Source organism: Melanotaenia boesemani, chromosome 6 (genome assembly GCF_017639745.1).
Source record: "Melanotaenia boesemani isolate fMelBoe1 chromosome 6, fMelBoe1.pri, whole genome shotgun sequence".
Lineage (NCBI taxonomy): Eukaryota > Metazoa > Chordata > Actinopteri > Atheriniformes > Melanotaeniidae > Melanotaenia > Melanotaenia boesemani.
Genome location: NC_055687.1, coordinates 844,199 through 915,472, shown reverse-complemented (window position 1 = coordinate 915,472; position 71,274 = coordinate 844,199). Strand labels below are relative to the sequence as shown.

At 44.3% G+C, this 71,274-nt stretch overlaps 3 protein-coding genes across 10 annotated transcripts in view; 2 read left to right on the top strand and 1 right to left on the bottom strand.

Moving 5' to 3' along the window:
* The first annotated feature begins 15,051 nt into the window (after positions 1 to 15,051).
* On the top strand, positions 15,052 to 17,048 carry LOC121641563 (cocaine- and amphetamine-regulated transcript protein-like). Its single transcript, XM_041987792.1, has 4 exons — positions 15,052 to 15,343; positions 15,686 to 15,960; positions 16,240 to 16,323; positions 16,414 to 17,048. Exons 2-4 carry the CDS (start codon positions 15,853 to 15,855, stop codon positions 16,519 to 16,521), a joined length of 300 nt encoding a protein of 99 aa, XP_041843726.1. The 5' UTR covers positions 15,052 to 15,343; positions 15,686 to 15,852; the 3' UTR covers positions 16,522 to 17,048.
* LOC121641561 lies at positions 17,044 to 44,443 on the bottom strand. 4 transcript variants are annotated; one of them, XM_041987788.1, is made up of 6 exons: positions 44,259 to 44,443; positions 40,435 to 40,514; positions 40,136 to 40,319; positions 30,959 to 31,124; positions 17,458 to 17,535; positions 17,044 to 17,244 (listed from the first exon to the last, which is right to left on the bottom strand). In XM_041987788.1, the coding sequence occupies exons 2-6, from the start codon at positions 40,497 to 40,499 to the stop codon at positions 17,057 to 17,059; spliced, it is 681 nt and encodes a 226-aa protein (XP_041843722.1). In that variant the 5' UTR covers positions 40,500 to 40,514; positions 44,259 to 44,443; the 3' UTR covers positions 17,044 to 17,056. The 4 variants fall into 4 exon arrangements, with proteins under 4 accessions (XP_041843722.1, XP_041843721.1, XP_041843723.1 ...); XM_041987787.1 differs by having other exon boundaries at positions 44,278 to 44,441; XM_041987789.1 differs by having other exon boundaries at positions 40,181 to 40,319; positions 44,278 to 44,440.
* A 21,078-nt stretch (positions 44,444 to 65,521) lies between these two features.
* LOC121641536 (mothers against decapentaplegic homolog 4-like) overlaps positions 65,522 to 71,274 on the top strand; it is a 16,142-nt gene continuing 10,389 nt past the window's right edge. For all 5 annotated transcript variants that reach the window (XM_041987740.1, XM_041987737.1, XM_041987739.1 and 2 more), the window contains exons 1-2: positions 65,522 to 65,636; positions 68,244 to 68,506. In XM_041987740.1, the coding sequence (XP_041843674.1) occupies positions 68,264 to 68,506 (243 nt within the window). In that variant the 5' untranslated portion in view covers positions 65,522 to 65,636; positions 68,244 to 68,263. The remainder of the gene's footprint in view (positions 65,637 to 68,243; positions 68,507 to 71,274) is intronic.

Here is a 71,274-nt window from a genome sequence, read left to right as displayed (position 1 = left end):
TGTCATTGATAGGAAAATAGTCAGTGGAGTCATAATAAATGACACCACCGATCACCTTCCAGTTTTTGCAGTTATCCAGAGCAGTAATACCAGTAAGAAAAAGGTTAAAACATTCAAGATTGCTAGAAAAACCACACAGAGCCTAATTAATAATTTTAAAGAAGATTTAAAGAATCAGGATTGGAAAGATGTTTATGTTGAAAATGTAAATGAAGCTTATGAATCCTTTTTGTCCATTGTCCTAACACTATATGATAAACACTGTCCTATTGTGGAAAAAGCAGTTAAGCAAAGTCATGTTGATAAACCATGGATAACTATTGGTATTATTAAAGCATGTAGGAAGAAAAAAGTACTGTACCAAGAATTTTTAAAGAAAAGAACTGTTAATGCTGAACAGAAATATAAGATGTATAAAAATAAACTAACAACAATTATAAGGAATAATAAAAAGGATTATTACAGCAAATTATTAGATGACAATAAAAGTAACATAAAAAAGACATGGAATATACTAAATGATATCATTAAAAAGAGAGCAAGTGGGCCAGATTATCCCAATAGTTTTTTAAATATGAATGACTCTCAGGTTAACAATGTGGAAATGGCCGCTGAAGAGTTTAACAAATTATTTGTAAGTATGGGTCAAAATTTGGCTAATGATATTGTAAAGACAAAAAACAGAGGAAATGTAGTAAGCCAAATAAATATTACAGAGTCTTTCTTTATCAGAAAAACGGATGAAAAGGAGATTATTGACACTGTACGAAATTTAAGAAATAAGAAATCTACTGACTGTAATGGACTCCATATGTCTCTGATAAAAGATATTATTGAATTTATTGCAAAACCTCTCGCACACATCTGTAATCTGTCATTAACAACAGGCGTCTTTCCCAATGAAATGAAACTAGCTAAAGTAATACCAATTTACAAAGCAGGTGATAAGCATGTTCTTTCAAATTATAGACCCATTTCACTGTTACCACAGTTTTCAAAAATACTGGAGAAAATATTCGTTTTAAGGTTACAAGATTTCATAAAAAAACATAATATACTGTATGACCAGCAATATGGTTTTAGAACAAATAGGACAACTGCTCATGCATTAATAGATTTCACTGAAGAAATAACAACGGCCATAGAAAATAAAGAATATGCTGTAGGGATTTTTTTAGACTTACAGAAAGCATTTGATACTGTGAATCATGAACTGTTAATGGAAAAATTGCATGGATATGGAATTAGAGGGATAGCATATAATTGGATCAATAGCTACTTAAAAAATAGAAAACAATATGTTCAATTACATGAAGCTAAGTCTAGTGTACAAAGTGTAATAAGTGGGGTGCCCCAGGGGTCAGTTTTGGGGCCATTTCTGTTCATTTTGTACATAAATAATATATGTGAATTGACAACAAACATGAAAATCATTTTATTTGCAGATGATGCAAATTTAGTTTGCTGTGGGGAAAATCTGCAGCAACTCCTGGATATCGTCGAAAAAGAACTCACTAAGTTGAAGAAATGGTTTGATGAAAATAAACTAACCTTGAATGTAAGTAAAACTAAATTTATGATCTTTGGGAATCGCCGAATAGACACAAACAAACAACTATTGATAGACAATACTAAAATAGAAAGAGTAACTGAGATAAAATTTCTTGGGGTAATAATAGATGATAAAATAAACTGGAAATCGCATATAAATTATATAAAATCCAAAATTTCCAAATCAATTGCAGTTTTATACAGGGTCAAGCACCTCCTAAATCAAGCATCACTTTTCACTTTGTATTGTTCCTTCATACTACCATATATGACCTATTGTGTGGAAGTTTGGGGAAACACTTATAAAACAAACACTGATCCAATATACATTCTACAGAAAAAAGCAATAAGGATTGTTTGCAATGCAGAGTTTAGACAACCAACCAATCAACTCTTTGTTAAACTGAACGCACTTAAGTTTAAAGACCTTGTTGACTTTAAAACAGCACAACTAATGTATGGTGTAATTCATCGGAAGGTTCCTGATGGTATCCAGGGGTTGTTTCAGATTAGGGAAAGTAGATACGGTCTGCGAGGAATGTGTATTTTTAAAAAACAACCAGTAAGAACAAACATAAAACTACATAGCCCTGCAATCCGGGGAGTCAATTTGTGGAATAAATTGAACAATAAAATGAAACTATGTGAAACAATAAATATATTTAAGAAACTATTCAAAACTGATAAATTTTGTATATATAGGACGGAAATATAATGATTTAATTGTATCTTTGTTACTACCTTGTTTCTGTGGAAAATGCTGTGATTGTTATAAATTGTCAGCCGATAGTATATTTGTTTTATTATTATTATGTTTATTTTTGTTTTTGGGAGCAGGCCCTGAAAAGTTTTTTTTACTTCTGCCTGCTCCTTTTTTTTTCGGACCACAAAGGTAATCAGGCAAGCAATTCAAATTGTATGAAAGAGGGGAAAAGGGACAAAGAAGGGGACTGGATGATATTGCTTGCTTGTTTTCTTGTTCTTCTTGATTTGTCATGTATTTTATTTTATCTTTTAGAAGAGAATCTTTTTTTATAACTTTGTTCGAAAAAAATAAATAAATGAATGAAAAAAAAAAAAAAAAAGTCTGGACCTGAACCCTGCACAGCTGTGGTGTTTATTTGAAAAGTACTACGACACAAAGTACCAATAGAAATGAAAGGAGGGGTTAGAAGTCTATTTCTGAAACAACATGTAAATAATCTGATGTGATGGAAGCAGCTGAGCTGGTCCAGGTGATTCAGTTCAGCTCTGTTTTACTGAAACTCAACATTCAGGTGAAGTCAGAATGACTAACGTTCCCTTGTCAGAGGTTTCACACTAGCAACAAACTGCTCCACCTGGTGGTCAGAGCAGGAAACAGCAGCAGAAGACATGGACCTGGATAAATCCAGATTAAAATTAGGTCAAAATCCAGAAAACCTCATACATAAAACAGATTTAAACGTCAGACAGCTAAACAAGCAGTGACAGTGAAGTTACATTTAATTAGGAAACATTGTGACTGAGGACGGGATCTCCTCTGTCTGCTTGTTCAGGAACCGAGGATCTCGGTTCGGGAACTGGACTGTGGTTCTGAGGAGGTATTTAGTTGGGGTGTTCTAGTGGAGAGGAGGTATTTAGTTGGGGTGTTCTAGTGAAGAGGAGGTATTTAGTTGGGGTGTTCTAGAAGAGAGGAGGTATTTAGTTGGGGTGTTCTAGTGGAGAGGAGGTATTTAGTTGGGGTGTTCTAGAAGAGAGGAGGTATTTAGTTGGGGTGTTCTAGTGGAGAGGAGGTATTTAGTTGGGGTGTTCTAGTGGAGAGGAGGTATTTAGTTGGGGTGTTCTAGTGAAGAGGAGGTATTTAGTTGGGGTGTTCTAGTGAAGAGGAGGTATTTAGTTGGGGTGTTCTAGAAGAGAGGAGGTATTTAGTTGGGGTGTTCTAGTGGAGAGGAGGTATTTAGTTGGGGTGTTCTAGAAGAGAGGAGGTATTTAGTTGGGGTGTTCTAGTGGAGAGGAGGTATTTAGTTGGGGTGTTCTAGTGAAGAGGAGGTATTTAGTTGGGGTGTTCTAGTGAAGAGGAGGTATTTAGTTGGGTGTTCTAGAAGAGAGGAGGTATTTAGTTGGGGTGTTCTAGTGGAGAGGAGGTATTTAGCTGGGGTGTTCTAGAAGAGAGGAGGTATTTAGTTGGGGTGTTCTAGTGGAGAGGAGGTATTTAGTTGGGGTGTTCTAGTGGAGAGGAGGTATTTAGTTGGGGTGTTTTAGTGGAGAGGAGGTATTTAGTTGGGGTGTTTTAGTGAAGAGGAGGTATTTAGTTGGGGTGTTCTAGAAGAGAGGAGGTATTTAGTTGGGGTGTTCTAGTGAAGAGGAGGTATTTAGTTGGGGTGTTCTAGTGAAGACGAGGTATTTAGTTGGGGTGTTCTAGAAGAGAGGAGGTATTTAGTTGGGGTGTTCTAGTGAAGAGGAGGTATTTGGGGTGTTCTAGTGGAGAGGAGGTATTTAGTTGGGGTGTTCTAGAAGAGAGGAGGTATTTAGTTGGGGTGTTCTAGTGGACAGGAGGTATTTAGCTGGGGTGTTCTAGAAGAGAGGAGGTATTTAGTTGGGGTGTTCTAGTGAAGAGGAGGTATTTGGGGTGTTCTAGTGGAGAGGAGGTATTTAGTTGGGGTGTTCTAGTGGAGAGGAGGTATTTAGTTGGGGTGTTCTAGAAGAGAGGAGGTATTTAGTTGGGGTGTTCTAGTGGACAGGAGGTATTTAGCTGGGGTGTTCTAGTGGAGAGGGGGTATTTAGTTGGGGTGTTCTAGTGAAGAGGAGGTATTTGGGGTGTTCTAGTGGAGAGGAGGTATTTAGTTGGGGTGTTCTAGTGGAGAGGAGGTATTTAGTTGGGGTGTTCTAGAAGAGAGGAGGTATTTAGTTGGGGTGTTCTAGAAGAGAGGAGGTATTTAGTTGGGGCGTTCTAGAGGAGAGGAGGTATTTAGTTGGGGCGTTCTAGAAGAAAGGAGGTATTTAGTTGGGGTGTTCTAGAAGAGAGGAGGTATTTAGTTGGGGTGTTCTAGTGGAGAGGAGGTATTTAGTTGGGGAGTTCTAGAAGAGAGGAGGTATTTAGTTGGGGCGTTCTAGTGGAGAGGAGGTATTTAGTTGGGGCGTTCTAGAAGAGAGGAGGTATTTAGTTGGGGCGTTCTAGAAGAGAGGAGGTATTTAGTTGGGGCGTTCTAGAAGAGAGGAGGTATTTAGTTGGGGTGTTCTAGTGGAGAGGAGGTATTTAGTTGGGGCGTTCTAGAAGAGAGGAGGTATTTAGTTGGGGCGTTCTAGAAGAGAGGAGGTATTTAGTTGAGGCTTTCTAAAAGAGAGGAGGTATTTAGTTGGGGCGTTCTAGAGGAGAGGAGGTATTTAGTTGGGGTGTTCTAGTGGAGAGGAGGTATTTAGTTGGGGTGTTCTAGAAGAGAGGAGGTATTTAGTTGGGGTGTTCTAGAAGAGAGGAGGTATTTAGTTGGGGTGTTCTAGAAGAGAGGAGGTATTTAGTTGGGGCGTTCTAGAAGAGAGGAGGTATTTAGTTGGGGTGTTCTAGAAGAGAGGAGGTATTTAGTTGGGGCGTTCTAGAAGAGAGGAGGTATTTAGTTGGGGTGTTCTAGAAGAGAGGAGGTATTTAGTTGGGGCGTTCTAGAAGAGAGGAGGTATTTAGTTGGGGTGTTCTAGAAGAGAGGAGGTATTTAGTTGGGGCGTTCTAGAAGAGAGGAGGTATTTAGTTGGGGTGTTCTAGTGGAGAGGAGGTATTTAGTTGGGGCGTTCTAGAAGAGAGGAGGTATTTAGTTGGGGCGTTCTAGAAGAGAGGAGGTATTTAGTTGGGGCATTCTAGAAGAGAGGAGGTATTTAGTTGGGGCGTTCTAGAGGAGAGGAGGTATTTAGTTGGGGTGTTCTAGTGGAGAGGAGGTATTTAGTTGGGGTGTTCTAGAAGAGAGGAGGTATTTAGTTGGGGCGTTCTAGAAGAGAGGAGGTATTTAGTTGGGGCGTTCTAGAAGAGAGGAGGTATTTAGTTGGGGTGTTCTAGTGGAGACGAGGTATTTAGTTGGGGTGTTCTAGAAGAGAGGAGGTATTTAGTTAGGGCGTTCTAGAAGAGAGGAGGTATTTAGTTGGGGTGTTCTAGAAGAGAGGAGGTATTTAGTTGGGGCGTTCTAGAAGAGAGGAGGTATTTAGTTGGGGTGTTCTAGAAGAGAGGAGGTATTTTTTGGGGGCATTCTAGAAGAGAGGAGGTATTTAGTTGGGGTGTTCTAGAGGAGAGGAGGTATTTAGTTGGGGCGTTCTAGAAGAGAGGAGGTATTTAGTTGGGGGGTTTTAAAAGAGAGGAGGTATTTAGTTGGGGCGTTCTAGAAGAGAGGAGGTATTTAGTTGGGGTGTTCTAGAAGAGAGGAGGTATTTAGTTGGGGTGTTCTAGTGGAGAGGAGGTATTTAGTTCTAGTGAAGAGGAGGTATTTAGTTGGGGTGTTCTAGAAGAGAGGAGGCATTTAGTTGGGGTGTTCTAGTGAAGAGGAGGTATTTAGTTGGGGTGTTCTAGAAGAGAGGAGGTATTTAGTTGGGGTGTTCTAGTGGAGAGGAGGTATTTAGTTGGGGTGTTCTAGAAGAGAGGAGGTGTTTAGTTGGGGTGTTCTAGTGAAGAGGATGTATTTAGTTGGGATGTTCTAGAAGAGAGGAGGTATTTAGTTGGGGTGTTCTAGTGGAGAGGAGGTATTTAGTTGGGGTGTTCTAGTGGAGAGGAGGTATTTAGTTGGGGTGTTTTAGTGGAGAGGAGGTATTTAGTTGGGGTGTTCTAGTGAAGAGGAGGTATTTAGTTGGGGTGTTCTAGTGGAGAGGAGGTATTTAGTTGGGGTGTTCTAGTGGAGAGGAGGTATTTAGTTGGGGTGTTCTAGTGGAGAGGAGGTATTTAGTTGGGGTGTTCTAGTGAAGAGGAGGTATTTAGTTGGGGTGTTCTAGAGGAGAGGAGGTATTTAGTTGGGGTGTTCTAGTGAAGAGGAGGTATTTGGGGTGTTCTAGTGGAGAGGAGGTATTTAGTTGGGGTGTTCTAGAAGAGAGGAGGTATTTAGTTGGGGTGTTCTAGTGGACAGGAGGTATTTAGCTGGGGTGTTCTAGAAGAGAGGAGGTATTTAGTTGGGGTGTTCTAGTGGAGAGGAGGTATTTAGTTGGGGTGTTCTAGTGAAGAGGAGGTATTTGGGGTGTTCTAGTGGAGAGGAGGTATTTAGTTGGGGTGTTCTAGTGGAGAGGAGGTATTTAGTTGGGGTGTTCTAGAAGAGAGGAGGTATTTAGTTGGGGTGTTCTAGAAGAGAGGAGGTATTTAGTTGGGGTGTTCTAGAGGAGAGGAGGTATTTAGTTGGGGCGTTCTAGAAGAGAGGAGGTATTTAGTTGGGGTGTTCAAGAAGAGAGGAGGTATTTAGTTGGGGTGTTCTAGTGGAGAGGAGGTATTTAGTTGGGGCGTTCTAGAAGAGAGGAGGTATTTAGTTGGGGTGTTCTAGAAGAGAGGAGGTATTTAGTTGGGGCGTTCTAGAAGAGAGGAGGTATTTAGTTGGGGCGTTCTAGAAGAGAGGAGGTATTTAGTTGGGGTGTTCTAAAAGAGAGGAGGTATTTAGTTGGGGTGTTCTAGTGAAGAGGAGGTATTTAGTTGGGGTGTTCTAGAAGAGAGGAGGTATTTAGTTGGGGTGTTCTAGTGAAGAGGAGGTATTTAGTTGGGGTGTTCTAGAAGAGAGGATGTATTTAGTTGGGGCGTTCTAGAAGAGAGGAGGTATTTAGTTGGGGCGTTCTAGAAGAGAGGAGGTATTTAGTTGGGGCGTTCTAAAAGAGAGGAGGTATTTAGTTGGGGCGTTCGAGAAGAGAGGAGGTATTTAGTTGGGGTGTTCTAGAAGAGAGGAGGTATTTAGTTGGGGTGTTCTAGTGGAGAGGAGGTATTTAGTTGGGGTGTTCTAGTGAAGAGGAGGTATTTAGTTGGGGTGTTTTAGTGGAGAGGAGGTATTTAGTTGGGGTGTTTTAGTGAAGAGGAGGTATTTAGTTGGGGTGTTCTAGAAGAGAGGAGGTATTTAGTTGGGGTGTTCTAGTGAAGAGGAGGTATTTAGTTGGGGTGTTCTAGTGAAGACGAGGTATTTAGTTGGGGTGTTCTAGAAGAGAGGAGGTATTTAGTTGGGGTGTTCTAGTGAAGAGGAGGTATTTGGGGTGTTCTAGTGGAGAGGAGGTATTTAGTTGGGGTGTTCTAGAAGAGAGGAGGTATTTAGTTGGGGTGTTCTAGTGGACAGGAGGTATTTAGCTGGGGTGTTCTAGAAGAGAGGAGGTATTTAGTTGGGGTGTTCTAGTGAAGAGGAGGTATTTGGGGTGTTCTAGTGGAGAGGAGGTATTTAGTTGGGGTGTTCTAGTGGAGAGGAGGTATTTAGTTGGGGTGTTCTAGAAGAGAGGAGGTATTTAGTTGGGGTGTTCTAGTGGACAGGAGGTATTTAGCTGGGGTGTTCTAGTGGAGAGGGGGTATTTAGTTGGGGTGTTCTAGTGAAGAGGAGGTATTTGGGGTGTTCTAGTGGAGAGGAGGTATTTAGTTGGGGTGTTCTAGTGGAGAGGAGGTATTTAGTTGGGGTGTTCTAGAAGAGAGGAGGTATTTAGTTGGGGTGTTCTAGAAGAGAGGAGGTATTTAGTTGGGGTGTTCTAGAGGAGAGGAGGTATTTAGTTGGGGCGTTCTAGAAGAGAGGAGGTATTTAGTTGGGGTGTTCTAGAAGAGAGGAGGTATTTAGTTGGGGTGTTCTAGAAGAGAGGAGGTATTTAGTTGGGGTGTTCTAGTGGAGAGGAGGTATTTAGTTGGGGTGTTCTAGAAGAGAGGAGGTATTTAGTTGGGGCGTTCTAGTGGAGAGGAGGTATTTAGTTGGGGCGTTCTAGAAGAGAGGAGGTATTTAGTTGGGGCGTTCTAGAAGAGAGGAGGTATTTAGTTGGGGCGTTCTAGAAGAGAGGAGGTATTTAGTTGGGGTGTTCTAGTGGAGAGGAGGTATTTAGTTGGGGCGTTCTAGAAGAGAGGAGGTATTTAGTTGGGGCGTTCTAGAAGAGAGGAGGTATTTAGTTGAGGCTTTCTAAAAGAGAGGAGGTATTTAGTTGGGGAGTTCTAGAGGAGAGGAGGTATTTAGTTGGGGTGTTCTAGTGGAGAGGAGGTATTTAGTTGGGGTGTTCTAGAAGAGAGGAGGTATTTAGTTGGGGTGTTCTAGAAGAGAGGAGGTATTTAGTTGGGGTGTTCTAGAAGAGAGGAGGTATTTAGTTGGGGCGTTCTAGAAGAGAGGAGGTATTTAGTTGGGGTGTTCTAGAAGAGAGGAGGTATTTAGTTGGGGCGTTCTAGAAGAGAGGAGGTATTTAGTTGGGGTGTTCTAGAAGAGAGGAGGTATTTAGTTGGGGCGTTCTAGAAGAGAGGAGGTATTTAGTTGGGGTGTTCTAGAAGAGAGGAGGTATTTAGTTGGGGCTTTCTAGAAGAGAGGAGGTTTTTAGTTGGGGTGTTCTAGTGGAGAGGAGGTATTTAGTTGGGGCGTTCTAGAAGAGAGGAGGTATTTAGTTGGGGCGTTCTAGAAGAGAGGAGGTATTTAGTTGGGGCATTCTAGAAGAGAGGAGGTATTTAGTTGGGGCGTTCTAGAGGAGAGGAGGTATTTAGTTGGGGTGTTCTAGTGGAGAGGAGGTATTTAGTTGGGGTGTTCTAGAAGAGAGGAGGTATTTAGTTGGGGCGTTCTAGAAGAGAGGAGGTATTTAGTTGAGGCGTTCTAGAAGAGAGGAGGTATTTAGTTGGGGTGTTCTAGTGGAGACGAGGTATTTAGTTGGGGTGTTCTAGAAGAGAGGAGGTATTTAGTTAGGGCGTTCTAGAAGAGAGGAGGTATTTAGTTGGGGTGTTCTAGAAGAGAGGAGGTATTTAGTTGGGGCGTTCTAGAAGAGAGGAGGTATTTAGTTGGGGTGTTCTAGAAGAGAGGAGGTATTTTTTGGGGGCATTCTAGAAGAGAGGAGGTATTTAGTTGGGGTGTTCTAGAGGAGAGGAGGTATTTAGTTGGGGCGTTCTAGAAGAGAGGAGGTATTTAGTTGGGGCGTTCTAAAAGAGAGGAGGTATTTAGTTGGGGCGTTCTAGAAGAGAGGAGGTATTTAGTTGGGGTGTTCTAGAAGAGAGGAGGTATTTAGTTGGGGTGTTCTAGTGGAGAGGAGGTATTTAGTTCTAGTGAAGAGGAGGTATTTAGTTGGGGTGTTCTAGAAGAGAGGAGGCATTTAGTTGGGGTGTTCTAGTGAAGAGGAGGTATTTAGTTGGGGTGTTCTAGAAGAGAGGAGGTATTTAGTTGGGGTGTTCTAGTGGAGAGGAGGTATTTAGTTGGGGTGTTCTAGAAGAGAGGAGGTATTTAGTTGGGGTGTTCTAGTGAAGAGGATGTATTTAGTTGGGATGTTCTAGAAGAGAGGAGGTATTTAGTTGGGGTGTTCTAGTGGAGAGGAGGTATTTAGTTGGGGTGTTCTAGTGGAGAGGAGGTATTTAGTTGGGGTGTTTTAGTGGAGAGGAGGTATTTAGTTGGGGTGTTCTAGTGAAGAGGAGGTATTTAGTTGGGGTGTTCTAGTGAAGAGGAGGTATTTAGTTGGGGTGTTCTAGTGAAGGGGAGGTATTTGGGGTGTTCTAGTGGAGAGGAGGTATTTAGTTGGGGTGTTCTAGAAGAGAGGAGGTATTTAGTTGGGGTGTTCTAGTGGACAGGAGGTATTTAGCTGGGGTGTTCTAGAAGAGAGGAGGTATTTAGTTGGGGTGTTCTAGTGGAGAGGAGGTATTTAGTTGGGGTGTTCTAGTGAAGAGGAGGTATTTGGGGTGTTCTAGTGGAGAGGAGGTATTTAGTTGGGGTGTTCTAGTGGAGAGGAGGTATTTAGTTGGGGTGTTCTAGAAGAGAGGAGGTATTTAGTTGGGGTGTTCTAGAAGAGAGGAGGTATTTAGTTGGGGTGTTCTAGAGGAGAGGAGGTATTTAGTTGGGGCGTTCTAGAAGAGAGGAGGTATTTAGTTGGGGTGTTCTAGTGGAGAGGAGGTATTTAGTTGGGGTGTTCTAGAAGAGAGGAGGTATTTAGTTGGGGTGTTCTAGTGAAGAGGAGGTATTTAGTTGGGGTGTTCTAGTGGAGAGGAGGTATTTAGTTGGGGTGTTCTAGTGGAGAGGAGGTATTTAGTTGGGGTGTTCTAGAAGAGAGGAGGTATTTAGTTGGGGCGTTCTAGGTGACGGGTGGACATTCCACTAATCCATTCTCCACCACGGATCGCCACGCTGACGGGTGGACGTTCCACTAATCCATCCTCCACAGCAGATCGCCACGGTGACGGGTGGACGTTCCACTAATCCAGCCTCCACCGTAGATCGCCACGGTGACGGGTGGACGTTCCACTAATCCATCCTCCACCGCAGATCGCCACGGTGACGGGTGGACGTTCCACTAATCCAGCCTCCACCGCGGATCGCCACGGTGACGACAGGATTCTGTGGTAATGAAAAACTGGACATGGATTTTCTTTGTGGTCTCAGTAAAGCAAACAGTCTTTAAACAACGATGTTTCCTCCCAGTCGTTGTTAGTAACGTTACTTCCTACATATCTCACCGGGACATCCCTAATCTTTACATCACGGTAACGGTATCTGCTTCTGCTGGTTGCTACTCAGCTTTGACATGAAGAGAAACACTTTGTTTGGGAACTTTCCAAAGCTAAAGGTCTGATTCCCATCCTGAAATATTTATAAGCCTCTAATCTGACTTCATGCTTTTAATTCTGCTCCTGTGAAGGGCAACTGTCCATCGACTAGGTAGCTGTAAATGTCAAGGTAAGGTAACTCAGGTAGCAATGTCTGCGTCAACTGGATGTTTGGGAGTTTTTTAACCAGGAACTTGGAAAATCAGATGGATTTTCAGCACCAACAAGCTCACTTTTTTTTTCTAAATATCCTGTCTGAACTGGTTTGGAAAGGGTTCAGTCCGCTAGGCCACCCCTGCTGGAGAGTATGTTGTTCCAGAGTTTTCTCTGATCAAACCAGAAATTTACCAAACTATAGATGGTAAAATCATCATCGAGGATGAGCTGCTTAATTTTATTGGGTTAAAATGCAAACATTGAGCCATGATGATATTGTGACGTTCGTCACAAGCAGTTTTAGTTTTGAGCCGTGTTAGCAGAGCTTTTACCACACAACAAACGATGGGGATCCCATAGAGGACAAAAGCAGGATGTAAACTATGTTAAACTGTGTTTGCAAGTGCTAATGAGTGCTGTGAAGATATACCCAGATTTGTATCAGATATCCTGGATGAACTACCTCCCGTCTCATTGAACCACATCGATGTCTCTGTGCTCCAGCAAATCAACTCTGACACTGACTGCTTAAAAAGAACAACAGACACTCAAGTAGCATCTGTGAAACATTACCGCTGGTCTCTGCAAACCTCAGCAGTCGCCTGGCTGCTGTGGAGGGGAGCGCTGTTACCGCTGCTGCAGAGATGCCCGGCGGTGGGCGATCTGTCTGGCCTGTTGATCCAGCGTTGGGACGGGTGCAGTCCCCCGCATGGAGTACGGTGGTGAAGGAGGGGCGGAGACCTGAGACCAGCTCGCTCTGCAAGTACTTCAGTGAGGCATGTGAGAAAGAAGTCTGGCATAATTTGCACTGGTGCAGTGAGTAATATACTAGCTGTCAAAACTAAGATGGTAAGTGTATTTGCCACTAAGTTTGATCCTAACGTTGATGCCAACACCCTCAGTAAATATTTAAAACTGAAGCTGGGTCGGGAAGTGAAATGTCAGAAAATAGAAACAGCTCAGGGTAGTGGTGAAGGTGGTGCGTCTAAATGTTGATTGGGCCATAGGGCTAGACTTTAATTATGAGAGAAAAATGACTATTTTGAATGTATATACACCATGTGAATCTTATGAGCATGAGGACGAGTATTTGAATAGCTTAGCCTTTACAGAGGACAACAGCTGATCTTGTGTGTACATCATGGGTGATTTTAATGCAGACGTGTCTGATATTTGCAGCAGTTTCGTATTGATTCTAAATTATCTGCATCAAGTAAATCTCTTTTGCCTGATACAAGTTTCACCTCTGTCAGCGATGTATGGCCACAGCTGATGCTCATGACACACTGAAAATGTCCCCCTGGTGGCCAGTAATAGTATTGCTGCATCCTCAAGAAAATGAGACTGGTCAGAACTGAGTAAAAAGTATTTGGAGGGATACTCACTGATGACGGTTTGTTAAAAATACTGAATCGCCTAAAGAGGCCCTAATGTGCGCAGATATTAACTGCAATGAAGTGCATGACGCTGACCAACTATGTGCTACGTATGATGTTATTGTGAAATGTCTTCATGCTGCCATCGAGCCTTTTCATAAAAGTAGTTGTAAGGTACCGAACATCAGACCTGGGTGGACTGATGTGGTGGCTGAGCATCATGCTGCTAGAGAGGCTTTTAGATTACGGCCAGGTTCATCCTTTGCTCGCTGCAGACGGTGGGGGCAGCAGGGGTTCATGATGCTAGTAAAGCTTTGGATGCTAACAAAGCCTGTGGTGTGGACCGTATCGCTGCAGGACATTTAAAACGTGCCGGCCAGACGCTCATTTTCACAGGGTTTCTGGTTCATGGTGTTCGGCCTCAGCCATCATGGCTGTAATGTTGTTCCTGTGCTGAAGCATGAGGCTGGTAGACTCAATGGTTTAGACAATTATCAACATGTTGCATTAGCCAGTATCTTGTCTAAAGTCCTGGAAAGAATACTTTTGTCAAAACTAGAAAAGTATATTCTCACCACTGACAATCCGTTTGGTTTTAAAAGAAAAACAGTACTGACCTGCGTATTTACGCTCTTAAAGAGATTGTACTTAACTGTACAAAGCCATAATTCATCAGTATTTCTATACTTGTTGCATCTACGGTATTTGACAGAATCAATCATGAAAAATTATTTGTAAAATTACTAGATAGAGGTGTTCCTACATTTTTGGTGAGCGTTTTATCCTTTTGGTTATGCCCATCACACATTCGAGGTCAATGTTGTTTCTTCTCCATTTCGTCTTAGTAACGGAGTACGTCAAGAAGGAATTTTATCCCTATTTTATTTATATGGATGACCCATCTCATCCGTTAAATAAGGCAAACCCTGGATGTCTTGTGGAGAACGCTGCTGTCAGTCTCCTCCTGTATGCCGACGACCTGATCCTGCTCCACGTGGTGCTGGTTTACAGCAAACGTTGAAGGTGTGTTCTCAGTACGCCGTAGATTATATATAGAATATAATGCTAAGGAAAGCCAAATAATGATGCTAGAAGCGCTAATGATAAGAGATCAGCCTTTCCTGTGTTTTCCTGTCTAACGGTCCTCTGACTGCCTGTAAGGAAATTTAGGCCACGTCATATCTGATGACTGGAGGGACAACAAAGACGTCCATCGACAACGCTGTAAAATTTATGCTCAAGCGAACACGCTGATAAGGGAATTCTCTATGTGCTCTGATTCTGTGAAGTGCTCCCTGTTCAGAACCTGTCACACCGTTTTAAACTGGTCAGCTGTGGTCAAACTACAGGAAAAAGAGTCCGATTACGCCTGTAATGATGCGATGAGGTTGCTGCTTGGTGCACCTAGGTGGCGCAATGCCAGTCACTTGTTTGTGGCCACAAGGGCGCCAACTGTTGAGGCAGCTCATGTTTAGTTTTATGTGTTATCATAGCAGCCCTGGCTAGCCCCTTGAAACGCTGCTGTCCATTCACTTCTACACAGAGACAGCACTGGGTTCACAGCCTGATGTGTTTTAATGTGTGTTTCATGTACCTGTGTCTGCAAATAAAATAAAGTTTTATATGTATATATTGGCTAAATAAACTTGGATCAAATAATTTCCATTAAAACTGTCCTGAAACTGGACGTACGGGAACGTTTTTCACCAAGAACAGGGGCTGTTAATCCAGGATAATAAAATCTCAGACGTCTGTTATTTCGGTGGTTTTCTAACTTTCTCTGCAGATTCCTCATGTTTTTAAGAGCATTTGCCAACGTTTGTTATTGCTGTGGTTCGTTTCCTTTCAGGCAACAAACTCCTGCTCTTTCACATGATTCCAACCAAAATGCTTTATCAAGTCTCTGCTGGTAAATCTGCCAGCGTTCATGTCGCCTGTGGAAACTTCAGCGCTGCATATGAGTCATGTTGCTGTTCAGCTGGCGGGATTTTCTAATGAGTAATGACGCCAGATTACTAACATACCGCTAACACTAAATGTTAGCACAACAGTGACTCAGCTGCTTCGCTGCCTACCAACTCACAACGACGTCACGCAGGACTGCGTCAATTCCTGTGTTTATTGGGCAGGAAACAAAGAATTATGATTCCGTTTCCATGGTAACGGATGGTGTTTAGACAGACATATTTGCCGATACCGGTCCCCTTACATTTGGTAGGATCAGCGTGTATTTCTGATGCTGGTATCAGCCCATCCCTAGTTTAAAGTCCGAAACCACTGAAAGAACAAACAGGAAGTAATTGGATCTTGAAATTAGAGAAGTTTAAAAAAAAGTATATTTTCTCATTTGATGATGTTTTTTCAGATGGCATCTTTATCAGCTTCAGCCCTTCTAATGAAAAACAGGGGTCATGGCCATCTGACAGGAAGTCAAGTGTGGCATTTCAGAATGAAAGCACCACAAGGAGTCTCCATTTCAGCATTCAGAAAGGATGGTCAGGATTTGATGGAAACTACATAAACGCATGGCTCCATCCTGTGAGTGAGGCTTCCTGTGATGATGTCACACTTTGCCGCCAGGTGACGGACCATCCAGGTGAGGTGTGAGTGATGCAGTGGAACAATATGAGACTCGTCATTAAATCCCCTAAAGAAGGAAGAGATTAGGTTTGTTGGGACGAAACAGATTAACCGATTATGTAACACATGAGAGGTGACCCAATGACTCCACTGTAAACATGGTGGGGCTGACCCCACTCTGACCGAGAACAGGCTCCGCCCCCACAGTCTTGAAAAACCTAAAAAACTTTACACAAGATCACATGACCACAGCTCCAAACAGTCCCTCCTGATCATCACATCACTGAATTGACTCAGATTAACAGGTGCTCATCAGGTGGTCCTCAGTGGTCGTCAAGACACTTTATTTGTGTCTCAGGGTTCAGGTCCAGGAGTGGAAAGCGGTCCAATCCCATTAGGACTGAGATGTCTCTAGTTACATAAGGAGCAGCAGGTTAATCTGATCTGCATCCAGGTGATCCTCACTCTGCTCGCAGTCTCCATGGCGTCCACATGAAGCTCTGACCAGAAGTCTGGGACATCGCCATGGCGAAGCCAGAACTGCTGTCCATCGTCCTGCTGGGTGTCCTCCTGTTGGCTGTGAACGTGTCAGGATGGCGCCAGACAGATGAGACGGAGGACAGCAGAGAGTTGGTGAGTTACCTATTCGCCCTCACTCACCGCAGGTCCAGGTTCAGGTCCAGGTTCAGATCCAGGTTCAGATCCAGGTCCTCAGACATCGAGGAACACCGGTTAGGCAGGTTTACCTGGTAGGTCAGCAGCAAATCAGGACTCAGATACGCCTGCAGCATCAGAAAGAACCATTCCAGAAAGTTCCCGGCTGTTTTGCTGTTCCACATTACTGATGTGTCAGGTCCCACAAGAAAACTCATTTATTGTCTCTCTGTCCACCTGCCCATCTTTGTCCACCAGCTGATGACCCTACAGAACGTTCTGGAGAAGCTTCAGAGCAGAAAGTTTTCAACGTTGGACCGAAGACAGAGCCGTCTCCCGCCTGTGAGTCTTTTCCTCAGAGTCCCTGCAAAGTCGAAGTATTGTTATGGACACTTGTCTTACCTGTGTCTCACCTGTCTACCTGTCCCTCAGTGCTCAGTGGGGGCATGGTGCTCGGTGAAAAAGGGTCCTCGTTTTGGTCCCCTGTGTGACTGCCAGCAAGGATCCAGGTGTAACTTCTTCTTCCGGAAGTGTCTCTGACCTTCATGACCTCGTCCTGCTTGTCTTCTGATCCAGAGAGATGTGGACCGCACCGGTCCAGTCTGAACAGAACCAGCTTATACATCCAGACCAGGATCAGAGCAACAGACTGAACAATGTGATGACATCACTGTGACATCATCACAGTACCATGTGATCTCAGAGTTCTGTCTGCAGGTTTTCTAATAAAATGACTGATCGGGTCCTTGTTGTGTTTGTTCATCAACAGCAGCAGAACCGGACGGAGTCTGAGAACATCTGAAGGGACCGACTCAGCAGGGAACATCTTTATTTATTTTTCTCAAACAATGGAACAAAAGTTCAGCCTCAGTAGTCAGAGTTTCTACACATAGTGAGGTCAGTGAAGTACACACAACCAGATGAGTTCAAATGAGTAAACAAGCCCTTAAAACAACAACATCAAAGAAAAACCTGCTGAGATCAACCAAACTTCCCCTAAACGCAGGAACCAATCACCAGTCACATCTCTGCTTGTGTCACTAACCCGTCTACCCGTCCAGAACCAGGTCCTGTCTTAATCCACATTGGACTGACCAGCCATCAGCATGTACTGGTCCAGCTCAGCGTCCAAACGGCTCCGGGACAGGGACATGTACCGGTCCAGCTGGGCATCCAGTTCCTTCCGGGTTGGAACATTGGCTCTGTTAAATCTGCGGCGCCTGGTTCTGGTCGTGTCCCTCTGAAGACCCAGCTGTCGTCGTCCTGCCAGAGAAAACTCATGAAGTTACTGATCGGACCACAATCGCAGGAAGTTCTACTGGAGGTTCTAATGGTTCTACTGACCAGTTCTTACAGTACCAGAACCAGAATGAGGCCGATATGGGTCAACTTGACAGAACAAACACAACCACACCAGAACTCTGAGGATCCAGAAGTAGTCAGACGTAATCGGATTACTGTAACTAACAAGCTGACCTGCAGTAAAGTTCTGAGTCTCCTGAGTCCTGAGTTCTGTTGTCCTCAGGAAGTGACGCTGACCGGGACGACGTCGTTCTGCAGAGGAAACACAAACAGCTCAGTGGACAGGACCGTCAGAACCATATCCTGATAACGATATACATCAAGACATAGACATTTATTGTAATTTCAATTAATGAATAGTTCATATAAAATTGTAATGTGGAAATGCTGTGTGAAAATGATATACTAAACAAACAAAAGGTAGTATGTACTAAATATTTATTTTTGTAGCAGTAGCCTACCCTGTAACAGTAACACCACCCAGACTTCTCTCGTAACATCATGTATGCAGGGTCCGAAAATGCGAGTAAATGTTTGTACCGAATTAGTCGTGTTTTTCAGTCTTCCTTTTGGTGGATTTCTTCTTCATGTTCCTCTGCTGTCTGCATGTATGAACAACGCACACCTACACAAACACGCACTGACACAAACACTTGCATGTGACACGAGAACGAACGTGCTGCACTTTTTCAGTTCTGTTCACCGTTTAGCTCAGGCTAATGAAGCAGGTAAATATGTGGAGTTTTTAGCCGCAGCCGGCCAGCTTTCCTAAAGAAAACACGGTGAACTGGAGGATAAATCAGCAGCTTACAGCCCCAACCAGAAAGTTCAGTGGTTTGGATAAAGCGGCGCCTTCTGTCTGCTTCACTGCCCGGTTCCGCTCGCTTCGCACGCGCAGCGACTGTAGGCTGTAACACACCTGCGAGTGGCGACTGTAGGCAGTAACACACCTGCGAGTGGCGACTGTAGGCAGTAACACACCTGCGCGTGGCGACTGTAGGCGGTAACACACCTGCGCACGGCGACTGTAGGCGGTAACACACCTGCGCACGGCGACTGTAGGCGGTAACACACCTGCGCGTGGCGACTGTAGGCGGTAACACGCCTGCGCGTGGCGACTGTAGGCGGTAACACGCCTGCGCGTGGCGACTGTAGGCGGTAACACGCCTGCGCGTGGCGACTGTAGGCGGTAACTGCGCGTGGCGACTGTAGGCGGTAACTGCGCGTGGTGACTGTAGGCGGTACACGTCTGCACGTGGCGACTGTAGGCGGTAACTGCGCCTGCGCGTGGCGACTGTAGGCGATACACGCCTGCACGTGGCGACTGTAGGCGATACACGCCTGCGCGTGGCGACTGTAGGGGGTAACGCACCTGTGCGTGGCGACTGTAGGCGGTAACTGCGCCTGCGCGTGGCGACTGTAGGGGGTAACGCACCTGTGCGTGGCGCGCTGTCAGCACAGCAGCACTCTGTTGGACGTGATGTTAGCCTGTTAGCTTAGCTTAGCTGTTTACAACCTGGAGGGTGACGACAGCTGCATAACGTGACGTGAGTCTGCGAGACTACGAACAGCTTGTCAACCGATTAACTGATCAATACAATAATAATGGTACTTATTATTGTATTGATCAGTTATTTAGTTCATTATAATTATAAATTAAATTCAAATTAAATTATTCAATTATCATAATTTCAAATTTGTATCAAATTTTTGTTCAGTTTATTTTTTAAACACTAAAATAAAAAGCAACAATCAGGGAGAATGATCCCACCAAGGTTGTAATTCTGTGGTACGAGGACTGTTAGGAGCAGGAGGCCAGACGAAGAGCAGAGAGTCTGATCAGGTTTTAGTTCATGAATTCAGACATTAACACTTCATTAAATAAAACCATTTTTCTTGTTGCCTTTGTTTAATGTTGCTGTGACTTTCAGTTTCAGTTTGGATACAACACAACATGGTATTATAGAAAATAACGTGCATAGAGGTATGTGTGTGTGAGAGTAAAATAATTTAATAATTTGGCTAGTAAAAAATGTTTGGCCAGTTGATTTTTTCATGTACCGGCCAACTTGGCCGGTGAGACAAAAAGTTCATTTTGGACACTGCATGTGCGTGTAAGATGCTTCCAGGTATTAGGCCCAATCCCATTTCTCTTTGTTACCCCTACCCCTACCCCTTAAAAATGGAGCTAGGCGGGGTAGGGCTGAAAGTCAACCCCTTCAACAATCACATACATCATCAGTAGTCACTAAAGAACATTTTAACTGGAACTGGAAGAAATTTTAAATAAAACAGTTTCATTGTTAATGAGACTCTCAGCCTCATTAACAATGAATGAAAAACAACCAAAAACATAGAATGATAGAAAATAAAGTCTTTGTTCTGTAAACAAAATTGCCTTTCAAAAAATATATTAAAAAAATATTAAACATGGGGCTCTGACAGAGAAAACCAGCAAAACTGTCAGTTTTATTTAAAAAAAAAGTAGGAAAAAACCCACTGTGCATTGTTGCTGTTTGTGAAGCTGAAATGTCTCCCTCATTGCTGCCAGAACCACTGCCAGGACGCCGCTGCGACGCTGCTAGGACGCTGCTAGGACACTGCTAGGACGCTGCTGCGACGCTGCTAGGACACTGCTAGGACGCTGATGCGACGCTGCTAGGACGCTGCTGCGACGCTGCTAGGATGCTGCTAGGACACTGCTAGGACGCTGCTGCGACGCTGCTAGGACACTGCTAGGACGCTGATGCGACGCTGCTAGGACGCTGCTGCGACGCTGCTAGGACGCTGCTAGGACACTGCTAGGACGCTGCTGCGACGCTGCTAGGACGCTGCTGCGACGCTGCTAGGACGCTGATGCGACGCTGATGCGACGCTGCTAGGACACTGCTAGGACGCTGATGCGACGCTGATGCGACGCTGCTAGGACGCTGCTGCGACGCTGCTAGGACGCTGCTGCGACGCTGCTAGGACGCTGCTAGGAGACTGCTAGGACGCTGCTGCGACGCTGCTAGGACGCTGCTAGGAGACTGCTAGGACGCTGCTGCGACGCTGCTAGGACGCTGCTAGGACGCTGCTGCGACACTGCTAGGTCGCTGCTGTGAAGCTAGGACGCTAATGCGACGCTGCTAGGTCGCTGCTGTGACGCTAGGTCGCTGCTGTGATGCTGCTACGACGCTGCTAGGACGCTGCTAGGACGCTGCTGCGACGCTGCTACGACGCTGCTAGGATGCTGCTAGGACGCTGCTAGGACGCTGCTGCGACGCTGCTAGGACGCTGCTAGGACACTGCTGCGACACTGCTAGGTCGCTGCTGTGAAGCTAGGACGCTAATGCGACGCTGCTAGGTCGCTGCTGTGACGCTAGGACGCTGCTGGGACGCTGCTAGGTCGCTGCTGTGACGCTGCTACGACGCTGCTAGGATGCTGCTAGGACGCTGCTGCAACGCTGCTTCTTTTCCACATACACCAGGACACCGGCCCAAAAGTGATAGCTTTATTAATCCCGTGGGGGGAACTAAATTGCCAAGGACGCTTTACACACAAATAAAAAAACATAAACACTACATAAATATTAACTCTGCTACACACAATTACAACATCAGTGTAACACAAACACAACCATAAAGACATACAAATACAATAAATGTCAACCAAAATTATTTCATAAAAAGTGCTCATTATAAAAGCGCACAGCAGCAGGAACAAAAGACTTTAAGTGTTCAGTTGCGCACCGAGGCATCACCATTCGCCCACTAAAGGAGCTCTTAAGTTCACTAAAAATGCTGTGGAGAGGATGGTCTGTGAGAGACAGAACAGTTCTTAGTTTGGTCCTCATCCTCTTGTCCACACTAATGTCCACAGAGTCCAGGCTCAGCCCCACCACTGAGCTGGCCTTTTTAATCAGTTTGTTCATTTGGCTTTTGTCCTCCATAGTGATGCTCCCACCCCAACAAAGTCCAGCATAAAACAAGACACTGGCCACGATCCCCTGATAAAAGACAGACAGGAGCCTCCTGCTCACATCAAAAGCATGAAGCTTTCTCAGAAAGAACAGTCTGGACCGGGCCTGTTTGAAGACAGCTTCACTGTTCTTCCTCCAGTTCAATTTACGGTCCAGATGAACTCCCAGATACTTATAACTTTCAACTATTTCAATAGCCTGGCCTTTGATGACCACTGGAGAGACTGTTCCCCTTTTTCTCCTGAAATCAATAATTAACTCTTGCGTTTTGTCTACATTTAGCTGTAAGAAATTGGCCTCACACCAACTAACAAGAGAGTCCATTTCTTCCCTGTAGACCAGGTTATCATCCTGGGAAATCAGGCCCAACAAGGCAGCATCATCAGAGAATTTCTGCATCTTACAAACTGAGGATGGTTTAAAAGATAGTCTAAAACCCAGGCAACAGTCTTATTATGCAAATTAAAATTCAATAACTTATTAGCTAAAATATGTGGTTGTATTAAAAGCACTAGAAAAATCAAAAAACATGATTCGAATAGAGCTCACGCCCTTCCTGTATGCAAACTGTAGTGGATCTTGAAAATGTGCTACCTGTCCTCTCAGGTGGCCAAGAACAACCCTCTCAAAGCACTTCATAATGTGTGATGTCAATGCTATAGGCCTGAGATTAGACAAAGTACAGCTCACATTCGCTTAAATAAAATAAGTCAGTAGTGTTGGAGTCTGTTGTTGGGACCGGGAGCCGGCGTCCTTTACAAACAACGGCGTCTGCTCCATGTCGGTCTTTTAATATCCAAACCACATTCATACAACAGAAGTTGCCCCTTGTTTAGGTACAAGCTCTTCGGTTTGGGTTGGGTGGTCATCTTGTAGTGCATTACATTGCTCTGAAACTCGTCTGCTACCGTCTTCCTCCATTGTTAATGTACTGCAGCGTGTATGGGCACGCCGTGAGACACATCTTGACGTAACATACTGCAGTAAAGCACCTAACCGCGGCGTAAACGATAGAGCCTCATATGAAACGACAGACATTTTCTATCGTCCAGATGATATATATTGTCACATCGACCAGCCCGAACTTACATAATAAAAATGACAATGAGGAGGGTTCCGGGGGTCACGTGACCAAGATGGCTGCTCGTTAAAAAAGCTCCTAGACCGTGCATTGATTTTGTTAAAATAACCCTTCTAAACTGTCAACGACTTTTATAAAAGGACAAGAAATTGCTATGTCAAAACCTTTGGCTATAAAACAGTGTGACATTTTCACCCGTGGACGCAAGACAAGTACTAAAATAACTCCACCAAGTCCACTGGGTAGCACGGAAGCTAGCATAGGTAGCATTGAAGACTTACTACGTGAGCTGAGATCTCTGCGGTCAGACTTCGGAGCAAAGTTACAAAACTCAAGTCCAGTGAAGTTGGGAAAGTGTGTTAATTGCAAATAAAAATTGATTCAAGTAAATTGCAAATTCTTGTCAACCCATATTTAAATGAATGCACAGCAAAGACAACATATTTATTGTCTTCACTCATAAACTTTATTGTTTTGGGAGAAAATCATCAACTCTATAATTTGATGACAGCAACACGTGCCAAAATAGTTGGGACAGGTGTCAATAACTACTCAGAAAGTGGATGAATGGAAATCAAACAACTATTTGCAGGTGAACAGATGAATTAGCAACAGGTGAGAGTCGTTACTGGGTATAAAAAAGGGAGACCCGAACAAGCTAAGTCATTCACATGCAAGGATGGGGCGAGGTTCACCTCTTTGTGAACAACTACGTGAGCAAATTGTTGAACAGTTTAAAAACAACATTCCTCAAAGTACAATTGCAAGGAATTTAGGGATATCATCATCTACAGTCCATAATATTGTGAAAAGGTTCAGGGAATCTGGAGGAATCACTGTGCGTAAAAGGCATGGCCGTAAACCATTATTGAATGCCCGTGACCTCCGAGCCCTCAAGCTGTACTGCATTAAGAACCGACATCAATGTGTAAAGGACATCACCACATGGGCTCAGGAACACTTTGGAAAACCACTGTCAGTCAATACAGTTCGACGCCATATCCGTAAGTGTGGGTTAAAACTTTATGTTGCAAAGCGTAAGCCATTCATCAACAACATCCAGAAACGCCGCAGGGTTCTCTGGGCCCGAGCCCATCTAAAATGGACTGATACAAAGTGGAAAAGTGTTCTGTGGTCTGATGAGTCAGTTTTCCAAATTGTGTTTGGAAATTGTGGACTTCGTGTCCTCCGGTCCAAAGAAGAACAGAACCACCCAGACTGTTACGCACGCAAAGTGCAAAAGCCAGCATCTGTGATGGTATGGGGGTGCATGAGTGGCCAAGGAATGGGTAACCTGCACATCTGTGAAGGCACCATTAATGCAGAAACGTACATTCAGGTTTTGGAACAAAGTATGTTGCCATCCAAACAGAAACTTTACCATGGGCGCCCTTGCTTATTCCAGCAGGATAATGCCAAGCCACACACTGCGCGTCTCACCACAGCGTGGCTTCGTAGTAAGAGGGTGCGGGTGCTTGACTGGCCTGCCTGCAGTCCTGACCTGTCTCCCATTGAAAATGTGTGGCGCATTATGAAGCGCAGAATAAGACAAAGGAGACCCCGGACTGTTGAACAGCTGAAGCTGTACATAAAGCAAGAATGGGAAAGGATTCCACTATCAACGATTCAACAACTAGTCTCCTCACTTCCTAAACGTTTATTGAGTGTTATTAAAAGGAAAGGTGATGTAACACAATGGTGAAGAAGCCCCTTTCCCAACTACTTTGGCACTTGTTGCAATTATATAATTCTAAGTTTATCATTATTTGCTTATGAAAATAAAGTTTATGAGTTTGAACATGAATAATCTTGTCTTTGTGGTGTATTCATTTAAATATGGGTTAGAAAAGGTTTGCAAGTCATTCTATTCTAATTTTACTGACATTTTAAACTTTTTCCCAACTTCACTGGAATTGAGTTTTGTAGACAACATTGGCACCAGGCTGACTGGAGTGGCAAATGCTTTGACTGCACTAGAAAGTAAGGTGACAGAGATTAAACAGGACGTTTTGACCAATGCAGCCCTTATCGAAGAAGCCGAGGCTCGTATCAATGACACTGAAAAGTCGCTCGAAGAAACCGAAGCAGCGCTGAAATCAGCTATTAAACAAATTTCCTTTCTGGAGGCAAAGACGGACGATCTAGAGAACCGGGGAAGAAGGAAGAACCTGCGCATCTTTGACATAAGAGAAGGTGCGGAAGGGACACGGCCGCTTTATGATTTTATTAATGACATGCTGCTGAAATGGCTGGATGACCGCTCAGAAGTCATTTACATTGGAGCGGGTCCACCGCACAGCGGCCTCGGGAAGCCCAAACCAAAACAGAGCAGTATTGGTCCGCTTCCTGAAATTCCAAGAAAAGGAGTTTGTGTGTAGAGGAACACGGAAACAAGAAATTACGCATGATGGGCTCAAGCTTACATTTGTGCAGGATCTCTCTGCAGAAACAGTCTGCATATGACGGGGGTTTCACTCGGTCATAAAGAAACTCCTTGACATCAACGCCTTCCGTGGATTTCAACATAACCCCTGCAGGCTCAGAGTCCTATATAGTGGCAAGATACACCTCTTTTCAACACCACAGGAGGCTGAAGAGTTTTACAAAAACCTTCCTCAAGCTACAGCAGAGGACCGAGATGAGTGAGACCAGAGGGGAAGGTTTTCTTCATACACCATAGGGGCAATAATGACAGTTAGGACTGCACCTTTACAACGGATCAATAACAGAGACACCTGAACATAAAGTATTTTGAGAGTGCAGATAAAAGGTTTAAATATACAGGTTTTGTTCTGGAATGTGTATGAAGTTCAAACTCTACTTTAAGCAAACTTCGTTGACAGGTATGTTTTAATAAGATACGTTTTTTTACAGATAAGGGTTAAGTGTACTAATTTTAGTGCACGGTTGATGGATAAAGCGTGAGGAATATAGGTGAGGTCACACCGACAAGTTGCTCCCCACCGCTGTGGATCAACTTCCTTAGAACTCGCTGTTTTCAAGGGGAAGGGATATGCATTTCACTGGGGATTTGTTCAGAACAGGCTATACTGTTGAGTATGTATGGGTGTTTGAATGTATGTGTGAGCTTGCACTTCTATGGTAATGTTCACTTTAACGTTATTTTATTTATTTTAATTTTCCTTGAGTGATACTATAAGCTCTATATGGAGAGAACAAAACAAACAAGTAGTCTGAATGCCAATATTTCAAGCTGGAATGTTAGAGGAATAAGGAAATTAGCCAAAGTAAAACAAGTATTAAATAGGATAAAGAGTTTAAAATCTAACATTGTTTTCATACAAGAATCACACTTGGTCGCATCAGACATACAAATGTTGACCAAAAGATGGCCAGGTCTTGTATTTCATGCTTTTACTAGTCATGCCAGAGGGGTCGTTCCCCCTTATACATAAATCAATACCGTTTCAAACACTAAAACTTATCGAAGATCCGGGTGCAGATACATTATTGTGCAAGGTAACATTCTTTCATAGAAAATAAACCTTATAAATGTATACGGCCCCAATGAAGACTGCCCGTCCTTTATTGATACTGTTTTTAACTGTCTGCTTTAGAAGGCCTTTACATTCTAGGAGGTGACTTTAATTGTAGACCCAGTACTAGATAGGTCTACACAAGGCGACAATACTCATATACAAACCAGAAAAGTGCTCCACAACTATATGCAAGATCTGAGAATAATTGATATATGGAGGATGTGAATTCAGAAAACAGGCAATACTCATGTTATTCAAGTTCACACAAAATCCATTCACGCTTTGACTATTTTTTAATATCTATGGAGTTACAACCTCAAGTAAATAATTGTGGATATAGTAGTATTGTAATCAGCGATCATGCCGTAGTTTCGATGGAAGTGCAGCTGGGCAAGGTTGAACATTGTTCAAAAAGATGGAGATTGCAAACGTTTTTGTTAAAGGATCCAATTTGTAGACAATTGCATCGACAAATATTTTGAGCTAAACAAGGAGGAAACCACGGCCAGTATTAGATGGGAAGCTTTTAAAGCTTATATAAGGGGAGAAATTATTAGCTTCACCAGCACTCAAAACAAAAAATACAATCAAGAAATCCAATCATTAGAAAAACAAATTAAAACTCTCGAGAACGAATTTTATCGCAGCAAGGATTCTGGAAAATTACATAATCTTACTATGATGAGAGCCAAATATGATAAATTGACAACTGATAAAGTGGCAAAGAGCTTAATGTGGACTAAACAGGCATTTTATGATCAGGGTGAAAAAGCAGGCAAATTATTAGCATGGAGGATTAAAAAAACACAAGCCGAAAGAATGATTTATAATATACATCCTGCAGAACATTTTACCTACAATCAAACCTGCAGTAACTCATATTATCACCTCCTCTCTTAAATCCGGTGTCTTTCCTTCTGCCTTCAAGCAAGCTCGGGTTCCCCCACTGCTGAAGAAACCCACACTCAACCCAGCCCAGGTTGGAAACTACCGGCCGGTCTCACTGCTTCCATTCATGTCTAAACTCCTAGAGCGTGCCGTCTTCAGTCAGGTCTCACAGTTCCTCCAAGACAACAGCCTGTTAGATCCATATCAGTCTGGCTATAGGCAAGGCCGCTCTACTGAACCTGCTCTCCTGTCAGTTACTGATTCCCTACGGGTTGCCAGATCCACTGGTCAATCCTCAGTCCTTATACTGCTGGACCTGTCTGCTGCCTTTGACATGGTCAACCATCATATACTGCTCTCCACACTCTCGGAGCTTGGTATCTCAGGATCTGTCCTCTCGTGGTTTACGTCCTACCTCACAGGAAGATCCTTCAAAGTATCTTGGTGAGGGGGCGTGTCCAGATCACATGACCTGACAACAGGGGTGCCTCAGGGCTCGGTGCTTAGCCCTCTTCTCTTTTCACTATACACCTCCTCACTCGGTGCATCATTAGCTCTCATGGTTTCTCCTACCACTGCTATGCAGATGACACTCAGCTTTTCCTTTCTTTCCCACCTGACGACACAACATCTCAATGTGAATATCAGCATGTTGCTGATATCTCTGCATGGATGAAGGATCGCCACCTTCAGCTAAATCTGTCCAAGACTGAGCTTATTGTCCTTCCAGCCAATCCTTCCTTACCGCCACAGATAAGCGTGCAGCTTGACTCCATCACGCTTGTACCTACGTCTTCTAGCAGGAATCTTGGTGTCATGGTAGACAACCAGCTGACCTTTAAGGACCATGTTGCCTCGGTTGCTCGATCTTGCCGATTTGCTCTCTACAACATCAGGAGGATCAGACCCTACCTGACTGAAAACACGGCCCAGCTCCTGGTCCAGGCTCTGGTCATTTCACGCATTGACTACTGCAACTCCTTACTGGCTGGCCTGCCTGCATGCTCAGTTAAACCTCTGGAGATGATCCAGAACGCAGCAGCACGTCTGGTCTTCAACCAGCCCAAAAGAGCTCATGTCACTCCGCTGCTAATCGCTCTCCACTGGCTTCCAGTTGCAGCGCATCAGATTCAAAGCTCTGCTTCTGGTTTACAAAACAATAACCCAAACGGCTCCGGTCTACCTCCACTCCTTAATCCAGAGCTACACTCCCTCTCCACAGTTACGCTCTGCCAGTGAAAGACGCCTAGTGCTCCCACCACAAGGTGGCGCCACATCAGTAGCTAGACTCTTCTCCTCTATTGTTCCCCGGTGGTGGAACCATCTACCAAACTCCGTCCGATCCACAGAGTCCTTATCCACTTTTAAAAGCAAGCTAAAGACTCAGTTGTTTAAGGAGCATTTCCACACTTAGCTTAACTCTTCTACTCAGAATGAGGTAGAAAGATTTGTCCAGCTCTTTGGTTCAAACAAGTACTGAAGAAGCTGCGTGGACTTACACTCAAGATGATGTTTGATGAAATCATGATCTCGTAATTAAACAAAGGACTATTATAGAGACAAAGCAATAAAGTCTGCTAAGTGCTAAGTGACTGCAGAAGGGGAGACCATAGAAAAGGACAGTAGAGGAGGAGACAGCGAGCTGCTCATACTGCACAGCTTCTGGTGAAAAATGTATCAGGATTTATGACCGAGTTAAAACAGGAACCAGACCGCAGAAATTTATTGTTGCTTCCTTGTTTACTTGCAGTAAAAGAGTTTTTATCAGTCCCAATCAGTTAAGCGGAAGAGTCTTATTCATGTTTTTTATCATTTACTGGCCAGTGGTCATAGACATGTTTGTGTGTGTGTGAATGAAAGAATGATTCATAGATTTTGTACTGTATTGATTTTGAATTGTGGGTAAGTTTTATATAGGTTTTATTATTAGGCCCGAGCACCGACAGCGGTGTGAAGACCGGTTGAAATGCAAGCGTTTATTATTATTCTATTTATTCCGTCAAATGAATTGCACTTTTGGTGACCTGAACATGCTCGGAAACTCACCAAATTTTGCCTATCCCCCCATTGGAATGTGAAAGGTTTCGTATTTTGGGGTACTTGGGGCAAAACTGAACAAGAGCGCCACCTATTTATGGTGCCCCGCCACTGCACATCGTCAATCTTCATGAAAATCAACACACTTGTTCGAAATGCTGGGGCGAACAAAAAATCCTCTTGGAGCATAGGCCAAAAACAAACAAGAAGTCGTCCATTTTGGGTCAAAGTCGCCATTTTGGCGTTTTACTGACCTCGCATTTGAACAAACTCCTCCTAGAGATGGATGAATGAAACTTTATTGTCAGTGCAACAGGTGCAACAACATTTTTTTCCAGTACAAACCCGTCCAAGATTAGACAACAACAACAGATAAACATACAGGATCAGGCAAACTGAGGCAGCACCCGCCATTTTCACAGATGGAAAAGATAACATGAGGGAGGGTAACGGGGCTGGAAAAAAGAGCCACCTCTGGGCCTAGATGGGTCGAGGTCTCCCAACACAGCTAAGTGAGGACGCTGCTGAACTCAAGCGCATCCAATCAACCTGCCACCCGGGAGTGGAGGGAGGGGGGGAAGGGACAACCAAGGCAGTGGAGTCATGGGGAGGTGTGTCTGTAGTGGTGTGCATGAGTGTGCTTGCGTGTGTGTGTGCATGTGCAAAATGGCTCAGGATGTTCAGGCATGTGTGATCAAAACTTTCTCAAAGGAGAAAGGGCATGGCGGGGGCGTGGCCTCAAACTTTGATATCTCGCCATGAGCAACGAAATTTATATAACTTACTCCCATCCTCGAGACATCTACATGGTAATTATTGAATTATGAATAGGCCACGCCCCCTGGCGACAGGAAGTCATGTTTTTTACTCAAAAACCCACTTCTGACATTTTGGACACAACCAGGTCCAAACTGGGTCAGACAGCAGAAAACAAGTTGGTGATGATATCCAGTGAAAACTGTTGCTCGACGCTGCAGGGCGATACCGTGGCGCCATGGTGAACTTCGATAAGATGCCTTGACGTCATAAATCAGTATAAATCCCTCAATTCTCATCCAATCCCCATCAGACTTGCAGGGAATAATCAGGGTCTGGCCCTGAACAGATCCATATGATCAATTCTGGTCTAGCCCTAAACCGCGCCCACATTCAACAGAAAGTGCTTTTTTCAGAGGCCGGGGTCCATCTCCTCAGGAATGAAACTTACACACCTGAAAGTGCTTCAGATCAGGTCAAACCCTTTCATGATACTAAAGAAAAAAAACTCAAGTTCCTTCATCAAGCAAAACCATGGTGAATGGCGTCCTCCGCCATGAAACAAGAAGTACTTGTAACTGACACAATGTGCTCCTGATCTCCACCAAACTCGGCAGGGAGGACAGTGGTCAGGCCTGGAACTGATTCAAATAGACATATGCTGGTAATATGGCTCTATAGCGCCCCCTATAAATATGTAATCTATCAGCCAAACCTTCGCTTTGACTGACTGATGAAATGTGGTATATTTATATAACATGCCAGGACAAACAGAAAAGTCTCTTCATGTCCTGATGTTGTCAACGCCATAGCCCTGCCCCCTGGGAACAGGAAGTCCCACCATTTTAACCCTTTAATACCTGTAAAACCAATTCAAACTCATTAATATCATCCTTCATGAACTCATGGTTGAAAATATGTCTGACTTCTTGCAGCATCATGATTAAAATTACTTCCTGTGATGGTTAAATCATTCGCCATGAAACAGGAAATGCCTCCAACTCTGCTGTCAGTTGACCAATGGGGGTGATATTTTCCTGTTCTCAGAGTTCCAACCTGAACATGGTTCTACATGAAAAACGACTATAGCGCCACCCAGTGGCCATGTGGAATTTTCCTCATGATAAAATCGTGCTCCCATTCGTAAGAATTTGACATGATTTGTTAGAAACAAGGTCATGAACACTTCAGATGTCATCACTGGTCAGACTGAGGTGCAAGTTAATCCTCTCATGAGGAAAATCACCCCTTAAAGCAGGAAACCTGTGGAAAAATGGGCGTACGGCTGCGGGCGAGAGGGTGCGTGCTAATGGGGCGGTGCAATAGGCCGGAGCGGTGCCAGAGGTGCGAGGGTCTTCATCGTCGCTTGCAGCGTTAATTTGATTTTGTGTTACGATCTGCCACAGAGTCCTGTTGCCATGGTGACAGTCCTGTGAAGCTGTTTTACTCACTTCTCCAACTGGACCGGACTCTCCATCTGTACTTGTTCCTGAAGCTCCAGAAGCCCAGAGGTCTCCTGGTGGATGGGCGGCAAATCCCCTGCTGCCAGCCGATTCGGGTCCAGACGCTGCTCCTCTTCCTCAGACACCCCGTCATCTTCAGAGAGGCGTCTCGGACCTGAGACACACAGACACGGAGACAAGAGCACAAACTGTCCTTCAACTTATCGACAGGACATGATTTTGTATTTTGTACAGGCCGGGCAAAATTGCCTTGACAGTGCTGACTAAGTCTCTGTTTGTCCGTATGATGTCACTAAAGATGTGGATGGAGAAGTCAATAGAAAGCGGCCAAAACTGGAGGCAGCATGAGTCCATTGCTGTAAAAAGCAGACTAAAGCTGGGTACACATAAAGATCATCGGGCTGTTTTTGTCCTGATTTGCCCCTTCCCGACCAAGAACAGTAAATGCCCCATTATCTTCAGTTTTATAAGATTTTCCTATAAGATCGTCCTCTGGTCTGAGGTGCGTTACGAGTGAATTCATCCCGACAATCAGCTTTGAAAAGGGCCGTTGCCGACAACCAGAAGTATTGAACATGTTCAATATTTACAGCCAGAAATCTTTACGTGTGGAAAGCCGGCGACTCCTGAGTTGGCTGTGTGGATGGTGACGTGGAACAGGATGTAGCCAATCAGAGAGCGAGCTGACTGGGGAACAAGGAAGGATATAAAGTCCGTGTTCACGCCGTCTCCAAGTTCAAGTTCAAGTTTATTTATATAGCACATTTTCTGCAACAGCAGTTGCCCAAAGTGCTGAACAACAGAACAAAAACACTCCACAGTTAAAATAAACACTACACAATAAAACAATAAAAACCAATAAAAATAAAAACAGAAATAAAAATTGATAAAGATAAAATCTATAAAATAATAAAAACAACAAAACTAGAATTAAAAACTAGAATAAAATTAAATAATAAAACACGCGAATGTCAAGCTCAGTTTTGTTCAAATGCCAGTGCAAAGAAGTAGGTTTTGAGTAAAGACTTAAAACCAGCGACAGACTGAGCAGCTCTAATGTGAAGGGGAAGTCTGTTCCACAGCTTAGGAGCAGCAACAGAGAAGCTCTGTCGCCCTGGATTTAAGTCTGGCATTTGGGACCTTCAGTAGGAGCTGTGAGGAGGACCTCAATGTCCTTGCTGGAGCATGCTGGTGTAGCAACTCTGACAAGTACGATGGAGCCAAACCATTTAAAGCTTTAAAAACAATTAATAAAATCTTATACTGGGTCCTAAACATAACAGGAAGCCAGTGCAAGGAAGCGAGCACAGGGGTGATGTGATCACGTCGTCTTGTCCCTGTAAGCAACCGAGCAGCAGCATTTTGGGCAGCTGCAGTCGATGTAGAGATGTGTGGTCAATGCCGTAATATAGGGAGTTACAGTAATCAATACGGGACATAATGAGCAGGTGAATAACTTTTTCTAAGTCATACTTGGGCAGAATCAGAATCAGAATCAGAATCAGAATCAGAATCAGATTTATTGCCAAGTAACTTTCATTACAAGGAATTTGTTGTGATTTGACGGTGCCTACATATAAATAGATAAATATGAACCATAAAGATATGAACAAGCCAACTGAACATATAACATTAAGACTGAAAAACTATATAAGAGTGGAAATAAAAATTATGTACATAAAAATAAATAAGAGTAAAGTAGTGTATTTACATTAAATGAAATGTGCAGTCTGTAGTATAAAAATAAAAATGTAGGGCTAAGCATCCTCAGATGGAAAAACACACTTTTGACTACAGAGTTAACCTGCCGGTGGAAGTTAAAGGAGTTATCAATAATCACACCCAGATTTTTGGCATGGGTTCGACAAAATGAAGTAAGCGGACCGAGAGCACTAACTGCACCATTTAGAGGCTCTGAATTTCCAAAAACAACAATATCAGTTTTGTCCTTATTTAAGTGGAGGAAATTTAAATCCATCCAGGCTTTTAGCTCATACAAGCAGCTGAGAAGGTTGGTCAGAGAATCCCCCTGTGGTTTTAAGGGGATGTAGATCTGAACATCATCAGCAAAGCAATGGTACGCAATATTGTACTTCTGAAAAATAGACCCCAAGGGCAGCATATACAGGGAAAAAGGAGTGGACCCAAAATGGACCCCTGTGGGACCCCATAACTGAGAGGGGCAGCAGCTGAGGAAAACTCCTCAAGCTGAACACAAAACGACCGGTCCGACAAGTAAGACTGGAACCAGCGTTTTCAGCTCTGGATTTTTCCGTTAGTAGTCCCAAGACTACCATCATTCTTCCATGCTGGGTGTTGTGTTTTCGGGTTGTTGCCATGGTTCTTTTTCATCTTTGTTAGATCACATTTGATCACGACAGATTTCTGGCCCGGAGGACTAGATTCTAGATCGGCTGCGGGACAGCATCGTTATAATGTCACACGCAGAATGAACACTGTTACATACCTGGTTTTTATCTTCATGTGTGGGGTCTCAACCAGATAAAAAATCCCATCAGATTTAGAAAATTCTCATGTGTGGAACAGCCTTTCGTAGACTTAAAGCATATTTCTGCTTCCCTACGTATGTAAATAGTGACGTCCGTTTCAAACGTTGTCATGCGTCACCGTCCTCACACATCTATGCGTTTTGCGTTGCCACGGTTGTTAAGTCAGTTCCTCCACTAGGGGGCAGTGCTGAGTTCAGAGTTCACTCCGGCGATCCGATGTCAGTTTTAGACACCGTTTAGCTGCGGTGATACAACGGTATGAAGTTGTTGTGTAGAATAAACACTCTCATACAGGCTTTATTCCAAATCTAGCACAATTTTTACTGTTTTCCTCGTCTTCATTCTTCTTCTGCTTTTTTGTTTCCTTCCTGATCCTCCTCTTCTTCTCTGGTTTGTTTCTTATGCTAGTTGCATGTCAGCTATTCTGCTCAGCACTGCCCCTGTGATTTCCGGTGGTATTGCTCCGTCTTCTGCTTTAAGGAACAGATAGCCAACGTCTCTGAAAACGAACCAGATTAGGAGTAAACGACACAGAAGACGGACGAAACGGTCCGTCCGTCTGCGTTTCCGTCTTCTGCGTCCAGCATAAATGGGCTTTCAGTCTGCACTGCATAACCAGTTCCTGGAAAATGTTGTCCGGCCAATCGAACAAATCCCAGCTGTTCATTGGTGTTTCTTCATGGGAAACTGGTAAAAACGCATTCCCTGTTTGCATACCTTCTTGCTTCAACGATTTGAACAGTCAAACACACAATAACTGTCCAGAATCGCTCTAATTCCCTTGGCAAAGACAGACCCACTGCATATTTCAACTGACAGCTTAGCTTTCTGAACGAGAAAAGCCGCTACGAGCATGCGTGTCAACTATGCATAAATTACCCTGTGTTATGAAGAGGGTCTATTCTCCTCCGCCCCGATGTGCAGACAGGTGCACACACTCCCATCAGTGTCCAAAAGTATGTGGCATGAATATTCGGTAATAACCAGGCTCCACCAGGTGACCCTCCACCCCACCAACACTGAGGTGCCGACGTTTGTAGCTGCAGTATTCACCGTCTCTGCTCTGTTGTATCTAGATCTAAACTGCAGCTGGGTCTCAACTACACCTTTCCCAAGGTCCCACTCAGCTTCTGATTGGTTAGTAATGTGTCTGATGGCAAAGCTGCGTTCCTTTCATACTGTTGGTAGATGATCATTAGCGCACACATCAAGTTTTTAAACAGTTGGGGTTTTTTTTGTTTTGTTTTTCCACCGCAAAGTCTACATGCCAGAAATCAGGCACGGTACCGGAATCCTTTACGCCCTGTTAACATGATCAATACTAATCAATTTAAACATTTTAAAGCCGTCACACTGAGATACAGCATGTTTACATCCATGTTCTGTTACCATCCTGCTAAAGCAAAGACCTTTACATAAAATAAATCTAAACCTTGATCATATAAATAACAAATTCAAACATCGTAAACATCTGAGACTCGTTGCATCACGTTTCAGTAGACTGACCGATATGGCCAATATTTTGAGGCCAATTCCGATTATATATATATATATATATATATATATATATATATATATATATATATATATATATATATATATATATAATGAATAAATTAACTTAATTTTTGGTTCATTAATGCTTACACTAACAAAGATATTAATTACAGGCAGAACATTTTACTGCTTCACAATAATTTGTCCTTTAGTTTAACTTTACAACAGAAGAATTTCCAAACACATCAAACAAAGCACTAAATAACTGGAAAATTAAAATGTATAACCTTAAAAAGTCAAACTATGAATGAATTGTATAAATGAATGATGAATTAATTAAATATATCTTGTTTTGTACTTTTTGCTGATGCAAATTAGAAGTAGGTTAAAGTACAGGTATAAATGCATATAAGGTGTTTGCCTTATATAACCAACATGAGTGAAGTTAAACATTATTTATGCAGCCTTCTGACGCCCTTTAATGTTAAATTACATTTTCTTTACTCCAATATTTTCTTTGTCATGAAATATATCATGGTATCTATCATATATGAACCAAAATAAAAACCAGATATGTTTTTCTCAAATGTCAGAAAGACATCATCTTTGATAGAGTTGTGTTTTATATATAATGGTCACCATGGTCTGGCCCTAACTGTTACACAGAGTCGCTGTTACAGCCGCTCACGTAAAGTAAAACTAAGACATGACAGTAGCTGAAGACAGACTGTAATATTAATAAAGTTTTGGTGCTGCGGTGAATAAACCTCCTCCCCTCTGCATCCACATCTCTCCTCGTTCTGTACGCTCAGATATTTTACACACTTATTTCTGCAGTTACAGGCTACTTAGCTAATTCTATGCTAGGCTGGGATAACGACAGCGATGTTGTTGCTAACAGATGAGAAGTGCCTTAAGTTAATTTAGCTCAAACTTTAGCAATGCAGCATAAATAAAAAGCTGACCAACACAGCGAATCACGCGTCACTCATCATTACACACGGCAAACTAAGTTAAACTGAAACTGGGGACATGCAGAGTCATTAATTTTACAACATTATTATAAACTTACCTGTTGGGAAGCTCCACTCAGACCACTGCTGTAATGTGACCTGGCTGTAGCTACTAGCTAACCCTGTTAAAAAGACAGGAGGAAGACTGTGGGATTGAATGGAGTCAGAGCTCCATCTAGTGGACAAACGGCGCAAGGACAACATTCTGACACTTAACAGCATTTACTGTTTTATGGGAAACTAAGAATAAATCTGCGTATAATTGGAAAAACAACAGCCGATATTAGTCATTTTGAAAAGGGCTAATATCAGGCCCTACTTTTTAGTCAACGTGGACCACTAACAGGAAGGTCCACCACAAAAAAGGTCCACCAATAGGGACATCCACCTTGTAGATCTAGGTGGACCAGGAGGAAGGTCTGAGTTCCGCCAAGTCTGCAGCCTGATAATATACTGTGTTGTCAGAATACAACGCATCCATCCATCCATCCATCCATTTTCTTCCACTTATCCGGAGTCAGGTTGCAGGGGCAGCTGCCTAAGCAGGGAAACCCAGACTTCCCGCTACCCAGCCACATTCACCAGCTCATCTGGAGGGATCCCGAGGCGTTCCCAGGCCAGCCGAGAGACGTAGTCCGTCCAGCGTGTCCTGGGTCTTCCCCGGGGCAAAGAGCAGAGACCCAATCCTGAGGCAACCAAACCGGATCCCCTCAACACCTCGGCTGCACCTAGAAATTCTGCCCGTAAAAGTTATGAAAAGAACAGAATCGGTGACAGAGGGCAGCCTTGGCGGAGTCCAACTGGAACTGGAAACAATTCTGATTTACAGAGGGCAATGTGGACCAAGCTCTGGCACCGGTCGTACAGGGACCTGACAGCTCATACAAGCGGCTCTGGCACTCCATACTACCTGAGTACCCCCCACAGGAGTCCCCCGGGGGACACGGTCAAATGCCTTCTCCAAGTTCACAAAGCACATGTAGATTAGTTGGGCAAATTCCAATGCCCCCTCAAAGACCCTGAAGAGGGTGTAGAGCTGGTCCACTGTTCCAAGACCGGGACAAAAACCACACTGCTCCTCCTCAATCCGAGGTTCGACTATCCGACGGACCCTCCTGTCCAGCACTCCTGAATAGACCTTACCACGGAGGCTAAGGAGTGTGATCCCCCTGTAGATGGAGCACACCCTCCGGTCCCCCTTTTTGAAGAGGGGGACCACCACCCTAGTCTGCCAGTCAAGGGGAACTGTCCCCGATGTCCACGCGATGCTGCAGAGGCATGTCAGCCAAGACAGCCCTACAGCATCCAGAGCCTTAAGGAACTCTGGGCGGACCTCATCCACCCCCGGGGCCCTGCCACTGAGGAGCTTTTTAACCACCTCAGCAACCCCAGCCCCAGAGATAGGAGAGCCAGCACCAGCTACCCCAGACTTTGCTTCCTCATCAAGGCAAGGCAAGGCAGTTTATTTGTATAGCACATTTCATGTACAGGACAATTCAAAGTGCTTTACATAAAACAAAGACATTACAGATATTTAGAAATAGTAAAAGGAATCAACACATAATCAAAATAAAATAATAAATTACATTAAAATGAATAAAAGCAAGATAAGTTAAAAAAGTTACCGTGCAGATTTCATGCATAGGTGCATGAGAAAAGAAATGTTTTTAACCTGGATTTAAAAATGTCTACATTTGGGGAAAGTTTAATCTCCACTGGCAGTTTGTTCCATTTGTTTGCAGCATAACAGCTAAATGCTGCTTCTCCATGTTTAGTCTGGACTCTGGTTTGGACTAGTTGACCAGAGTCTTTGGATCTAAGAGCTCTGCTAGGTTTATATTCTCTGAACATATCAGACAACAAGTCATCAGAAGACGTGTTGGTGGGATTGAGAAGGTCTTCGAAGTATTCCCTCCACCGCCTCACAACGTCCCGAATCGAGGTCAGCATCCCCCATCCCCACTGTACAGTGTTGATGGAGCACTGCTTTCCCCTCCCGAGCCACCGGATGGTGGACCAGAATCTCCTCAAAGCCCCATGCCCGAGTTGTTGCCTTAGCGACCGCCAAAGCTGCGCTCCGCTTAGCCCGCCGATACCCATCAGCTGCCTCTGGAGTCCCACAGGCCTAAAATGCCCGTTAGGACTCCTTTTTCAGCTGGACGGCATCCCTTACTGCTGGTCTCCACCAACGAGTTCGGGGGTTACCGCCACCACGACAGGCACCGGCAACCTTACGGCCCCAGCTGTGGCTGGCCGCCTCGACAATAGAGGCACGGAACACAGCCCATTCGGACTCATTGTCCCCCACCTCACCCGGGACATGGTTGAAGATCTGCCGGAGATGGGAGTTGAAACTCTTTCTGACAGGGCACTCTGCCAGACGTTCCCAGCAGACCCTCACAACACGCTTGGGTCTGCCAGGCCTGACCGGCATCCTCCCCCAACATCTGAGCCAACTCACCACCAGGTGGTGATCAGGTGACAGCTCCACCCCTCTCTTCACCCGAGTGTCCAGAACATGCGGCTGCAAGTCCGACGACACGACTACAAAGTCGATCATCGAACTGCGGCCTAGAGTGTCCTGGTGCCAAGTGCACATGTTGACACTCTTATGTCTGAACAAGGTGTTCGTTATGGACAGTCCATGACGAGCACAGAAGTCCAACAACAAAACACCACTTGAATTTAGATCAGGGGACCGTTCCTCCCAATCACGCCCCTCCAGGTCTCACTGTCATTGTCCACGTGAGCATTGAAGTCCCCCAGCAGAACGAGGGAGGGAAGGAGTGCTCTCCAACACCCCCTCCAAGGAATCCAAAAAGGATGGGTACTCTGAACTGCCGTTTGGTGTATAAGCACAAACAACAGTCAGGACCCGTCCCCCCACCCGAAGGCGGAGGGAGGCTACCCTTTCGTCCACCGGGGTAAACCCCAACGTACAGGCGCCAAGTCGGGGGGCAATGAGCATGCCCACAACTGCAAGGCGCCTCTCACCGGGAGCAACTCCAGAATGGAAGAGGGTCCAGCCCCTCACAGAGCCCAAGCCGTGCGTCGAGGTGAGTCCAATTATATTTAGCCGGAACCGCTCAACCTCGTGCACCAGCTCAGGCTCCTTCCCCACCAGTGAGGTGACGTTCCACTGACGTTTATGGCAGCATCCATTACAACTATATGTACCAGGCTGATGATGCTAATTAGCAACTTCTACGACAGCCAATAGCTGCTGTTCTTACTGAGAAGTGGGAACAGTGGCTGGAGAGGAGCATCAGTCCCTGAAGCTGTTTATTACCAGGAACTACATGGACCAGTCGTACCATGTCCTGTGGGGGATGATGGGGACAAAACTGAGGACCCAATTAGAAGAAGTATGGAGGGACCAAGCATTGATGACTCTGATACTAAGGAGGATGTAGAAACGTGGCTCAATCAAGCTCAGCGTACAAGGAGACCAAATTACAAAGGCTGGCCTACACAGGCCCCTTGTCCTCCTACGAGGGGGGAGAGGAGGGCGCGTAGGCACAATTTCCGTCTACTTGTTTTGTATTAGTGCAACCAGTAAGATGTTTTTTATGTCAACTGCTGCACAAAAAAGTGAATTGTAAACATTGTAATTTCTGAAATGGTCCTCGTAAAAAATAGTTAATCTGGAGCCTTGATATGATTAAAAAAAGAAGGAACCAGCAATTTAATATGAGCATTACCCCAAGAGTTACCCCAAGGCTCCGGGCTGAGGACTTCAATGAGGCAAGAGGGCCAAGAATCTCAACTACCTTAGGAAGAAATCTGTCAAGGAACAAACAAGGACTTCAGGTTTTGCTTCATTCTGTTGAAGAAAGTTGTCATTCATCCAACTCCTGACAGCATCCAAACACCCAGCAAGATCTGTACCCTAAAACACCCTAAATATCGTCAGCATAAAAATGACAAACGTTTGTAAATGAGCCTAAAATATGCTGCAGAGGGAGCAGATAGGAAGCGAACACCTGAGCAGACCCCTGTGGAACACCACAGACGAGTCATGAAGAAGATGACTTCAATTTGGCAGCAGCCACAGAAAAACAGCTTCCAGAGAGATGAGAGGAAAACCATTTCAAACAAAGACACTGGCTGGCTGATACTGGTTAGAACTAGTCAGCACTGGTTACCTGTGGCATCTCTCTGGCTGGAGCCAACTCAGCTCCGACGCTCTCCTGCAGGGTAACCAGTGACGGTGGCGCCTTCTTCACCAGTCTGACCAGTTTGGTGGAGCTGGACGTCGTCCGCTGATGCAGTGGGACTAGGTCACAGGTCCTGGACCAGGTCAGCTGGTCCATCAGAACCTGTGAAAAGCTAAAGTAGACACCAAGGAGTTTAGGACCATCCGGTGATTATAAAGACAGAACCCATACCAGAAGGATCTAGAACAGACCCTCGGCCAGAAAGAAACAGATCCCCATCGTCTCACCGCTTATCGAGGGAAACTGCTGAGGTGCTTCTCAGGTACAACGAGTTCAGCTGCGATAAATCCATCTGGTTTTGATGGTCCTGCAGAAAACAACACTGGAACCAATAGGGACCAACATCTATCAGATGGTCCTGATCCAGAATCTGCATTAACAGTGTTTACTACAAAAACAGTTTGTGTTTCAGTCATCAGAATAACCAGAAATGGTTCTGGTTCTGGTCTCAGTGGTTCCTCTCCACCTTTAAAACCCTTTAAAACCGAGCGGCTGCCAGAAGCTCCCTATCTGCATGATTCCACTTTAACTGCCCTAAAATAAAAACTAGAACAGCAAGAACGATCACAGGTGTTTTAGCTGAAAGTTAAGAGTGTCGTCGTTCAGGATGTCACATGGTTAGGAGTCGATGACATCATCACATTAAGCTACGTGTGATTATGGAAGGCCGAATGGACCAAAACGTCTTTTCTGACATTTGTGTTAAGACGTACATGTTTTACGTGTTAAGGCGTACAAAGCTAACGTCTTAAGACGTTTGGACCTTAAGGCTTCCATCCGATTGGTTGGCATCAACATACCCTCCCCTCTCTGTACGTCGGTGCTGCGTTGGCCTGTACTTTACCTACGCTGTGGTCACGTGGGCTCTTACTAGTGGATACGTTTGGGCTACGTACCTGTCGCCTGTCGTATACGCAACTGTGATTCACTGTTTGGGACAGTCTATTAATGCGAGGAAATGTAGTCTATTGTCTGTTCCAAAGTCTGGAGCAGAAGGTGGCGAGTCGGTCGCCATGTTGGTTGCATCGCTGTTAACGACTGTTCATCGTCTTAGCTGCGTTATAATCTTTGATAAAATGGGAGTCTCGTTTTATGTGAAAGACTGCCATACTAAGTCACACGATACAAATGGTAGAAAAGTAGCTTGTCCCTGTACGGTATTCTTTCATCATTCTTCTTTTTCTCCATACTGGTGACTGAGTAAACGGTTTTAAACGTATTAGCAACTAAAGTCCTGCTCCTGGTGTTGCTTGTTTATCCCATTAAGACCTGACCCATGAAAAAATGGTAAGAAAAGTCAAAATTTTTAAATATGAGGTCTTTATTTGGCCCTTTAACAAAATGTAAGAAAAGATGATCAGGGGTATCTACCATTTATTACCATGTGATTTATTAAATATATTTTAATGTGGTTTTCTGCTTCAGGGTATCTATTAGGGGACAGAAGACGAGTATCAGATTGTGTTCAACAGGACTTTGAGCAAAGTTTTTACCATAAATTGAAGCATAAAAAAAGTACGTCTTAACATGAACGTCAAAACAGACGTTCTGGTCCATACTGATGCATATGGACCTTCCATATGTGATGCACGGCAGCAACACAAACACGGTTGGTGGCGATTTTCAGAGACTGACTCTGCAGTTCGTAGTGTTTCACTTCGTTTATTGTTTCCGGTAGATTTGAGTAGTTTTAGCACAGTAAGAAGCTGGTTTTTACCACAGTTCTTCAGCAGGCTGGTTTAAGTGCATCAGTAGTTTTTAGCTTAGTTTACATTAATGTAGGTTAGAGAGGTTTTAGCATTGTTCCCTGTTGTTATCACATCTGGAGGGGATCGCTCAGAAGACAGTCTGCGGAGGAGGCGAGGGAGCTGCTGAGAACCTGACGTACATGCAGCACTCGGCACGTAAAACATGGAGTCATATGCAGTAGTTCAGATAACTTCTTCACTGTTTAGTATCTTTCTGCATTTTTAAGTGTTTGATTCTGTGTTTTTGTTCATTCAGCAACACGAACCCCAACCCAGTTTCACGAAAAAGGAAAAAGTCTAAATTTAAATTTACACTTTCACTTAGGGCTGAGCGGTATGGCAAAAATTTCATATCACGTTTTTTTGAAAACCTTATTGGTGTTTCGGTATTTACAGCAACAAATCCCTGACGAGGTGAACTGACCCATGTTGTCCTCATACGCATCCCTTCAGCAAGCGTGTCTGACCGCTGCTTGCAGACGTAGCTGTGGATGTGGAGGGTGTGGGTCTTATTAAAACGTGTTTACAGCTAAGGTGGTGTGGAAAGAGGCGGGTCTTGGAGGAATTTATTACCAATCTATCGACTTTGTGGTTGTATTTAGCGAGTTTTCAGACCCTCCAGCGAGTTTTTCTGGTTATTGGAGACTTTTGGAGACGGAGGTGGATGAAGGGAGTTTATCGGTGCTGGTCAGACCCTCTCATACGAGGCTTGGTCTTCTCGCAGCAGCAGCAGCTGCATTCAGACGACGTTCACCTCTGTTTCATGACCAGGTTGGAAATGAAACGTAGAAGCTGCTGCTGGAGGATCCTGCTGGTTTACCGTCACAGTAACGTCTGTTAATGAAGAGTGTGGAGGAAATATTTAAACATGCTCCAGACTCCTAATTTAAAATCAAACTGAACAAAAAGTACAGAAAATATTGACAGAATTTTTATTTAATTTATTTATTTTTGCTGTTCTAAAGATTTTTAGGTTGTCTTTTTTTTTTTTAAATCATTTTTTTCTTTCCCACAACATCCCTCTTTATAACATCATCATTACAACTATATGTACCAGGCTGATGATGCTAATTAGCAACTTCTACGACAGCCAATAGCTGCTGTTCTTACTGAGAAGTGGGAACAGCGGCTGGAGGAGCATCAGTCCCTGAAGCTGTTTATTACCAGGAACTACATGGACCAGTCGTACCATGTCCTTCTGCTTCGACTACAAAGTAAAAATCAAACCAAATCAGATTTGATAAGTTCTATTTCTACTTGTTTTTTATTAGGGTGGCCAGTAAGATGTTTTTATGTCAGCTGCGGCACAAAAAATGTGAATGTAAACGTTGTAATTTCTGAATTTATTGTTTAAATATTTATCACTAATACAGTGAAAATGAGAGGAAATGTGAATGTTTGCTTTGCAAGGTGATTTCAGTGTGTGTCCCTAAATTTCCTGCTTGCACTACTAAAAATTTAAGTTAGGGGCCGCCGAGGGATGTCCCATGATGCACTGGGCTCTTCCTTCCCTTTTCGTCTACCTTAGCCTACCTCAGTAAGGATGGTTTCTAGCTGAATTGGGGGACGTGTTGTCATGGACACGATCAATCAGGATAACCCACCCGTCCGGATCAGAATGAGAGGTAAGACTCTGCTGATTGGAATGTTTTTGCATGAAGCCTTTTGTCACGATGTAATCTGGATACTTGTGTCCATGAAACATGGCTGCTGGAGATGTAATCTGGATACTTGTGTCCATGAAACATGGCTGCTGGAGATGTAATCTGGATACTTGTGTCCATGAAACATGGCTGCTGGAGATGTAATCTGGATACTTGTGTCCATGAAACATGGCTGCTGGAGATGTACTCTGGATACTTGTGTCCATGAAACATGGCTGCTGGAGGGACCCCAGCAGGCGCGGCGTCTGCTGGCCAATCAGGTACGGAGTAAAAATGGCGGCTCTCGGGTTAATTATTTCCACTTCAGAAAAAAAATCACTCAAACAAACAAATACGCTGACATTGGTGAGCGAGCGCGCGCGCTGGACGTGAAAACGCGTGGAGGACTAACACTGTTGCGCCATGTTGTCTCGGTTCGGTACCGTTCCTCGGTTCGGTACCGTTCCTCGGAGCTCCAGCGGTCATTGCTCCGGTGTGTTCTGGTTCCGGAAGGAAGACCGTCGTGGTCCCGGTCCAGTAAGCCGAACTTCAGCTGTAGCCGCGGTCCGCGGATGAAGACGTGTTAGCTTCTATGGTAACGGCTCTGACCACGGCTACAGCTAACCAACCACCAGATAACCAGCTAACTAGTTAACTCACCTAACTGATGGAGACTCACCTGTCCGCGTCTCCAGCCGTTTAACAGGTAAACTGACGGTCACGTCTGCTGCAGTTAACTGTCACCTAATCACCAGGTCGGCCCGGATTCCAGAAGCTTCCAGGTAACAGCTGAACGGAACCGGATACAACCGGTCCGAACCGGCCGAGCGCGAGCTTAACGTCAGTGAGATCCAGCTGCGTTTGTGTTTTTAAATCACTATTTTTCATTTTATTTTTACAGTCAGAAATCTTTTAAATTTTTTTCTTTGTGGTTTTTGTTTGTTAAAATCTTTCCTCAACTTCAAACAAATATTTCAGAGTTTTATGTTAAAAAATAGAAAAGAGAAAATAAGAATTACAAAAAAATTCTCAGTTGTAAACTATTCGGAATAAAATTGGACATTTTCTTGTTAAGTTAAAAGTTGTTAAGTTAAAAGTATGATGAGAGTAAACACATTTACTCCGTATGTAAAAAAAACATTTCACTTCGTGAGTTTTCCTGAACAAATTTCTGAAACCAAAATGCAGATTTTACTGTTTGAATCTCAAAGTAATTTTTCCATTAAATTGACAGACGGATGGAGGGATGGACGGTTAGAAAAAGCAGAAATAACACATGTTGTAAAAAACATGACAGTAAAAGATCAGCTGATCGTGATGATGTGGACGTCATACTAGTGAAGAACAGAACAGATTATTGACCCGTTTATATGTCATTTGTTATTTTTTACAGGAATACTTCCTGAACAGATAAAAACGCTAAAGTAATCCCACTTTATAAAACGGAAACTAACATCTTCTCCAGTTCCAGACCAGCATCTCTGCTGTCACAGGTCTCAGAAATATTAGAAGAATTCTTTGTAGCCCGGCTGGAATTCGTTGATAGATGTAATATTCTGAGCAGCAGTCAGCACGGTTTCAGGGCGAATCGTTCAAGCACTAATGGAATTAATAGAGGAAATATCCACTGCAGTAGATAAGAGAAATTACTTTACTGGCATTTTTATTGACCTCAAAAAGCATTTCGACACCATAAATCCCAACATTCTTTTAAAAAACGTAGGAAGTACAGTATCAGAGGAGGCACTGCGTTGGATTACAACTTACTTCCTGAACAGACAACAGTTCAGTAAATAATATAAAATCTGATACACGTAACATAACATGTGGGGTACCTCAAGGGTCCGTCCTCGGCCCCAAACTGTTCATCCTTTATATTATTGACATTGTTCATGGATCTAAACTGTTAACATGTATATTCAGTTCAGTTCACTTCACAGCCTTTATCATTACACATAGTAGTACAACAAGATTGCGGCATTCCGAATACATACATCACACAGAGGCAATGACACAAGCTATAGAATATATTATATATTACAATCTGTAAAAAAACTAATAATAGTAAAATAAGTAAATAAAGACTGCTTAAATGAGTAATATGTTCTAATAAAGTACAAGGGGCCAAGAGTCAGTCATTGTTTGGTCAGCTGGCTAACAGCGAATGGTTAAACCTGTCTGAAGCGAGACGCCCTGGCAGCATCGGCCCCAGGAACGTGGTGGTAGCCGGGGTGGGAGGGGTCCTTTATGATGTTCAAGGCTCTGCTGAGGTAGCGTGATGTAACAAGGTTATCCGGGGGGGCAGCCAATGATCTTTTCTGCTGACCTAATGACTCTCTTTTTTTCTACCCTGTCCTGTCCAGCATCCTAACATACAGAACGATGGTCTGTGTGCCATATTTTGCTTGACAGATTTGCTCTACCAAGGGAGACATGTTATATACATGACTGCCCTTGATATTTTTATTATTTTTATTGTAATCTTATTTTCTTTAGTCTTATATGTCAGTGCCGAACCTGACAGGGAGATAGAGGAAGAGAGAGAGAGAAAAAGAAAAAAAAAAAAAAAGAAAAAGGGAGAAAAGGACAGGATTAAAATGTGGAAATAACAGTTGTCTATGCTGCCCAGAACATATCACAAAAAAAAAACAACAACATAAACTACCACAGTACTACATGATACCGAAAGAAAGATAGAATGATGATAATATAAAAAATTACAACAGTCATCAAGCGTACCTGCAGATGAACGTACCAACACACAAACATCAGCTACATCTAGTGAGAAGCGGATGGAGAGACGAGCACGTTTGTGAGCATGCACGTGTTAATATGCATGTGTGGCCATGTAACAAGGAGGAAATGTGTACCCGCAAGGGGGCCGCGATCACGCCGCACCCCGAAGCATCAGCGGGGGACGGGGGGAGCCCGAGGCCCCAAAGGCCAAGCAGATCCACAGAGTACCAAGCCCGGGACAGCCAAAGCAGACAGAGCAGCGGCCCACCCGGACCAGAGCAGAGGGGTCCCCAGACCGGAACCCCTGGCGCGACGGGGCAGGGACACTGGGCAGCCCAGGGCGATGGCGAGCAGGCCCAGCGGGCGCCGGGCGCTGCGGCGCGGGTTGCACGGAGGGCAGGCTCCCCACAGGCCCAAGGGCCACCCTTTCCCCCCAGCAAAGCCCCACCCAGGAACCCGACAGGGCCCGACCACCCCAGGCAAAACCACCGTGGGCCACGCCAACCCAACACCAAGGCTAGGCACCCCAGGGACAAGAACATGTCCGCAGGTCCCCCCCCCCCCCCCAAAAAAAAAAAAAAAAAAAAAACCCTCTTTACCCCAACCCTTACCCATTCACCCCCCGCCCCCCCCGCCCCCACCAGGGGCAGCCCGGGGAGTCTAGGGCCTGGTGGGCCCAGACCCGACCCTCTCCACATACACACACCCACACAACCACATACATTCTCCCTGGGGTCTCACCAGCCCCCCGATGCGGCACCGAGGGCAGCCGCCAGGGCAGATGGTGCCCAGTAGCACCCCGCACAGGACTCCAGGCAGGCACCGAACCTCCACCCCCCGCAGCCCCGAGTGCATCCCGGGACACGAGGGCGTAGGAAGACCCCGGCCCCCCTGCCCCCCAGCCTGAGTTGTGTGTGCATGAGTATGGGCTATTCATAATGCAATTAAAAACTGGAAGGAGCCATGAGATGGTGATGGGTCCCACTGCTGCCAGGCAGCAGGACTCCCTCAGTGTGTGTGTGAGTGTGTGTTATGTGTGTAGTGTAGTACTGTTAAATGTGGTAGTGTCTATCATGTAAATAAAATCGGGGGGAGAGAGGTCACAAAGGGAGGGGATGGAGGAAGGGCCACCTTGGTGGCTCCTTTCCGCCCACCCACAGCCCATGTGCCCATCCCCCCGAGGCCCTAAATGTATATTGATGTCTAGGTTGTGATTAAAATCTAGTGGGGCAGGCAGTCACAGGGGTCCACCGGGGGATCCCGCAATGGGGACCCCCCAGCCAAACCCACCGCCTCCACCTGCCCCACAGTGCCCTATGTGTAGTGTGTGTGATGTGGGGTGGCGGGGGAGGAGAGGGGCTCGGGGAGGGGCACAACTGGGAGAGAGATCCCCGTCCCAGCCGGGCCCGAGGAGGGGCACAACTGGAAGAGAGATCCCCGTCCCAGGCAGCCAACTCCCCAGCTGGCCGCTGTAGGCGCCCCCGCCTCCCCAAGACCACCCGAGGGAAGAGGGGCAAAGGCCCGGCCCCACCAAGAGCCCAGCGCATGAGCGCCCCGGACGCCCACCCACCCCTGGCAGCCCACGCCACCACACCAGGGGACCAGAGAGCCCCAGGCCGCACACACGCATCCTGGTCGGGTCCAAGGCACAGCGCCCCCATCCTCCCCAAAGGAGCCCCCGGCGGGAGGGGAGAGAGCGAGAAGGAGAGCAGACTCCACCCCCATGAGCCTTAACCCTCCCCACTGCCCACCAGGACTCCCGCCGCCCCCTACCCCCTACCCCTCCCTTAGACCCAACGGACACATTGTAATCCCAAGGGTACCTGCCCGGCATCGGATCAGCCCGACCCCGATGGCATGCCCAGGGCGACCAAGCCCCCCCGAGGCCCAGGAAGGGCCTACCGAGCTGGAGGGAGGCAGACCCAGACCCCGGGGCACCCACCCCCCGCCCAGCCCCCACCCCAGCAACCCGGCCGCCCAGCCCCAGGCCAGCCCCCCAACCGCCCTGGACCCCCAGTCGCCCCCCGGCCCGCCCCCAGTGAGCACCAGCCCCCAGGCTCCCAAGGCCCCGGATCCAGTCAGCCACACCGTCCCCTACTCAATGGCCCCCCCGACCACCGAACCAGAGAAACGGCCAGGGCCGATGGACCCCCAAGGCCCCCCAGCCAGCCCCACCCCTGACCCCCACAGAACGACTAGACCCCAGCACCCCTTCCCACTACTTGATGTGACTAATCAGCGGGGTCCAGGAAGACTGAGAGTTAACTGATTGGTGTTTAATGGATGCCGATACAGACTCTAGACTGATGTGATCCAACAGGAGATTTCTGTACTGGTTAATATTTAGATTGTTTTTAGACTTCCAGTTCACTAGAATAGTTTTCTTTGCGATACATAAGGCCGTGAGGACCATATGTGCTTTGTTAGTGTCTATATTAATGTCACTTAGCTCACTCAGTAAACAAAGTTTAGGACATGCAGGAATGTTACATCTAACCCATGTTAATAAATCCTCACAGACCTTATTCCAGAACTTCTGGACAGGTGCACAAAGCCATAAAGCGTGTAAGTAATCATCTGCTGTGTTACCTGTGCACTGTGTGCAGATATCGGAGTGATTAAGACCCATCTTGAACATCCTTTGTCCTGTATAATGCGTTCTATGGAGGACTTTGTATTGTATGAGTTGTAAATTTGGGCTGTCTGTCATATTAAAGGCATTAAGACATATTTGTAACCAAAATGGTTGACTAGGATTGATGGATAAATCTATCTCCCATTTTTAAGTAGGTAGGGAATTTGAGTCATCTACTTTTAACATTAATCTGTATATTTTTGAAAGTAATTTGGGGGTACAGAGGTCCATAAAATCTGCTACTATTCGAGGAAGTTCCAGATCTGTTCGGTGAAGGGGGAATTTTGTGTGTATTACGGTTTTGAGCTGTTGATATTCTAAGAATCTGTTGCTGTTAATCCCATATTGTGATGAGAGTGTATTAAAAGATAACATGTTTCTATTATGGATAATATGTTCAAAGTATTTAATTCCTTGGTTAATCCATTGGTTAAAGTTTAGCATATTTTTGTTTAGTAGAATATCAGGATTGTTCCAGATGGGTGTGAGTTTACATGGTATTACTGAGGAGTTGGTTTTTTTGAGAAATTCCCACCAGGCTGTCAGAGAAGTGCTGATGTTGACACTTTTAAAGCACTTTTGCTTTTTTATACTTAAGCTGAAAAAAGGAAGATCAGAAATTTCCAAATTGTCACAAAATGTTTGTTCTATGTCTATCCACAGGTCATCTAGTGGACTAGGTTTGAGCCATTTTAGGACATATTGCAATCTATTAGCTAGGAAGTAATGTTGAAAGTTAGGCAAGTCTAATCCTCCTCTATCTTTCGGCTTCTGTAAAGTTTTTAAACTGATCCGGGGCAGTTTATTTTTCCAGAGAAATCGGGAGATGTGTGATTCTAGCGATTTAAACCAGGTAGAGGGGGGTTTCATAGGAATCATAGAAAACAAATAGTTGATTTTGGGTAGAACCATCATTTTTATGGTGGCGACTCTCCCCATGAGTGAAATGGGTAGAGATTTCCAGCGAGCAAGATCATCTTCTATAGTCTTAAGAAGGTGAGTGTGATTAAGTTTTGTTAGTTCTGAGAGCCTGGAGGGACCTAATGACTCTCAGGAGCGTCTTTTTTTTTCTTTTTATACTTTTTATTTATAACATTTTAAATGTATAAACAGACACAAGAACAAATAGAGGTCATGGGATGGCAATCAGACAAAACAAGCATATTTCAAAACTTATACAGTATTTCACATGTAGTCAAACAAGGTTAATACTGTCACAGTCAACAAAGTCCAACCATTTTCTCCAGCGTCTTTTTCCCAGCTCCTCCTGGAGCCTCAGAGTAAAGGTCATACGTTCCATCAGTTTAATGCTTTCTACAGTTGAGTTGAACAGGTTAATTGTGGGGGGATCTTTGCGTAGCCAGCATTTTGTTATTGCTTTCTTGGCTGATGCCAGCAGAATCTTTAGGAGGCAGGTGTCATCCGAATTCAGCTCATTCGGAACACATGCGAGATACAGCAATGTGAATGAGCAACTGATGTTAAACCCCAACGTTTTTGATATTATTTTTGCCACCTTCAACCAAAAGGGCTGAATAAGTGGGCAGGACCAAAATATGTGCCCATGTGCTCCCCACAGTTTCTCCAGCACTGGGGAGGGACAGCACTGAACTTAGATTTCTGTTTAGGTGTTATGAAGAAACGAATTAAGTTCTTCCAGCAAAAGTCCTGCCAGGTGCTGGAGTTTGTTGAAGAGAGCTGTATTTCCCAGGCCCTTGTCCACGTGTCCTCTGTAATTACAGTATTTATATCATCTTCCCATTTTTTCTTTATGTAAGTTGTAGAGTCCTTCTTCAATGTAATCAAACTGCGGTAGAGTTTACTGATTAGAGCTTTAAGACTTGCCGAATTATAAGCTCCAAAGAAGATGCTGATAACTGGTGAGGTTTCTCCGAGGTCATAACCTTTAATTTTTTTTCCAACATAGTCACGGAGCTGCAAAAATCTGAAAAAAATCCTGTTTCTCCAGGTCATACACCCTACATAGTGTGTCAAATGACATAAGTTTATCTTTTTTTCAAAAACCATACATACAGCAGTAAGACCATGTGATACCCAGTGTCTAAATCTAACATCCTGAGAGGCCGGTAGGAAATCAGGGTCATATACTGGCCATCTAAGAAGTCTTGTTTCTTCCTGAAGTTGCAATCGTATAACCTCCTCCCTCCAAATTTTTAATGTCAGATTCACCCACTGGCTGGTTGTGAAGAAGTTTTCACCTTTGAGGAAAATGTTACCCAGTCTAGATTGGAGTGGAACATCTGAGAGAGCCATTTCAATAGTCTTCCATTTTACATAGTTGGATGGGTTACACCAACAAACCAGCGGCCTCAGCTGAGCAGATACATAGTAGTCTCGTAAAGAGAGTAGGCCCCCTCTCTCCCCCAGCAACTGCAAAGTACAGAATTTAACTCTTGGTCTCTTTTTAAGCCAAATAAATCTAGAGATGTGTTTATTCCATTCACTGAACTGTTTGTCAGGGATAGGTACTGGCAAAGACAGGAAAAGATAAAATAGTTTGGGGAGAATGTTCGTCTTGATCGTCCGTATTCTGTTGCCAAAATCAAGAGGGAGCAGGCTCCAGTTACTGAGGTCACTGATTATTTCTTAATTAATATGGTTATAGTTTTTATCATATAGTTGTGACAGATCTTTAGGCAGATATTCTCCTAAGTATTAAATGTATTTTGAATACCAATTAAACTTATACTTGGACATTAATTCCTGTTCCGGATGAAAATCAAACGTCATGACCTGTGTTTTATAAACCTTAAGGATATATCCTGAGTAAGTGTCTAACATCTCTATCAGCACCGGCAGACCTGAGTCAGGATAAGCCAGCGTAACCAAGACATCATCTGCATATAAGCACACTTTATATTCTTCCCTGCCAATTTGAATACCCTTTAGTGCAGTCTCCTGGTGAATGGCTTGGGCTAGAGGCTCTATATACCAATTAAAAAGGTATGGGCTTGCAGGGCACTCCTGCCTACAGTCACGTTGGAAAGTTATAGGGTTAGAGAGGCTTCCATTTATTTTTATTCTAGCCGTAGGGGAGGAGTAAAGCGCCTGAATACATTTTATAAAGTCATTGCAAAATCCAAACCTTTTCATTACTAAATAAAGAAAATCCCACCGAACTGAGTCAAACGCTTTTTCAGTGTCTAGGCTGAGAACAATCGAGTTAATTTCCCTTTTGTTAATCTGTTCAATTATGTGTAGGGCCCTCCTTATATTATCCTGGGTCCGTCTATTTTTTAAGAAGCCAGTTTGGTCCTCATCAATTAGCGAAGGCATCATAGCATCCAATCTCCGGACTAGGATAGCAGTGTATAATCTATAATCAATATTTAAATATGCTTTGCAGTCCAATTTGTCTTTTCCCTCCTTAGGTATCACAGATATAAAGGCCTCTTTCCAAGAAGGAGGTACTGGTCCTCCTTTCAAAATATAATTAAAACTGATTTCTAACAAGGGTACCAGACCTAATTTGTCTAATTTGATGAGTTATAGTGGGACTTTTGTCCGTCAAATGTGATTCTTCTAAAACTTTCAATCTTTCCTGTAGCCGTGAGAATTCTATAGTCTTTTTCTTTTTAAGCATAGCTGACCTCGCAGTTATTTTCCCTCTAAGGACAGCTTTAGCTGCGTCCCACACAATACTGGGATTTGTCTCCTCGTTATTTTTGTCCTGTAGATACATGTTCAAATCTGAGGTCATTGCCTTTATAAATGCGGGATCATTCAGCATACCAGAATTTAGTCTCCACAATGTTTTCCTCTGTCTGGCCTCCAGGTGGATATGTAAATAAATTCTAGAGTGGTCAGAAAAATCTCTTTGACCAAGTCTACAGTCCTTTATCTTATTTAAGTCCCTATTATACATAAAACAGTAGTCTATCCTGGAGTGGACAGAGTGACGTGCAGAGTAAAAGGTAAAACCAGAAGCTGATCCATGTATAGACCGCCAGACATCAGTGAGTCCTAAGTCTGATAACATTCTTTTTACACGTTTCTCTGTAGAAGTGCACTTTCTGCTGTTGTTAGTTGTGTCCAATTTAAAAATTTAAGAGTAGACTGAAGTCTCCTGCACAAATAAGAGAACCGTAAGTTTCTGTAGTAATCAGCTCAAACACCTTCTTAAAAAAACTTATATTACTCCCAGGGGGTGCATAGACATTTAACAATGTTACATCCTTTTGATCTATTCTACCCTTTACTAGAATGAATCTGCCTTCCTTATCACTTATTTCAGATATGAGTTCAAATTTGATTTTATTAGAAATTAGGATAGCCACTCCTCGTTTTTTACCACTTTGGTGAGATGAAAAATAGGTGTTCCTAAAGCCCATCCTCTTCAGTTTCACATGTTCTGGGTTAGAGAGATGAGTTTCCTGCCAATAGGCTATATCTACCTTCTCTTTCTTCATTTTTGCGACGAGTTTACTCCTTTTTATAGGGTTATTTACTCCATTAACGTTTAGCGACAAAATATTATACAATTTATAGGACATGACTTAACATGCGAGCATAATAAACCATCCCAGACCTCAAAACAATAACATCAGAACATGAACTCCTAAACCACACAACACTAAACAAGGCTTCCACAAGGAAGGATACAAAATTGTCCTTCGGTAGTGAGGGGACTGGCCACAAGGTGGGGCCCCTCACCAAAACGAGCATCGGGAGATAAGAAAAAAAGAAAAAGTAAAATAGAAGAAAAACTTTAATAAGCACGTCTGAAAGTTATTTGGTGACCCTCTTTCATGTCTATAGGCACCAGCCCCTTAGTAGAATATGAATTAAGGCAGTGCTACATAGTCATTGCTTGTATGAATATCTAAACCGAGAAAATCTAAGCAATGTGGAAATATCTAACTGTAACCTGGGTATATTCTCCTGTAAAATCCTCATTTATTTACCGTGTGTTTTCCTGCTCCCTCCGGAACTCTTTCAGTTTCTCCCGAACGTGCTTCTGGAAATTCCCGCGGCGTGTCGGCTGTATCTCGTGTCAGTGCTTCCTCCGTTATCTGGGCGGATTTGGTTCCCATGGCGAGTTTTTCCACAGCTATACCCTGCTTCTAAAGATCCTCCGCAGCCTGACTTGCGTTGCTGTACAGTACGCTGCCAGATGCTTAAAAGACCCGCATTTTGCTGAGTGGCTTCTGAAAGTGGATTCCTTTCTCCTTTTCTGCACTTCCAGTGCATAATCATGGTCAAAATACACCGGTTTGTCTTGGATGCGCAGGCCTGCTTCCTTTTTCCAAGCGGTGCGAAGGACCTCTTCTTTAACGGAGAACCGGAGAAAGTGGACTATTATTGAGCGTGGTGAGGCAGTCGCCGGTGGTTTGGTCCTGAGGCGCGGTGGGCACGTTACCAAGGTCGCAGTCCGGGCCGATGTCAGTGCCTAATTCACACTTGATAAGGTTTTCAATGAAAGCCGTCACTGAGGTGCCCTCAGATTCTTCGGGCACGCCATAAATTCGAATATTATTTCGTCTAGCTCGGCCTTCTAAATCGGACACTTTGTCCTGTAGTGCCCTCTGGTTCTGCAGTAATTGGACAAGCGTGTCCTTGACGCCGATGTCCCATCTTTCTGTATCAGCCACATTATCCTCGACACGTTGGATGCGGTCCACCACCACCTCTTCCACCTGATTGGTAGCATCTCGGAGTTTTTCATTAATTTCTTTAGTGAATTCGTCCATCTGTCTCTTTATATCCTCTCGAAATCCAGAGCTAAACTCCTGCAAGTCACTTCTAAATTCAGCTTGTAGCGTTGCCGTCCCGGCCGTTATAGTCTCGCTCACAACTTCACTGATCAAGTCCAGGCTTACCATGCGGTCGCCATGTTGCGCAGATGGTGATTCGTTAGCCAGGATTTCTTTTTCCATTTCACGGTCTGGATTATGTCGTAGCCCGTAGCCTCCTTTCTTGGTTTTGTCCCCACTCATTGCTGCACCAAAATATAGCAATTTTATCCAAATATGAAACTCGAGTCTGGGGAAACACAGGGCTAGCACCGGAGATCAGTTTTTATGCAACCATGCCGTGTAGCACACCACCGGAAGTGAGGAGCATCTTTTTGTCTGCAGCTGAACAGCCTGCATACCACACTGAGATGTTAGGATGCTCCCGGCCGTTGCCCGGAGGAACGCCACCTGCAGCGTCCTCTACATGGCGTTCCTTCTGAGCAGCCTGAGAAAATGGAGCCTTTGTTGTGCTCTCTTGGTGATGGCAGAGGTGTTTGGTGACCAGGAGAGGTCCTCACACATATGGACTCCAAAGAGTTTGAAGGACTGCACTCTTCCCACAACCACACCACTGATGCAGAGGTGGTGCGTCACACTTCTTCCTGAAGTTACTATGGGGAGCCGAGCATCCAGCCGCTCTGCTCCCCATCTCTGGAACTCTCTTCCCCCTGATATCCGTAAATTAAATGGATTATTATTATTATTATTATTATTATTCCTGAAGTCCAACATCATTTCCTGTGTTTTGGTGGTGTTGGGGATCAGATTTTTAACCACACGGCACTTTGACAGCCTCTCAGTCTCATCCCTGTATGCTATTTGCAGATGACACAACTTTTTATTAGGTAACAATCTAGAGCAGATGAAGGAGGCGGCCCGAAAAGAACTGAAACACTGGTTTCATGTAAATAAATGATCCCTAAATCTGGATAAAACACATTTCATGGTATTTAATGATAGAGACACACATTTAGAAATGACGTTGGATATAGAAGGTAGTAGTATTGGCAGAGTAAGAGAAGTGAAGTGTTTGGCTGTTATTATTGATGAAAATATTTCATGGAAGCCGCATATTAATGGTATAAAAACAAAAAAAGAAAAACTATTTCTATGTTACATAAAGTAAAGGACTCACTGAACAATAATGCTCTTTATCTATTATATAACTCTGATTGTTCCATATCTGACTTATTGTATTGAAGTATGGGGAACTACATGTAAAACATAGATTAATCCAGTTTTCATTTTACAGAAGAAGCAATAAGAAGCATCAGTGGAAGCAGATCTGGTCCATCATTTAGTAAATCAGGGTTGACTGCAGCATGTTGAAGCTAATGTATAAAACTCAGAGTGAATGTTTGCCCAAAACATTTACAAACAGCATTTGAAAAAAGAGAAAGCCAAAAGGACGCAAAATAAAAGCAAGGTTTAGAAAGAACTGTTGGACGATGTGTTTCAGTGTACGGAGTCCGTTCATGGAACAATCTGGATAAAGAACCCAAAGAAACGAAATCAGTTGTTTCACTTGAACTCCAACTCAGCTTTATTATCATGACACAAGTACAATAAACTGTCTTCCAGTACAACCGTCCAAGAGTAAACAACAACAACATGTAAACAGGATGAGGCAGACGGGATGAGGGGAAGGCGTCTCAGCCCCGATAAAAACATCATTTACTGTGTTTAAAGATTATTCAAGACTGATGAGAAAATCTGATGGAGGAGGTTCATGTGTTCTGTGTTGTTCTGGTATGTCGTAGATCATAAAGTGTAAAATGTGAAGTGTGTGTTAGAACTCAGCGGCGTGTTGGCCTGCAGCTGTTTGGGTATTACTGGTTTCATGGTTTTTTTAAGGGGCAGATTACATTGGTTTTTTTTCTGCTTCTTTTTATTCAGGTGTTTGAAAATTTAGTTTGGATTGATTTGTTTTATTTTTTATTTCTTGTTAAGAATTAAATATTTTAAATTATATATACATATATATATCTAGTACAGGTGCAGGCTATACCATCCAGCACCTCACAGCATGGTTTAAAATGCTGGCAGGCAAAGACTCCATTGAAGGCCATAACCAAGTAGCCGGCATGGTATGGCACCGGTTCTCAAACTGGGGGCGTGGCAACATGACGGGGGAGGGGCATGGGAACTGGGAAAATGTAGCAGACAAACTAAAGTTTTGACAACTTGGAGCCTCATTTATAAAGCTGTGCGTAACAAACTACGGCGCACTTTTACCTTCAGATTTATCAAAGCGTGCACACGCACGTCCTCCACCTGTTTCCGTTTATAAACTAGAACTAACTCTAAAGCGGTGCAGGGGAGGGTCGCCTTGGTGGCTATAAAAGGTCAGGTGGACGCCTGTAATACATATTCATCACATCATTTCCATGGTGGCTCGGGAGGGAAAAAGAGGGAAGAAGTGGAATTTTTCGGGGTGTGAGACAGAGATCCTGATGGACCACGTTGGAAAAGGTAAAAATGTGTAACTGGTGGACACGGCGTGGACGTTACTGGTGTCAGAAAGACAGAATAGTGGCAGCAGGTGGAGACGCTGTCATCACCAGAGGAGTCGGATCGTACAGATGGATATCAGTCGGTAAAACATCCGTCTGTCATGCAGGAGATGGAAGTTCGAACCACAGAGGGGTGAACAGTAAAACCTTCCAGTCGGGTCTTTGGCGAGACGCTGCAGCCCACAGTAGATGGTTGTGGAGAAAAGCTGCTAGATGACAGTAATGATGGCGGTAATGTAGTCGTTTGTTTTAATGTATAAATATGTACATACATCTGAGACTGGTAGCAGTTTATTTAGTGGTAAATAATATTTCTTTCTAGTTCCTGGTGTTCCAGCTGGGTGGGTGGGGCTGCAACTGGGTGGGTGGGGCTGCAACTGTGGGTGGAGAGGGTGAGGCCAGAGACTCCACCCAGCAGCCGTGTCCTCAGAGGAAGTCCTGCAGGTGCAGAGGGAACCATCACCGCTGTTAACCAGGTGGACATGAAGCTGTGGGAAATGGAGACTGGCTGGACAGAAACTGGGACAATTATAAAAGGATTGTGTAAGAATAAATAGATTAATAAAGGAAATCCACCTCTAGTGTGTTTCATCAGCGTTGCATCACTTCTAGACCTCCAGTCTGTCCCCCTGCTGGACCTCAGAATAAATGACCAAAGCTTCCTTCTCACATCTTCTTTTACTGACTGGTGAATGTTGGCAGCAGACTCTCCACCTCATCATCTCCTTCATTTTATTCTGGTTTCCAGTTTCCAGGTTTCCCAGATTTTATTCGTACATCAGGGTCAGAGTTGCCGTGGGGGTAGGAACGTTCTCCCGCCAAGTTTGGGTTTTATAAATCCCAGAAGAGGAATATAGAAATGAGGCCTCTGGGGTCTTGGAAATATTCTAAGAGGTGACCTCGACACTGGAAAAGAGTCTTCTTTGGCAAAAAACAGATGCCGCTTCGGCCCGTTGCTAGGATACGATCGTGTCGGCCATATTGGTCGTGGCAAGAGAGCAGTGACGGTTGTTGCATTAAAACGGGATTATATGTTTATGGATTTTACAGCTGACTGGGTTTGTTGTCTTTTTCATTTTCAGGTTTATGGTGGAAAAAATGAAACAATTGCTACTTAATAATCAGACAGATGCTCAACAGAGTTTGTTTACAGTAAGTTGATTAGATAATGAACGAAAAAATACCAATGTTTCAGTCAGAAGTAGATGTGGTTGTTTGTTCGATACTAAAGATAATTAATATTCGGCCTATCATTATTATAATCATTATATTTCTCAGATTTAAAAGGCCTGCTTAAATTAAGCAGCACACACTTTTCATACACCATCACACCCTGAAGAGAACGTAATTCATCTGGAATCAAACATGAAACAGAGTTGACTGTCGTCACTCTAATACTCTTGAAATACTTCAGAATTGACATTTAATGAACACGTGTATCTTTACTGATCGCCAATGTGCTCGTTCAAGTATTAAAACAATATTTACACAACATAAACAGAACAAATATAGAAATGAAGGATATTTGGCTTTCGTATGATGTCAGAATGTATCTGTGTCGCATTATAACCTTTACCGATAAACTTATGTTTTTGTTGTCCTGCTCGTCTTTAAGATTATTAACCACAAATAAACCAAAAGAAGAGTCTGAAGCATGAATGGACCAGAAAAAATTCTGGGTTAATGACAGCTTGTATGTAAACAGTGTATTTAGACGCCATCAGACCAGGCGACACGGAACCCATGATGCTGTTTATCCTGCACACACCCACCATGTTGGTAACTGTTCGTTCTAGAAATTGTTTTGAAGGAATTACCTTTTCATGACTGTACTTAAATACCTTACATGTCATGGACACCGGACTCTAGTGTTTGCTCTTTTTGTTGTTCTGTCCCTATGTGTGTTTGTGGGCATGATTGTTTCTTCAGACAGATTCCTATGGTGCAGCTTCTCATCTACTCATCATGGCTACCAGTCATCTACTCATCCGCCAGAGTATTTAGACCACATCCCTCCTTCACTCGACGCAGAGCGTTGTACCAACCACACTTGGTATCTGGTTACTTGTATTTTGAGAGATTCTGTAAAGCATTTGTTTCCTGGTGTAAATCCGTTTGGTCTTCCAGTGAATCCAGTGTAAACCAGCCACATCCAGAGCCACGCCTGCACCACTCAGCCCTTCAGACCGAGGACCAGCTGTCTGCCTGCTCGCCGTTAATCTAAACTATTGTTGTCATCAAATAAAGCTTTTTCCCTCAGTTCTAGACCTCTGTCTGCATTTGGGTCTGCACCTCCACTGCTTTGTGACATTACATTCATGATATATCATTGTTTTGTTAACTATGGACATTTTGTGTCAGTTTCACTAGAAAGTTGAATATAACTTGTAGTGAATAGTATGTATATATGTACATATGAGACATGGTGTCCAGGGATTGTTTTTCTCCTGCTTTGTTTGTCCAGTGCTGCTCCTGCAACACAAGCACCTCCAATTGTTTTACTGAGACGTGTTTAAGATTAACTATTAAATAAATAAAAAAATGCATTTTCATATTGTTAGCATTTTATTTCTGTAATCTAGTTAAACACAACATGACTACATATCAGTCCTTACTCACCTCCAAGCAAGTCAACAACTTTCAGGACCAGTTTGCCTGTCTTAATGTTCCTGGTGTTGAAGACGCATCATCTACCTACTTCAGAGCCACTCTCACCTGGACCAATCAGGCAGCACTTTGAGGATCATGTTCTTCAATTTCTCAAGTGCTTTTGATAAAATTCAGCTGCTCTGTTGTGAAAAGCTCCATAAAGACACCTCCCTGGATTCCCTGCTTCAAAACAGCTGACTCAAATGAATGAGTCATTGGACAGAACTCAGGCTGTTGGACCCGTTCAATTTGAGTCTGATGTGTTGCCGTAGAGAGACTGAAAACCTGCAAGGCTGCATCCCTTGTGGGCCCAAACTGAGTAGCCTAGAGTAGAGTTTTCTAGAGGAAAGGACTGAGCTTACGTCTTAAGGAAGCTACAGCCATTCGATGTCTGATTGTTTGATGTCTGTTGTAGAAACAGCAATCTGCTTTCCAGCATCTGCTGGGCAGCAGAACCAGAACCTGAGCCCTAAAGAAACTGATCAACCCGATTAGTTCTGGAGCAAAGAGAGATGTGACTGTCCAGAGGAAAATACTGGATAAGCTGCTGGACATAAAGGTCAACCGCACACCGTCTACACAACGCTGAGGAAACCGTACGTTCAGTCTTCTTCACGTTTGCTTGAACGCAGAAAAGTAGAAGGTTACAGCCAGTAGATTAAATAATTCTTCATCATCATACTGTTTCCTGAACAAAACAAACACCCTGTCACAGCATTGAAATGACTTTTTGGGATTAATCATGTATTTTTGTGACACACTGGTAACTTTAAGAAATTTAGGAGTTCTCATATTTGCAATTAACTTTATTTCCATTGCTAAATCTTTTAAGAGCAGAAAGAAAAAAAAGTGACCTCCTCAGTCGCCTCAGTAGCTCAAAGATCTGTTGGAAAAAATCCATCTTTAAATACGTTATAAATGTGAACACACGTACATACACGTGATTCGTTTTCATTCACCCGCCGGTCCTTTCAGCTGCAGGGAGACGGATTCTGCTGGAACGCGTCCATTCATCACATCATCATGTCTAAAAGCAAAAAGTAAAACTGAACACGTATTCAATGAAAGATGATTTAATTATTAACAGCAAAATATGTTTAATAATGTTTATATTACTGGCATCCTGCACAAAAAGAACTTAAAACATGAGTCGTACTTAATCCAAACTATTTAAAGTGGAATGTTTAACTGGTTTTCATGAATATAGTTTAGATTTGGTTGAGTTAGTCTTGACTGTGGAGTCCTGGAGTAAGGTAAGTAGGACTAAATGAGGACACCTGGTTTGTTTTTAATCTGGGTGATTAGGATAGCATGCCAAGCTTAGAACTCAAAGCAACAACAGTTAAAATATGACGGCCTTAAACAAGCAATAACAAATATACCAATTCAACAAAACAGATACATGTAAAATGTAAAAGACCAGAAGCAGATATTTCTTATCAACGTACCTGGAAATGTGCTGCAGTTGCAGCGTGGTTCCTTAAGCGCCTCTCGATCACCTGTCACAGGACACCAAAACCCAGACAGGGTTCGCTGCAGAGGGTCATCTGGACAAGAGAAGGTCAACAGAAGACTTATCAGTAAACAGCTTGTAATACAAGCCGACAGGTTGAGAATCCTTTACCAATACAGAAAGCAAATGGAGGAGGAATTACAACTCTGTGTATCCACAAAACTATAAAAACTGCCATCAGCAGTGACTGTTATGCTATTTGTTTACTCCGATACAAATGTATTTTACACCACAACCCAGCAAAAGGCAAATTAAATTCTCAGACAACGCTGCCTAGCTTCTGATTTAAAGGACAGCTTCTTAGCAAAGCTAACGTTAGCCAGCATCGTTGTAACAATCTGAAACACACACTTGGCGAAGAAACAGCAGCTAATGAGCTCTGAATATTTGATATGTTGTATTTGCAAATGTCAAAATAAATGCATATTAGAGATGAAACCACTTGTTAGATAGATGATAATTAAACACTGTTTTACTTATGTTCTTTCTCTGTTACGCCTTACTTCCATGAGAGTTTACTGCCCTCATGGTGACCGCTCTGTATAACCCTCCAAACGCTAATGCTAACTTACCTCTTAGCCACCTGTACAATGACATGAACCTTCAGCTGAGCACCTGTCCAGAGGCAGTTCATGTCATAACAGGAGGTTTTAACCATGCAGACCTAAAGAGAGAGCTCCCTAAGTTTCATCAACATGTAAAATGTGTCACCAGAGGAGCTAATACACTGGATAAAGTCGCACAAGCATTAAGCATGGTTACAGGGCTACACAGTTACACCACGTCGGCTTATCCAACCATATGTCCCTGCTCATGATACCAGCATACAGCCCCCCCCTGTTACAACCTGCCCTGATGGGCCTCTGAGCAGCTGCAGGACTGTTTTGTGAGCGCTGACTGGGAAATCTTCAGAAATCAGGACCTAGACGTATACACCTCATCTGTGCTGAGTTACATCAAGCACTGTGGTCAGAAAATTCCAGGTGCATCCAAATCAGAAACCATGGAAGACAACAGAGGTCAAAGCTGCTGAAAGAGAGGAACAGTGTTCAGGTCTGGGGATGAAGCTCATTATAAGGCTGCCAGAGTCAACCTGAAAAGAGGTGTTAGGGAGGCCAAGTCATCGTACAAGAGGAAGACTGAGGAAAATTTCAGCAGCAGCAACATGCGGCAGGTGTGGCAAGAGCCCAAAACGCCATAAGTCTGGCAACTCAGCTGCTGTTGATGAGGCCACATCGGCCGAGAAGTTAAACTGCTTCTTCAGCGTTTTGAGTCTGGGACACCAACAGGAGTACGACCATGCTCACCAGCTTCTGGAAACCACAGCGAACAGTGCAGGTACGGGAGGTCAGACGCACTCTGCAGGCAGTCAACCCAGGAAAACTGCTGGACCAGATGGGGTGACTGGAGGGCGCTGAAAAACTGTGCTGAAGTTTTTACCGACATATTCAACCTGTTCCTGTCCCAGCGCTCTTTTCCACCCTACCTGAAGTCCTCTACAACCAGTCCTCTCCCAAACAACACCAACACCAGCAGCCTCAATGACTCCCAGCCAGTGGTGCTCACACCCATTATTATGAAGTGTTCTGAGAAACTGGTTAGGACTCACATCACAAGTCTTGTTAACCACATTTGACCCCCAACAGTTTGCATACAGGGGGAACAGGTCTACAGAAGATGCCACTGCTCTCCACACCACCCTCACTCATGTGGAACTATGGCAAGCTGCTCTTCATAGACTTCAGCTCTGCTTTCAACACCATCATACCAAGTAGACTGTCAATAAACTACTGGACCTGGATTTTCACAGATTCACCTGTGGTCCTGCTACCAGAGGGTAAGAGTAGGACCACATCTATCCTCAGCCCTTAGCATCAGTACAGGGTCCCCACAGGGCTGAGCCCTCTTCCATACACCCTCTATACCCACAACTGCACCTCCATCCACGTGAACATCACAATCATTAAGTTTACAGACGACACCATTGTTACAGGACTTATCTCAGGACAGCGTACAAGTAGGAGGTGGACAGGCTGTCAACATGGTGCTCCACGAACAATCTCATCCTCGACACCTCCAAGACAAGCAGCTGGTTATCGATTCCAGGAAGAAGAAACTAGACATACAACCCATTTTCATAAACAGGGTTGATGTGGAGAGGTTGACCCCAGCTAAGGCTGCGCCGTGGAGGCCGACCAAGGCCAAGGCTGCGCCGTGGAGGCCGACCAAGGCCAAGGCTGCGCCGTGGAGGCCGACCAAGGCCAAGGCTGCGCCGTGGAGGCCGACCAAGGCCAAGGCTGCGCCGTGGAGGCCGACCCAAGGCCAAGGCTGCGCCGTGGAGGCCGACCAAGGCCAAGGCTGCGCCGTGGAGGCCGACCCAAGGCCAAGGCTGAGCCGTGGAGGCCGACCCAAGGCCAAGGCTGCGCCGTGGAGGCCGACCCAAGGCCAAGGCTGAGCCGTGGAGGCCGACCCAAGGCCAAGGCTGCGCCGTGGAGGCCGACCCAAGGCCAAGGCTGCGCCGTGGAGGCCGACCCAAGGCCAAGGCTGCGCCGTGGAGGCCGACCCAAGGCCAAGGCTGAGCCGTGGAGGCCGACCCAAGGCCAAGGCTGCGCCGTGGAGGCCGACCCAAGGCCAAGGCTGCGCCGTGGAGGCCGACCCAAGGCCAAGGCTGTGCCGTGGAGGCCGACCCAAGGCCAAGGCTGCGCTGGGGAGGCCGACCTGAGCCACAATTGCATCAAGGCAGCACTGAACAACAACATTCAAGGCCATTTACAACACATGCTGCCTGAGGAGAGCCCACAGTATCCTTAGAGACCCCTCCCTCCCTGGTCACCAGATTCTTGAACCTCCATTTTATTCTTCAGCATCTGGACTCCCCAGGCACCTACGCCAAGATCCTGTTTGTGGATTTCCATCTTTAACACCATCTTACCAGCACTGCTTCAGGAGAAGCTCTCCCAGCTCAGCGTACCTGCCTGCACCTGCAGGTGGATCACAGACTTCCTGTCTGACAGGAAGCAGCGTGTAAAGCTGGAAAAACAGACATCTGACACTTGCATGATCAGCAAGTTTTCCCCTGCAGGGCTGTTCTCTCCCCGCTGCTCTTCTCCCTGTACAGCTGCAGGTCCAGTCACCTCCTCTCTGGTGGGGACGAGTCCGCCTGCAGGAGGGAGGTGGACCAGCTGGTGACCTGGTGCAGCAGGAACAACTCGGAGCTTAACTTGTAGACTTCAGGAAGAACACGGTAGATGTGTTTTTACACTTTTATACTCTAATCCCTATAAATACTGTTTATGTTGTGTCTGTTTTTCTTTCTTTTTGTTCTGTTTTTCTTGTTTTTGCGCCACCACTCCACCACTCCAAGACAAATTCCATGTATGTGCAAACTTACACGGCAAAAAGTCCCTTTCTGAGTTTTGATTGAAATAAATAAATAAATAAAGACAGTGTTAAAATGTATTTATTTTTATTTCCTCGTTTATCCTCTTCTTATTTTGGCCCTCCCAGTGTTCCATACCGCGCAGCCTCTTTTGTCACACACACACACACACACACCCACACACACACACACACACACACACACACACACACACACAGTGGAGCGTGCTGATTGGCTCTCTCCAAGAAGTCACGCTCACAAACAAACTTTGGGATGTGCTGTCTCCTTCAGAATAGAAGCTTTGTGGAATTTCTGAACATGTTAAGGGCTTTTAAAGTCACGTGACTTGATGACATCAGAGATGAGGAAAATTAAAACCTAAGATAAAACTAAAAGAACATGTTTGTTTGTTTTGAGCTGCAAGTAAACAGAAACATAGTCAGTTTCCGATCAGAGGAACCCGTCTTAATTTCTAAAGCACCTTTATTTAAAAAAATGCAGCACAAAGAGTTTTACAGAGTCAGCAACAGAAACCCACCAATTCCCCAGTTCAAACTGGAACACTGGAAGTTTAAATTAAAGGAGTAAAATAAGATTAACTTAGGTCAAACAAAATTAAATATCCACTTTCTCTCGATGGCTCTTATTTTGCTAGGACTCAGAGGTGACCAGACTTCCTGTTATGTCTAGCTGTCGGGGGAGCGTGACACAGCCCAGAACCCCCCCCCCCCCCCGACTCCGCGCGCGCAGACACAGACAGTCTGGAGACGGAGGACACGCGGACACACCGACTGACGGAGCTCCATCACCGCGGACTCAACAGCTGATCCGAGCCGAGAGGAGCGCCCCGAGTCCCGGTAGGTGCAGCTGAGAGAGCCGCTGAGGGCAACTGTTGATCCACAGACAGAGGGACAGCGGGACAGAGGGACAGAGGGACAGCATCAGATCGATGGTCAGACTGAACAAGCATCTGATGGTGATGTCACTAATCAATGACAGTGGCGTCACCGTATTTATGGTTTTAATCAGATGAAGAACACGAGCCAGTTCATCAGGAAACTGGTGGGATTATGTCCCTCTGTTTGTCTCTGACCTCCACCTGTCTGCTTCTTCATGTCCACGTCTGTCCTTCTGTCTGTCCCAGTATCTCTGCTGTCTCACGGCTCCGTGTCTCCACGTCTGTTTTTCTCCAAGTCTCAGAGACTCGGTTTCCGACCAGATTTTATGAATCAAAACGTCCCTGTAACTCTCAGGTTGGTAGTTTTACTAAAACCCTATCAAAGGCTGTGCAGCCAGATATTCCCAGATAAGTTATAAAAACCCTGATATTCCTAGATATGATCTAATGTCAAAGATACACGCAGATATGTTTTAATTTCCCCCAAATTCCCAGAGATTAAATGATATTCCAGATATTCCCCATGACAACAAGGAGATGAAAACTTAACTGTAGCCGTTGGCGGGTAAATAATGGAAGCGATGCAGCGACTAGATAGAGCTGGACGGTAAGGCCACAACTTTTATCACGATATCTTTCTTAATTTCAGTTAATACAATATAATATCAGTATAAATATAAAAGCCTCAGAAAAACTACCAAAAATGCCAGAACAGATGCTGTAAAACTACTAATTATTTTGCCAAGTCTATGAAACTCCTCCAGTATAACATTTAAGAAAAATAAACCTGAACAATAAATTAATGTTCACCTTTTATTTGTATTTAGCAAGGCTAAATGAGCCTTCAAAGAAACTTCAAATCACCATCAAAGGTCAAATAAAACGTTTACCTTTCTGAATATTAATATCTTTAAGTTTAAACTACAACACAGGCTTGTTATGTTATTCTTAAAGATTTAAACAACGGTGCTTCAACCAGGCTTCAAAATAAAAGTACTCCAAACTTCTACAATAAACAGGAAAAAATAGTGCGCAACAATTAATGCTTCATCGTCTGACTCAGCATATTCTGACTCAGCATATTCTGACTCAGCATATTCTGAGTGGAAATGCTTCAGATGCACTGTTGCCTGATCAGCAAAACATAATTCACTCAGTATTTTCTTTGTTTTTTAGTTTAGTTTTATTAAGTGTAATGTGTTTTAATTAGGAGTCTGGAACATGACGACACTTTTAACTTTTTAAAAACTTTGTCCACACTCTTCATTAATAGACATTAACATGTGTCGGTAAGCCAGCGCGGGATCCTCCAGCAGCAGCTTCGTACGTTTCATTTCCAGCCTGCTCATGAAACAGCGGATCTCCTGCTCTCATGCAGCAGCTGCTGCGTGAGGTGAGGACAAGTCTGCGTAACACCGGATCCTCATTGAGAAAAGTAAACCTACGTTAGTCCTCAAAAGTCGCTTAAAAAACGCTGCTAGAGGGGAGTGAAAACGAACAGGACAAAGTCACTAAGTTGGCGACACCAAGCCAATCGAGTTCTTCTTTCCTCTCATCAACTATCTCGTCTGCTTTCTCTTTGCTTGTTCAGTCATGTTTGCATTACGAACATGAGCACTCGTTTTGTAGCTAAGACTAATTAACCTAATTAACCTCACGCTGAGCACAGCCAGCTGCTGCTGGGCTTGGTCGGGTTCATAGGTCGGGTTCATAGGTCGGGCTCATGGGTCGGGCTCACGGGTCGAGCTCATGGGTCGGGCTCATAGGTCGGGTTCATGGGTCGGGCTCATAGGTCGGGTTCACTGGTCGGGCTCATGGGTCGGGTTCACTGGTCGGGCTCATAGGTCGGGTTCATAGGTCGGGTTCACTGGTCGGGCTCATGGGTCGGGTTCACTGGTCGGGCTCATGGGTCGGGTTCACTGGTCGGGCTCATAGGTCGGGTTCACTGGTCGGGCTCATGGGTCGGGTTCACTGGTCGGGCTCATGGGTCGGGTTCACTGGTCGGGCTCATAGGTCGGGTTCATAGGTCGGGCTCATGGGTCGGGTTCATAGGTCGGGGTCCGTGTCTTGAACGCCAGTAATCATATACGTGTGTATATCGAAATATCAGAAATGTGTTCAAAACTTATATCACTGTTATTGAATAAAAGAATATTGTGAAATATATTGATATTGAATTATTGTCCAGCCCTACAACTGGATCGTAAATGTGTGTTTATTACTAGGTGAGAATATGCAAATGTAGCCACACCTCCTCCGAGGACCAGAGGCAGAGGTTTATGGTTTGTTGGGGTTAGTTGATGAACTGACTGGGTCACAGATACCCAAATAGATTTATTGGTTTTAAAAACGTTAGATGATTTTATGTCATACCAGCGTGTGTGTTATTTGTACACAGTGTGTTTTTGTTGCTCATGCTGTCAGGACTGAAAACAGATTTTAAATCTCTAGAGTTTGAAGTTTCTGTTCATTTTTACTTAATTGAACCTAATTTCTGTTCAAATAATATTAAGTTTGTTTTTTAGACAAAAAAGTTTGTTTTTAACCCCGTTTTCTCGTGATGTAGCCCCTCCTCCTCAGGTGACCATGTCTGTACTTGGCCCTGCCCCCAGCAGCGCCGACGCCTGTCTCAGCATCGTCCACAGCCTGATGTGTCATCGGCAGAGCGGCGAAAACGAGGGCTTCGCTAAGCGGGCCATCGAAAGTCTGGTGAAGAAGCTAAAGGAGAAGAAGGACGAGCTGGACTCGCTCATCACTGCTGTCACCACCAACGGCGTCCACCCCAGCAAGTGTGTCACCATCCAGAGGACGCTGGATGGGCGGCTGCAGGTAAGATGCAGGAGACAGGTGTGAACCACGACTGAACCGAACCCTGAGCACCTGAGCATCTTCTTTAACTTGGTGTCAGTAAAACCGGAGAGCAGCACCCTCAGACACCTGTGGGGGTCCATGTACACACCCCCCAGAAGGACAAAATACAAAGAAAAGCCCAGCAGGTCTGGGTTGGTACAGGCTGGTCACCAACATCCGACCCCCATAGCAACGAGGTCACAGTCCTCCACCTACACTAAGTGATGGAACTAAGCACAGGGGACCAGAGGGAATGAGATTCAGCCGAATAGTTCTTTAAGGAGGCAGACATTGTCTCACTACTGATGTGGTCAACTAAGAGATTCCTAAACTGCTGAATACACAGATTATTTTTGTTTTTCCAGTTCACAAGGATAGTTTTCTTTGCGATGCATAATGCTGTGTGTATCATGTGTGCAGAGTTAATTTCCATATTAATGTCACCAAAGTCACCTAGTAGACATAGTTCGGGGATTGTAGGAATATTACATTTAAACCATGTTGACATGTCCACACATACCTGAAGCCAGAACCTGCGGACAGGTGTGCAGGACCACAAGGCATGGAGATAGTTGTCAGGTGTGTTTTCATTGCAGTGTGTGCAGATGTTTGATTGTGACAGACCCATTCTGAACGTCCTTTGTCCTGTATAATGAGTTCTATGCAGAATTTTGAATTGTATTAGTTGCATATTTGAATTTTTAGTCATTTTAAAGGTGTTTAAACATATTTGTGACCATTTATCTTTATTAAAGTTACTGGACAAGTCACCCTCCCATTTTGAAGTTGGAAGACAGATTGAGTCTTCTAGTTTGGATAATAGTCTATATGTTTTTGATAATAGCTTTGATGTTGATGCTTTTAAAACACTGATGTGTTTTGATGGTTGAGCTGATGAATGGCAGGTCAGAGATAAACAGATCCTCACACAATGCTTGCTCTACATCTAACCATGTTTCATCCAGACTGCTAGGTTTAAGCCATTTGGAGATATACTGCAGCTTGTTAGCTAAGAAAACATGATTAAAGTTGGGTAGCTCCAATCCGCCTCTATCTTTAGTCTGTTGTAAAGTTTTTAGACTGATACGTGATGGCTTATTTTTCCATAAACATTTAGATATATGTGAGTCCAGTAACTTAAACCAACTGGAGGATGGTTTAGTGGGTATCATTGAAAACAAGTAAAACAAGTAATATGTCATCAGCATAAAGACTTATCTTGTGTTCTATATTTTTGGCATGGATTCCTTTAGTCTCTTTATTTTGTCTTATGGCAGCAGCTAGGGGTTCAATAAAAATAGCAAAGAGTGATGGAGAAAGCGGGCAGCCCTGTCTGGTTCCTCTCTGCAAACAGAAGCTTGGAGAGGTTTGATCATTGGTCTTACCACATGCATTTGGGTTGTTATATAATATTTTTATCCAATCTATGAAAAATGCTTTTTCTGCGTCTAAAGAAATGACTGTGGATTCCAGGTTATGTAGAGTAGAATAATCTATGATGTTAATTAATCTACGCATGTTAGTAGAGGAATGTCTACCTTTAATAAAGCCTGTTTGGTCAGGATGTATTATTAGAGGGGTTATCTTTTCTATTCTTCTGGCCAAAGCTTTGCTAATTATTTTGAGACCTACATTTATTAATGAAATTGGACGGTAACTGGATGGAAGTGTCGGGTCTTTTCCTGGTTTTAATAGTAGAGTAATATTGGCTAGGTTCATATTTGAAGGTATTTTTTGTTTTTCCCTTATTTCTAATATCATATTGTAGAAGGTGGGTGCATTGTCCAGAATTCTTTGTAGGATTCTGCTGGATGATCATTTGGACCTGGACCATCTGGACATGGAATATCTGGGCCTGGACCATCTGGACCTGGGTCATCTGGACCTTGACTATCTGGACATGGACTATCTGGACATGGACCATCTGGACCATCTGGGTCTGGACCGTCTGGACCATCTGGACCATTTGGACCTGGACCATCTGGACCATCTGGACCTGGACCATCTAAACCTGGACCATCTAGACCTGGACCATGTGGGCCTGGACCATGTGGGCCTGGACCATCTGGGCCTGGACCATCTGGACCTGGACCATCTGGACCTGGGGTTTTATTGTTGGGCATATGCTGGAGAGCTTCATGAATCCAAGGTTATTTTATTTTCATGTTTTGGGGGAACACACCCTGAAGGATGACACACAAACAAAAGCCCAGCAGGTCTGGGTTGGTACAGGCCGGTTTGGAGTGTAGTGTACAGTGTATTTAAACATGGAGCTGTTTGCTCTCATTGCTGATTCAGACAGGAAGTTATAACTCTTTCCACCAGTAAGTGGAGTGCAGCTTGTCAAGCTCCACCCATTAGGGCCATTGACAAACATGGCCCCAATAGGAGGGTCCCAAAAAAGTGGTACAGCTCAGGTCGGATATTCTGACACCCTCCCATGTTTTACCTGTGGAAATGCAAAAAAATGCACACCAGCCTGTTCTGTACTGGTCTGGTGAAAACAGGGCTTTAGTCTGGCAGAGGAAGTCCACCTTCAGTTTTCCTCACATTCAGGAAGATTTCTGTTCGTTTTGTCCTTCCTTAAGTCACCAGAACCAGAACCTCTGAGAGGACAGAAACTTCATCACACATGAAGTCACGTGACCTCATCAGGATAAATGAAGTTGGACTGCCTCATGAAGTCATTTTACCGACCGGTGATCTGATGAAGATGAGGGTGATGATGGAGATATACATCTTATAAA

Coding starts and splice junctions, on each gene's coding strand:
- LOC121641561 (XM_041987788.1), bottom strand. CDS start 40,499: ATGGATTTATCGCAGCTGAACTCGTTGTACCTGAGAAGCACCTCAGCA. Junction 40,320..40,434: donor GCAGTTTCCCTCGATAAGCG/GTGAGACGATGG, acceptor TGTCTACTTTAG/CTTTTCACAGGTTCTGATGG. Junction 17,245..17,457: donor GACTCAGAACTTTACTGCAG/GTCAGCTTGTTA, acceptor TTTCTCTGGCAG/GACGACGACAGCTGGGTCTT.
- LOC121641563 (XM_041987792.1), top strand. CDS start 15,853: ATGGCGAAGCCAGAACTGCTGTCCATCGTCCTGCTGGGTGTCCTCCTG. Junction 15,961..16,239: donor CGGAGGACAGCAGAGAGTTG/GTGAGTTACCTA, acceptor TTTGTCCACCAG/CTGATGACCCTACAGAACGT. Junction 16,324..16,413: donor GACAGAGCCGTCTCCCGCCT/GTGAGTCTTTTC, acceptor CCTGTCCCTCAG/TGCTCAGTGGGGGCATGGTG.